Raw genomic sequence first — 72,089 nt, forward strand, 5'->3', positions numbered from 1 at the left:
TTTGTCCTTCAAAACGAACTCACGTAGGCTTGTGAATCTCTAGATAATCGTTAACTACTTCTATTTATAATTTCATTTCTAGAGAACAAAAATTCCAATAATATTTGTACTTTCATTACCTATTTGTTTGTTAATAAGTCACGTAGTGTATGTTTTGCGAAGCTTCATGAATGTCACTGTTTTTCTAATAAAGTAGAAGCAATATTAAGAAATCATCTCTAGTTCAGAAATATACAAATCAACAAATTTGTCTAGACAAATACAAAATTTGATATATTATCCATGCAAATCTTCACTTCTAGGTATTTAAACTGCGTTGACATTGAATTTTAATATACCTACTTAAAAGTACTTAAAAGTACTCGGGCAAATTACTGAGGTTGTAACCCGAGCATTTTAAATTTTTTAGAGTAGCTTTTATGGATTTTTCCAAATTTTTATTTCAACCCCTCAAATAGTTATGAGCATTTGAATATTTTAGGTACAAATTTTTCGAAAAGTAAAGACATCATAAACTTCGTTTTTCATTATATTCGTTTTGAGATGTAGTTTTATAAAAAAAATAAAAATAATACATTTTTAGTTTTTTGAATTTTTTATTTTTAAACTAAACTAGTGCTTTTTGAAATTGAAAAAGAGTGGCGTTATTTTTTGTTAAAAAATTCTCAAAAAAACTGTCCTTCGATAATAATATGCAGATTTGTGAGACAGATTCTAAAATTTTTTTCTTATTCTATTTTTTTTTACTAAAAAAAAGATTTTTTGCATTTTCATTTTTTACAGATAATAGCTCTGTTCGCGGAGCCTGTCAAATTAGTCCGGGATCAGTCACAAGCAGTCATCCAGCTACTTTCTGTGCTATTTCCAACAAGCATAGATTTAAAGAATTAGTTAAACGATTGCTTCTGACTGATCCCGTACTAATTTGACAGGCTCCGCGAACAAAGCTATTATATGCCATTAAACCAAATTTTAATTTTTACCATAGAAGTAAATCGCGATGACTAATTAGTAAAGATACCATAGGTATTTTTAAAACTAATCCTACTAATATTGTCTTTCTTTAAATATCTAAATTATTAACCAAATAAACCGTTTCTTTCTTTCTCATTATTAAAAAATTTGTTTTGCACACTGTCATAATACTTGTTATATTTTGAACCGTTTGTATTTAGTAAAATCATTTATATAGGCATAGATATAGGTTAACGGCGAAATAAAAAGAATCAATTTCTAGAACACTTGACGGATTTTATTTTCTTTATTATTCCAATAAATATTCCCGTCAGTGATCCAAGTGCCACTTCTACGGATTTGACTCCTGTGGTTGTTAATTTTCTTAACGACTACTTTATAGGTATATATACTAATTTGTAAGAAAACTGACTCATACTGACTGACTACTGACTCATGGGTGCATTGATCGTTATGATCACTCTGTGACGTTTCCCTATTTCCCAAACTAAAAAAGGTAAAATCGCAAACCGAACTGAAAACGATACTTAAAACGCTTTCCACCAGTGTTTCTCAAACTGAAAACTAAGTTGGCACAAATTTATATCACAGGGGGCTGCTTTAAAGGAGATGGGATAAAAATTAATTAAGATTAAATAAATACCTTATGAGAAAATTAACAATTCTCGTTACTTTTTGAAACAAAATCTTAATTTTCCATGAGTAAATAAAGCAAAGACAATCATAGTTTTCTATTGATAAAAAAACATTAAAACTTTTTTTTAAAATAAACATAAAAGCAAACCAAAGAGCAAGCCCAGAAAAAAAACATTATTTTGCAAATTCAATATGTTCAGATCAAGGTCATGATGCATCTGATTAAAGCGTGTTGCCCTCGTTTTAACTCATTTTTGAAAATATAGCGGTTAGAACTATTTATATCCTAGATTTTCAAGTTCATTTTTTCCGTTTTTTTTCTCAGTTTTTATAGGAACAAAAATCAAGTTTCTTTCAAAATTCTGAAATGTAAATTCAATAATTCAGTTCATTTCAACCTATCATCTCGATTTCAGAAAACTTCACTAATTATATTTCAGAAAGTACAAATATTTTTCAATGGGACAGTTATCATTATTATAAAGCTGTAATAATGAAACAATGAAATTAATGTTTTTGCTATAACTTTTAAAATCTAATTCGACACGATTTTTCCCTAAATCATAAATATATACAAGTATATGTACGTGTATATATTTATGATGATATTTATTTATAAATATGGTGTCCCGTTCATGTTTCAAAAGCTCCTCGTGGAAAAATAATGGGGGTCGTTCATGTAACGTTTTTTTTCTTAGACGCCCTGTTTCGAGATACAGAGTGTTGAAGTTGTTACTTTCCCAATGGTTTTCCTTAATTATTATCTTTAAATCGGTTAAAGACAAAAATATCAAAATTTGTACATTCTGGAATACATCCGGACAAGGCGAAGTAAACAAATTTTTCCAATTTATTGTAGACGTTATATATTTTTTTAATTGCCATTCCAACAGACTAAATTAAAAAATTATGTTTGATCTTATATTACGAATGGTATCATTATTGATACATAGGTTCTGTAAAATGCATTCAGTTTCTAAATTCACCTAAATAAATTATGTGAGGTGGTATGTTATATCAGTCATAAGGATAAAGTTTCAAACTATGTAAGAAAAGAAATAAGTATGTCTATAGTCAAGTAAAATTAGATAAGATAGGTATATTAATGTTTAGTCTGAGAGATTGGAGAGTCAGTTTCTCGTTTCCACATGAATACGAAAAAATTTGTTTTTTTGGAGAACAAACACGTTGCAATTTTTTAATATTCAATTTATCACAAATAATGAATTCACTTAAAGCGTGACATTAAGATAAAACAATCATAGCGAACGTGTTTATTTGCTTCACAGGTAATGCGAATTTCATGAATATTTATTCATCATATCTTAATGTAGTTGTTAGTATAATTACAATAGTACAATTCAACAAATTTTAGTGTAAAGTAGAAATGTGTTATAAATTACAAATTTTAGCATATCTTTATGATAGTTTCACACTTAATATGTACATTTGTTTCATACTGTTTTAATAAACACTTCTAGATATGCAAAATAAATATTGACCACACTTAATAAAAATATTTTTTCAAAGAAAATTTTATCTTTCCACCTACTGATTACAAACATTAGCATTTGCTAGTATTTGTAATTCATTAGGTGTAAAGATAAGATTTTCTTTATAAACATAATTTTATACATCTTATTGATTTATTATTTTTTGCACGCTCAGGTAATTTGATACCTTTACTGAATTTGTTGAGAATTTGTAAGTGACGTTCATTCACAAATTAGCGATCGGTATTTACTTACCAATCAGGAGGCAGTAGGAAATCTCATAAATGTAGAATTTTAAAGATCATTTTTTTTTAAATATAAAATTAAAATTACAATTTGAATCATTCTTAAAATTTATTGGAGCAATAGAATTTAAAACAACGTTTTCTTCTGATGGTACTATAATGGCTGCACATTTCGTAATAACAGTAAATAAAATTTTCTCGAGAATTTCCATGTAAAATCTTGCGCGAAAATTGATTTTTATTTTCCACAGAATCTTCAATATATCCTTCAGCTACAGAGGACGAACGCCACCCACCGTGCCTTTCAAGGCCTTCGGAAAGCGTGTCCGGTTGTCCTGTATAAGTTGAGGGATCCGACAATTTTAAGTACTGTGTAGTTTTATTGGGCCAACTTCCTATGGTATTGCTATCTACTATCTGGTTCGTGACCTTCCCATCTCGCATTGCCAAGAATAAGTGAGCTGACCTGTTTCGGTCGTAGTGCTAGTTATTTTTTATAAAATTCCAAATAAGTAACTGTTCGCTTCCTTGATTTGTTATTGTAAACGTTCGTGATATATGCGTTTTAGTATCGAGAATATTTACTATTATAAACGTGCTTTTATCTTCAATGTCATTTATTTTCGTATTATACCTATAGTTCTTCCCTACTGCGCACCCCTGCTATTCCAATATCATTCCTGCTTTCATATTTAAATATACTTTGTCAAGAAAATTATTTAAAAACTTGTACATGTGTTCTCTGGTAAAGATTCTTGATTGTTTCACTCCTATCACTCCACTATGTCCAATATTTTTCCTCTTAAGAGAAGCAATGAACGTAGCATATTTTGGAATATCAACAGCTTTATGCCAAAATATTGTGGCTTTGAGCTTATGTAGAGTATTCAGCCCATAAGTTTCCTGGACATTTCTTGAAACAAAATAGGCTAGCATTACCTTTTCTCTTATTTCTTTTTGGACTTCTCTGGAAATATGGTTGAGCATCCTACTTGCCAAGCATTTTAAAAGTCTAAAAACACAACATTCTGTTTTACCGGCTGGTGATTGATTGGTGCTATTTTTCACGAGATTCTACTCCACCAATCAGCAATCGCATCATCTCGAGCGTAGAGGTAACGATTTGTCATTGTTCATTTTAAACAAATCATTAATTTTGGTGTCTCCAAGATTTAGGCTTGTAAACATTTATGAAGGTTCCACATGTATTTTACTTTGAAGTGAACATATCGAGAAAACTCTGTATACAACATTTTAGATTCCAGTTTGTGTTTTTTTTTTTTTGATAGGTACCTACCTATATTTCTAACTGAACTTAGTAAATTGATTTTCTACTTTCATTCATAAAATTCAAACATGTTATACAGAATAAAGTGCAACAGGAATTAAAATATCTTTTTAGATCTACTTATATTTATTGATATAATATTATTATGTAGATAAAAATCGTTAATTTAAAGCTTGGCACTATATAATCAAGTTAAGTAAACATGTTGGTAATTCAGAGTAATTTATGCAGCATTTACAATGTTTTAAGCAAATCAAATATTGATCCTGAAGGAAAAATAATATTTGAGATAAACCAGAATATCCCATTGCGCGAAAATTTCTAAGAATTTGTTTGCTTGTATGTCTTTGGGAGGATTTTCCATCACAGGCAATTATGGACATAGTCTATATACAGGGTGACTCAAAAGTTGATCTGGATAATCGTCGAAATATGAAGAAATGGCTGAAACAGTTCAATTTTGCTTTTGAGGGGGATGCATATTTGTAACAATTTCTGTGGCGTTATCATATTTCTTTAGGATTTATCTCACATTATCATAAAAAACAAATACCTAATTACCGCTAAGTCTTAGACATTTTTTTATCAGTACCAGCCCTGTAATGTCGGTTGCCTGAGTTCAGCGATCACGTGGCTTGTAAACATTTATTAAGGCTCTGTATTTTTCCTGATTACCTCGTTTTTTATATTGTCAATATTTTTCCAAATTTTCCTAATTCAGAATCACATTCCAGAAATTCTTGACCTTGACAGCCTTAATATGAAAGACTTTTTTCTTGAAAATGTATTTAAAGTAATATTGCAGGATGTCAAATTTAAGTGACATCTTGTAAACATCAGTGATAGGCAAATTTTGTAACACTGTAAATACATTTCTAAACTGTCACATAAGTTTGATTCGCTCTAAAAATAATTATGGCAAGAAAAGTATTCTACATGTAGGTCAGTGACAATCACTAAAAAATAAAATACAATTTTCAGATGTATTAAGCTAATTCAAATCAAATTCAGATCAAATATATTTAACTACCGGTATTGTACACGTTTATCAAATCCTTTTGTCCCATTTTCTTAAAGTACGCGCACTATACAGGGTGTCCCGTACAAGTTTAAAAAAAATTGTGTGCAACTTCCTCCTGGGAAAATAATGGGCGTAGTTCATATAACCTTTTTTTTCTTATAGGCCCGTTTTCGAGATACAGTGTGTTTCAGTTGTTATTTGCCAAATGGTTTTCCTTATATCTTTAAATCGGCTAAAGATAAAAATGTCAAAATTTGTACACGAGTAAACATCAACTGTGCGTAAAGAATAATGTGCAAACGGTTTCTTTCTGAAAAGCATTGTCGCCAATACAGGTAATTTGAGGGATACAATCGAAAAAAAATATGTTAAAAGTCAAAATTTGTTATATTTCTAAACGGTTTTGTAAACTATAAAGCATACTATAAAAAAATATATATATACTTGTCGAAATTCGGTAGCATGTACCATTTCCGAGAAAAATGAAGTTCCATTTTTATGCTCACATAAAACGACACAAGTACGTTGAATGTATTGTACTATATTGTATGTATGTATTGTATTGAATGTACATTGAAGTTACCATTGAATGAGCTGAAGACATTTAGCTACCAATAGTCTTTGCATTTCAGAATATTATTTTAATTTCTTACGTATCACATAAAACAGTTAAATTGTAAAATATTTTATTAACTTAAAAAAAAAATTAAATTTATTGTAGTACAATAACATTTAAAAAAGTAAATCAAATTACACAAAGTATGGTAATTAATTATCTATCAATAACTAATTTTAGATTTTGTAAACTACTACACTACCACTACTAAAATAAATAATGGTTGAATGGACTGAATTGTTGGTAGACATGAATGCTTAAAAAACTGATAAGCACAGAAAAATATTAGAAAACAGACAGAACAAAATAGCTGCACAATTGAATAAAATAGCAAAACTTGAAATAGTACAGTGAAACCTTAAATTTTCCCCCATTTGTTTCTATGCAACTTCATTTTTCTCGAAAATTTCGACAAATATATCTTTTCTTTGGAGTACGCTTTAGAGTTTACAAAACGGTTTAGAAATTTTGACTTTTAATATATATTTTTTTTCGATTGTATCCTTCCAATTACCTGTATGGGCGACACTGCTTTTCAGAAAGAAACCGTTTGCACATTATTTAACACACAGTTGATGTTTACTCGTGTACAAATTTTGACATTTTTATCCACTGTATCTTCAAAAACAAGGCGTCGAAGAAAAAAACGTCACATGAACTACCCCCATTATTTTCCCATCAGAACTTGCAGGCAACATTGAACATGAACGGGACACCCTGTATATACAAATTTTCAATTTTTGAGAAATATCTATTGAAACAGTCTTAGCTTAAGTAGTCCCCATTGTCAGTTTTCTTTAACATCTTTCATATTGTACCGTGCTGCTTTTGTGCGTTTAAACAATCTAATGATATAAAAAATATCCCCTTGTTTCGTTGAAAATGATGTAGGTAAGTAGCAAATACACAGTTAATCAATGCAAAATATATCAACCGTCATTCAGTGAGAAACTGTGGGTGGACTGATTTCAATATCAATACTAGAACATGAACCACAAATACCATCTACTTGTATGTCTCGGTCCCAATATGATTATTATTAGATTTACTGGACTTCAGTCCTGATTTGATTACAATGACTGCTATATGGGTGAGAAAGAAAATAGCTTAAATTCGTATAAACAGATATACAGGGTGTCTCACGGTGAAGGCCCATTAGAACATTAAAATACATTTATTACATTATCTTCATTTGAAGTTACTGGTTCTGGTAAAATTCTTTCTGCACAAATTCGACCATACTCTAGTTGATTTGCTAAAATTCTTCTTAACTTTTTTCTGCTCATTGGTGGCAAATTTGGATATGTCTCATTAAAAACTGTACATGTTCAGCTTATAATCCCATTGCAGCGTCCGTGAATGAATAATAAATTTAAAATATCAGCATTTGAATATGTATTGTTTTCCATTTCTTATAAACACTAAATTAAACTGTCACTGCAAGAGACTAACAACAAACTGACAGTTTAGTTGTTTGTTTTGAAGTTTTGCTAAAAATTACACAGCTATCCTCGCAAGAAATTACATGATTTTAGGTGATTGCACGAAAAATAGCAGATAACTTAAAAACTAGAAGAGATAGGTATAGGGAACCCTGATACCGTTCCAAAGAGAATAAAATTGTGTATCAGATTATAGAAAAACATACAGGGTGTTCCATTTAAAAAAATCGACTTATGAAGGTTTGCAGTTAATTAAACTCGGCATTTCTAGCACCATGTATGCAATTAAGCCACTTTGAAAGTATGGATGGGAAGCTTAGGGGTCTAGCTATCCCACCATAAATATTGTTGCTTTATCTTTATCTTTCTTACTATAAAATACACATGGTTTGAAGCTAGTCACTGTTTCTCTCCATTTTTTTTTTAATTAAATATCTCGAAAACGGTTAATTTTAGGAATAGGGAAACATCATAAAAGTCCACCTAAAATAACACGTACAATCCAAAATTGCAATAATATATATAGGGTGTTCCATTTAAAATAAGCAAGTTGATGGCGACTTCCGGTATAACCGGAAGTGGTACGTGGACGCCATTATTTGAAATGAAAAGGGAATGCCCGAAAATTCACAATTGCTCCAAATTTTATTAGTAATAGCTGTTTTACATTGACAATTTATTGATGAATAAATTGACGAAGTTCTTCATGAATTAATTCACGAATTTATTGGTAAACCGTGTGGTTTTACACTGCTACAGACTTTGTCAAGTTTTTTGACGCATGAATCAGTTCTACCAACGAATCAAAGAAGCAAATAAATTTCAAAAATGTCACCTTTTCACTCATAATTGTAGTGATACAACAGCGGTTCCGTTTTGACACATATTATATAAATATTAGTGTTTGTAAGTAACAAATCAGTCTAAAAACAATGCAAAACTAGTACGACGCCACACAATTATTTACATATTCCAATAACATAACTTCATTACTGATCTGAGGCTGGAAATCTGTTGAGTTGGTACTTCTGAACTTCACGAAGAAATTGACGAAAATTGGAACATGTTCTAATTCGTCAAGAACTTGATGAATAAATTCATGAAGTTATTTGACAACAGATTTGGTGCATTACACTTGTCCAATTTCTTGATGAAGCGACTTCATGAATTAATTGATCAATAAATTGTCAATGTAAAACAGCTACAAGTAAAATTTCACATAATTGCTGACCATTACATATTTAAAAGAAAATTGAAGGTAAGTAATATTTATATTTGTTTGTATTTGGTACATATCCATCATTTTTAAAAAAGTTTTGTTGTCTTTTAATGTATATTTCGGTTTATTCAGTTATTCTTTAAAATATATTCTTTAGAAAGGTATAGGGAAATCCAAACACCTTTTCTACTGTATAAGTAAAACCACTTATTAATAGTTTAATTACTTTTTATTTATAGTTTTATATTTATATATAAAAACGTAATGCAAAAATATTGTACCTAATAACGTTTGTCCCAATTCAATAATTATAAGGCCTTTCTTGGACTAGTAATATTGTGTATTGTAAAATATTTTTACATGGCTTAAATTCTACTGTACTAATGTACATATAACAGTATAAAAATACAAAAGTTCGAAAAAATAAAATTTCTTAGTTGACATTGAAAACTAAAATCTTTTATTTATAAATACTGTAAAGTATGTTTATTTACGTTTTACCTACATATAAATACCCTTATAACAAATACATCCATAGATATTTATAGTAGATGTGATTGTTTTTTTTTCGAATAAATGACATGAAATATATATAAAAAAAATACGGTATTATTAGGAAATTATTAAAGTAAATGAACTGTATCAAATTACATAATGTCAATTTTCTTACTTTAAAATTAATATTAAAAAGATGTATTAGTAGTGTTGAGTTTTATGAAATAAGTCTGTTTCCTGAGACTGAGATTATTATAACATTCAAATTAAAAAATGTCAAAATATTCCATACTTCTTTGTTTCTGATAATGATGAAGACAATAAGATTGTACAAATGTCACTAAATGAAATAATAAAAGATATTTGTGAAAACACAAGAATAAAACTTAAAACTACAAATTGTATCCTAAATTTAATCACTTTATCTAGTAGTTATTAGATTATAACAGAAGTTTCTGTGTCCCTTTTCCTGTGAGTTAATAGCAACGGAGTCGATAATTTCAAAATTACGTTTTTTTAATTGATATTTTGCCGAAACTTTTTCTCAAAACAATGTTTTTTTCAAACGTGGTATACTTATTATTGGTAACAAGCTACATCTGTGAATGGAAAAACATAAAAGTTATAATATATATAAAGCCACAAAAAATTTAAATGGTCAGAATATTTTTTGTGAGGTTTTTCAAAAATTTAAATTACTCATTATTAGAGATCATAAAAAATCTACGAAATCGTTTCCGAGAAAAAAATGTATTTATTGTTTTATGCTAGCTTTGAAAAGGCATTAAATTGGCCTATTTTACAATTAATCCTAACTGCAAAAATTACATAATTAAATTTATACAATAAACATAAATAATTTAGGTACCTACACCTTTAATTCTACTTTTTGTAAAATAATTGTTTCAAAATAATGTATAAAATTTTCTTTTCTGGAAAATATCATTTGTGTAAAATATCTATTTAATCAAATTTAAAAAGTGAAAATATCAAAAGACAGGCTGTTTGATTTTTGTTACTTAATAAAATTGATTTTTTCTCGGTTTTTACTTAATTAACCAGTTGTGTGGGAAATCCACAATTTTGTTTAGCATTTAGATATATTTATATATGTTAATTAATATTGTTTATGTTTTATGTATATAACTTTGAATACAAATTTTGCTATATCAATATTGCAGTCTTTTACATTTAAACGAAAACCTTGGAAATTAACAGTGTCATGATCAGGCATTTTATTGTGGATTCTTCGGGGCATTCATTCTTTTAAATCATTGTACAATTAATTCTAAAACAAAGAGAAATATGTTCTAAAACTTAAATTACTGTTCCCTTGAATTTACAGTTTTAAACTACATTTTTGGCAGGCTTATCTTAATCAATATTATGTTATAAATGGATAGTAAAGTAGGTAGGTAACGGTATGACAACAGTATGCGAATACGCAAAAAGAAAAATTAATAAAGTAAATGATTGTTTACACCCCGCGAAAGTCCGTTTTTAGGGGGGATTCTAATGATTCTTAAATTAATTTCCGATGATATAATGGTTCTTTTGAAGAACTTCTGGAACCTTGTACTCAATAACCATACGCTGCCGTCATTCAGCCACCTCAGTTCTGCGGGAAATTGAAGTTTCTCTGAGTCATAGGCAAGCAGTCTGAAATAAATATGTCAAAAGGTCAGTGAAAAATTATTCTTGAGGAGAGAATTATGAAAAATTTAAATTCTATAATAGAAATTAAAAAGAAAGGTGCCTTCTTTCTTACCTTTGTTGGCCTGTCACTGGGTTCCAAGTGGCTACTGCCGTTTCAGTTAACGGGCTGAAGTAAAGAGTATCGTCGGTGAGACTTATAGTTAGTCCCAGGCCTTGTGACGATTTTTTTCCAACAAGTGATACTGGCATTTGTTCGAATTCGACTGGTGGACCTTTGGTTAACGCTGATGTGGGGATGCTAAATAGTCTGAAAGATAATTTGTTTATTAATAATATGATCAATGTTTTAGGACTGATTCCTCAGAATAAGCAAAAAGAGGAATCATATTTTCTAATCAAAACTTTTCCTTATAGTCCAGTTGGTAGAGGATCGGCCTGTGTCAAACCGTGATAACCCGGAAATAACTACACAGGCCTACTTTAAATGATGAGTACAATATCAGGCTAATTTGCTGACAAAGTATTTCATCAGGAAAAAAGTTATTAACAATTTAATCGTGAAAAAAATTTTTTTTAGTAGTTTTCTTTAAATAACTCGGGATGACGAAAAAATGCTTAGGACATGATTTTGTTCGTAATAAAAATAGCTACAAAATGGCGGTGGTCCGATTACGAAATTTGCAATAACAAAGCCGTGAGATTGAAAAAACGGTTTAAAACGCCATTTTTTTTAAGTTGCTGTAAAAATGTCAATTATAAACAAAAAGTGATAAAACTTTCGAAAACTATAGTTCAATATATATACAATAATGACGCTAAAGCCGAAAATCAGGAGAGCAAAACTTTTTGTTCTATAAGGTGTTATACATTCATCGGCATCTGAAACTCGAAACTTTGCCAAATTTGTTCGAAGCTTTGCTGACACTTGAAATTTGGTACACACATAGTGTAAATATGCAGAAACCAAAAGCAATTTGCAAAATTCAAGTATCTTCATTTTTGCAGTTTTGGTAAGGTTTTATACGTCACCCTAGTTTTATACGTCACCGTTTTTTTAATTTTTGGACGTATATTTATGTATATTTATAAAATATTCCATTACGGTAGATTAGCCAGCATAATTACCTACAATTTAAAAAAATATATATTTTCATCGTTTAGATCCTAAGCTACTTAACATTTTGCGCCTGTTAGCCGTAGTCGTACATTATTCAACATATTAACATAAAACAAAATCGTACGTGTGGGGTAAACCTTTAACTTTAAGTAAACAATTGTTTAAATTTACTGTTGCATATTTCTAATAGTATACAAGCGCCGAAGAGCGGAGCTCGCGCTCGAAAATGGAAAGTTAAAGGTTTACCCCACACGTACGATTTTGTTTTATGTTGATATGTTGAATAATGTACGACTACGGTTAACAGGCGCAAAATGGTAAGTCGCTTAGGATCTAAACGATGAAAATTATTTTTTTTTAATTGTAGGTAATTGTGCTGGTTAATTTACCGTGATGAAATGTTTTATAAATATGCATATATATTTTTCCAAAAATTAAAAAAACGGTGACGTATAAAACCTTACCAAAGCTGCAAAAATGAAGATAATTGAATTTTGCAAATTGCTTTTGTTTCTGCATATTTATACTATCTGTATACCAAAACTTAGAACAAATTTGGCAAAGTTTCGAGTTTCAGATGCCTATGGATGTATAAAACCTTATAGAACAAAAAGTTTTGCTCTCCGGATTTTCGGCTTTAGCGTCATTATTGTATATAGGTATATTGAACTATAGTTTTCGAAAGTTTTATCACTTTTTGTTTATAATTGACATTTTTACAGCAACTTTAAAAAATTGACGTTTTATACCGTTTTTTCAGTCACGGCTTTGTTATTACAAAATTCTTATTCGGACCACCGCCATTTTGTAGCTATTTTTATTACGAACAAAATCATGTCCTAAGCATTTTTTCGTACAAAGTCATCCCGCTGGGTTATTTAAAGAAAACTACTAAATAAAATTTTTTTCACGATTAAATTGTTAATAACTTTTTTCCTGATAAAATACTTTGTCAGGAAATTAGCCTGTTATTGTACTCATCATTTAAAGTATTCCTGTGTAGTTATTTCCGAGTTATCAAGAAAATGTCACCAACAGTAACTTTTCGGCCTCTGCCGACCGGACTATTAGGGCTTCACAATACTTTAAAAATTGAAAATTGAACCCAGCTTTTGATCTCAAGAATCATTGCTGATGTAACATCAAATTTTATAATTGGTAAGAGCTAGGTTTATGCTAAATTTGGACAAATATTAACCAGTAACATTGGAATTAGGAGTAATNGCCGATGGATGTATAAAACCTTATAGAACAAAAAGTTTTGCTCTCCGGATTTTCGGCTTTAGCGTCATTATTGTATATAGGTATATTGAACTATAGTTTTCGAAAGTTTTATCACTTTTTGTTTATAATTGACATTTTTACAGTAACTTTAAAAAATTGACGTTTTATACCGTTTTTTCAGTCACGGCTTTGTTATTACAAAATTCTTATTCGGACCACCGCCATTTTGTAGCTATTTTTATTACGAACAAAATCATGTCCTAAGCATTTTTTCGTACAAAGTCATCCCGCTGGGTTATTTAAAGAAAACTACTAAATAAAATTTTTTTCACGATTAAATTGTTAATAACTTTTTTCCTGATAAAATACTTTGTCAGCAAATTAGCCTGTTATTGTACTCATCATTTAAAGTATTCCTGTGTAGTTATTTCCGAGTTATCAAGAAAATGTCACCAACAGTAACTTTTCGGCCTCTGCCGACCGGACTATTAGGGCTTCACAATACTTTAAAAATTGAAAATTGAACCCAGCTTTTGATCTCAAGAACCATTGCTGATGTAACATCAAATTTTATAATTGGTAAGAGCTAGGTTTATGCTAAATTTGGACAAATATTAACCAGTAGCATTGGAATTAGGAGTAATCTGAAAGATTCCAACATGATTTGATATGACAAATCTTCTTTTAGAATTCGATAGGCCATTATAAATATTATTAAATTAAATTTAAAGAGATTTAAATTACGTAGAGCCACAATAACAAATAGGACTGGATCATGAACCTACCTGTGTATCACGTAGTATTTTGACCTATTGAAACGTGATCAAACGTGTTTTGACTCTAAAATAAAGAAACTCCTTTAGAAAGCGGTTTCCGAGTGTTTTTATAACCGACTTGAGTAGTCAGTGGTTGGAAAAACATTGGAATTCATAATCTCATTGCACCATAGTCCCCCAACCTTAGGTATATCTCCACAATCCTGTGATATGTTAATTGAACGATTTTGATCACAAAAACTGTGACTGTATAAAAGGTCTTTGATTGTACAGTCAAGGATGTACTATTATGTTTTTTCAGTGTAGGTAAATACAAATAGAAAACATTCCGGGTGACTTTTGTAACAGAAATCTGTATTTCGCGGACCATGGACCATACTGGAGCTTGCATGCCATGCGTTAAGATATTACGGAGTTAGAACAAGACTACAGAATCAATTCCTTAGAGTTTTGTGGTTATACACCTTTGCGCACTCAGGGTTATCGGATTACGTGGTTATTGGGTTATTTCCTTATAGAAGCTTGCTAACTCACAGTTATATACTTTAGAGCTTTGGGGTTATACATCATTATGGGGTTATTGGGTTAGGAAATCTCATGTGGTTTCGAACGCCTGAAGATCCATGTTCCCACCTAGCTTCACGGTTTTATATTCTTATATATCCCGGGTTATGGAGTTGCGGGATTATGTGATTACGGGATTAGGTAGCTACAGTGTTATGGCGTTATAGTATAATGCAATCATGAATTCGAATATTTTCCCAATCACTGACCCGTCTTGATATTAGGATCAAAACACGAACTGACCATACTTTGTTTCTTTTTTGTGGCCTTGTGTTATTGATTGTTAATCTTTTATAATAATTGTTAAGAAAATAAAGCAGACTAATTGGCTTTTATCTATTGTCTGCTGCTGACGAGCTGTTAATGTTGCAATGGTTTGTGGCACAGACGACTTCATTGGATATGGTCTATCCAAATCTGTAAAGGGAGGTTTTATGCAATAACTTGTAGTTTTTTTCAATGACATCGATCTGATTAAAAATTATTATCCATATCTATTATTTGAAGATCATGATGTCCTTGGGAATCGTTTTATAAAAATACGTTATTCCGATCTTTTGTTTGTTTGTTTTGAGTACAGTTTTGAGTACTGGAAGTTTGTCACGACGCAGCTGTTACACTTCGTATAGTAGACGTACAGCAATTTTTGGCTTATTATGAACGAAGAAAGGATTAAGATCGTATAAATATGCTTTTTACAACTATATTGTATCCAAATCTGAAAGGAAGGTTTTAACCCCTTCTATTTTTTTTCTCAATGGAATAACTGCTTAAGAACTGTATTTTATATCTAATCTTTGGGGATCATGAAGTTCTTGGGAGTCGTTTTATAAAAATACATTATTGCTACCTTTTGTTTGTTCGTTTTGAGTAGAGGAATGAGCTTTGGAAGTTTGTCACAATGCAACTGTTACACTTCGTATAGTAGATGTAGAGCAATTTTTGGTTCAATGTGAAAGCAAAAAGAATTAAGACCATATAAATATGACTTTTTACGACTTAATTTATTGTAATTTTTTTTATTTTATACCGCAGGTGGTAGAAGAAGGAAGGTGCGTTTCTTAAATAAGATCCGCGCCAAGTGTGTCAATAAACAAAGATCGCCAGTACGTGATATTTCAGTATAACTTGATAACTAGATCGGTAATAGATACATTTCGGTTTTTGTGTATTAGTATTTTACACTTATTGACTCCATATTACTATACATTAGAAGCATATTCCTCCCTCACGTGAATTATAACAACAATGGAGGGCGAAAAATTATGGAAAAAATTGAGATTATAGCATGAACATCTGTTAATATATGAGTTTTCAAAATTTTCAAATTATACGTTATTGTATCTAAAAATGTACAGATGTTGCAAGATACATATATACTTATATACAACTTCGTCATTTATAAAAATATTTGAGTTGAGATGCAAGTGAATAATTATATCCATCCATTTTAGATCTTGCAAAAATTTTCACTATAAGACTAGGAGTTATCTTGAATAAAAAACTATGTTTTCACTGTATTGATTCTTTTTGAAATTGTTAGGAAAAAAATTTCAATCACTTGATTGAAATTTTCATTTAGCAAGATAATAATACTTATTCATGATCTCCTATAGATATATATAAAAATTATATAAAAATGTTTAGTTCAATTGTTAATAATAACGAAAATATTACGTTTCAATATATTTTTTCAGTGACTGAATTAGAAAAAAACTACTGAAGAAAAATCTACTCTTTACGATGCATTAAAATTTGAAATTTTGAGTTTCAGATTTAGAGAAATGTATTCCCGAATTGGGAACATTTTTTATATTATCATTTAATACCGCTTAAACAAGTGTTGATATGAGTTTTTTTCCAAGCATTCAAGGTGAGGTCCGTACACACCCTGTTTTGCAGTTACGTAGGCGTGTTTCTTCGTAGGTGTACCTATTTTCAGTGCAATTTCTTATTAAAATAAATTTATGGAGGTAAAAAATAAATGAAAGGTATTTAATTCCCAGTCCAACAGTAACTTATTATTAACTGGTTATTAATCAAAAAAAATATTATTTGGAAAAAATGAAGAAAACTCTACAGGTTCAGGTGTAACATATAATCATTATTTTACCATTTTTCTTTTCAATTTAAAGCAATCTTACTAAAAAAAACGCGCCTTATAGTAGTTTACGGAATTACCGGGTCGTTACTGAATGAAACAACATCTTTCAGGTATCAGCCATGGTCTGTTAACTTTTCTAGCCGTTCAGCCGACCACGGAAAATGAATTCGGAAAAAATAAATTCAAAACACGGTAACATATCAACGTCTGAAAACTTGCTTAATATCCGTTTGATTCAATAAATTCTCGTTAACGAAGAAAGTTGATGTTTCAACCAAAAAGTAAATATAGACCAACGGATGTACTGTAAGTCTCGATCTGGTCAACCACAAGCCGCAAGAAGTAAAAACAAAACTGTGGAGTTTTCAAAAGAAATCCCCACATCCTTATGGCGGTTAGGAAGAAGTCGTGAGTAGTTACGTAGACGAAACAATTATAAATAATTAGTGTTAACAATATTTTGCAATTGTTTCGTAGTAACTATAAAACAGAGGTTGGAAATACATTTTCCGATAATTTTATATTATTTATAGAATTAATCTACTCTCACCATTTAGCTAATTAAGTTCTCTTAAAGTATTGTTAACTTTTAACTGAAAACGTACGTCAGCAAATGAAAAAGAAATAGAAATTTTGCAGTTGCTTGTGTCGGCATTTATTAATATTTCAGCAGACATTGTTTCACTGCTTATGTAATTTTAGTTAGCCTTGTTATGTTTTATTAATTGTTTCTATATAAATACTTTCAAAATTATTTATTGTGGTACATTATTTGCTTTGTCAAATTATTTCTTAATTTTGAGTTTAATTAATGATTTCATACCGAAAAAAGTACATAAATAAAAAAATGTTAGGGGAAAATGTAAAAGAAACCATTATTATAAGGTGTTCAAATAAGTTTCTCATATCGTTAAGATATGGTCTAATAGGCATGATCAACTACAAAAACGCACTTTTTCAAATGTATTTAATTAGGATGGATCAAATTGTATTCATTGTAATTCTGAACATGGTTTATCTTGTTTTGTTTACACAGTTTTTAATGTAACGTGTCAAATAAGGAAAGGAGAGGAGGAGTAACATTATTTGAAAAAAATGCCTATATTTGGTTTGATTCATAATAAATTGCAAACTTGATACCATTACAAAGAGAATACCTATGTTAATTCATCAAATTTTTATTATATTAGGTAATCATTTTGGTTTGTATTGTAAAAGATGGCGATTTTTTAAAAATGAATAAACTTTCCACATTTTCTTGAAAATAATAATTGAAATGATAAATGATATTTTTGGTTGATAAAGGAAAAAGTTAACAAACGAATGAAAGTATCAGTTGAAAACCGCATGAAGATATATCCTTGATTTGCAGGTATGAACCGTTTTCGAAGTAGTTTTAAGCTTTTGCGTCGTTGTCTTTCGCTTTCGTTGAAATTATCCAGATTTTTCTAGTAGTTCTCTGCAGAGTCTTGATCAAATACTGATTTTTCTATATTGTTATAGCTCACATTTTGCTCCTGTTTGCTTAAAGTATATTTTGCCACACATAGGATGCTGTACCTTGAGAAAAACTACTCTCATTTCCTTTGAAGTACCATAGACAGTATTGCAATTTTTGAAAAGGCGGCCTGTCTTGTCAGTGCATTCGTATATACATACAATGTGGATATGTTTGTTGTCAGATATTAATTCTTTCCTTTCTTTCTTATTTCTTGCCCTTAGAATATCAATTTTCTCTCATAACTGATCATCAGTTAATCCTTTATCCAAATATTCTGGTACACAGATGGCGAGTGCTCGTTGCAATAATATATTGACGATACTTTGTTTCTAAATTGGGTGGTGATGAGACTCACCGTTCAGATTCCGATCCGTATGTGATGACGACCCAGAAAAGGAAAGGTACCATTTTCTCCCAAATCCCAGAAGTGTTTTTACATTGTTATATCCGTGGAGCCTCAAAGTATTGTATATTTAAGTAGTACCAGAATTCTAGTGAGAGAGGTAAGGTTTTGATTTATAGAGAAGAGGCAGAAATATAGAAAAATTTCAACGTGGTGAGGGTTTATGAACGACTCATTATATAAATCAAGGGATGGCATATCACAGTCAGTGACTTTAAACCATGATCCAGTAAGTATATGCAGCATACCTATACAAATCAGTCAGAGGACTTATCAACAGTTTTAGAGCTTCTTTTGAAAAAGAGAGCAAACATCTCTTAAGAAATTTACGACAATTGTTCAATTATTGACAATTATCAAGACAGTATAATATTTAAATCAAGCTCATTTCATTTGTTCAGAATTGTTTGACTCAAATTGTTTAAAGTATATTAGATTTTATTATGCAATCAATTGGTTTCTCACCTGTCAGTTGCTAAAGGTTGGAAATAAAGTGTCGATAGTGTGGGAGAGTGTGCTAAGCCTACTACGCCGTCCATCAGTGTAAATGACTCGCCATCGACATTGTAGTCCGAGAAGTCTGGATCAGGGAAGAAAGCTGGATGCATTATTCTCCAAGCTTGGTCCTTTAAACCGTCATATACCACTAGACCTAAATCAAAATTATAAAGCTATTGAAAAATATAAATAAAGTATATCTATGTATATCACACTTATTCATTGAACATATAAGAGGTATTATTCAATAAGATAACTTTTCAAAACATGGAAAATTTGACATTTAGACAGAAGTGATATGTCGATCTTTATTTGTTCTCAAGTTACAGGCTTATGTGCAAATCTCAAACGCTATTAGAGCTGAATTATTCAAGTGTAGTCAACAAATTGAACAACTATCAGGAGGAAACAAGCATCATCTATCAGCATAACGAGTAAGCTTGCATTCAGAATGAAGGAAAGTATTTGGAAGATATTATTAATGAAGATACATTTTTATTTGCATCATGAATTTAAATCTTTTGGTTTACATTTCATTTCATGGACTTGTAACTTAGGAACAACAAATAAAAATAGTTTTAGGTGTTTCAGTCTTCAGAATTATTACGCTATTAAAATTTAAAGATGCGTAGCACCTTGTTTTTATCTCTTTACTGTAGTATAAATTGACGTTTGTAATAGTATGTAATTATTAAAGACTTTACTAACCTAGAGAGATGTAATAATAACATAACTTTGAACAAGGAAAAGATGAGTACTACACTACACTTCTAATAATAGTGTAGTAAAATATCGTGTTGATGTATCAATGTCAACTAATGAATGAGATAATTTTAATTATATGAATTCTCCTATGTGTTTACATACATGTAATAAATACTTTGCATGGTGATGAGGTTATACAATCACTTCATCGAGTCCCACAAAACTGAATACTTTTTAAACTGTATCTAATTTTGTTTCTGCAACAACTGTTTATAGAATCTTCTTTTATAATTTTGAAAATTAGAAATTGGTATTAAAACTAATAAATAATAACAAATATTACTTAAAATATACAGTTCTCTTAACGATTTTCTTTGAATTGACATCATGTAGCAGGAATTCTTAAATAATTACTAAATTGTCATACATTTCTAAAGCAACTTATAACCTAATTAAATATTTTTTTTTACCTGGCGACGCTGTGTCTGACATGTATACAAATGCCGAATCGCATCTTCCTTGGACATCTTCATCTATTATCAAATTGGTTAGAAGTGAAGATGGCCTAAGCACCTCTCTTGGGAAAATCACAGTGCGTACTATCTGGTCCGTTCTTAGATCAAACACCATCAGTTTGGGGTTACACACTCTTGTAAAGTCGTCTAGGGATGTCATAACCCCTGAATCCAAAACCTTAAAAATAACAATAATTGCAAATAAATTGTTGAAGCGAAATTTGTTTATAATATCTAGTAAATCTAAAATGAATTTCATATCCTTCAAATAAAGAAAAATGTTCGTATAATAATAGTATACGAGACCTGTTCAGAAAATAACCGAACTTTTTTTATTAGGCGCTAATAGAGATATTTAGTCATATGCTGTTGGCAGCATTGCGTTACGCATAACTTCCTCTGTAATCATATGTTCTTGGATTGTTGATATCTCATTTAACTTTCGTGATATTGTTGTTTGAGTGCATCGTATTTAAGTACGATTTTTAAAATATGCAATTTTCTGGAACATAGGTGCAACGTAAAATTTTGCGTGAAACGATGCTCTGGGTCGTACGCAACGTTAGGAGTGTAAAAATTGTTGTCAGTCAATTGAAGATGATCCTCGACCAGCTCATTCAGAAAGTCAAAGATCTGGTGCGTGTAATCGACGATTGACTGCCAGAGAAATTGCAGAAGCGGTTAGAATCTCAATTGGGTAATGCCATGAAATTTTGACTGAAAAATTGAACATGCAAGCAAAACTTGTTCCTCATTTGGTGACCGAACAACAGAAAGAAAATCGTGTGAACGTTTGTCGGCAACTCCTTGAACAGTCCAGTGACGATGAAACGTTCATTCAGAGGATCATAACGGGAGGCTAAAGCTGGGTTTACGGCTACGACATTGAGACAAAAGTTCAGTCATCACAATGGATTAGCAAAGGATCTCCACACCCCAAGAAAACACGTCAGTCTCGATCCAATGTCAAAGTGATGATCACTGTTTTTTTCGACTTGGAATTGTGCGTTTTGATTATGTGCCTCAAGTGAACCGTGCGTTCTATTAAGGCGTTTTACAATAGTTACGTGAAAAAATCCGCAAAAAAAGAGACCAGAATTGTGGCGAGACAACTCATGGTTCTTGCACCATGACAATCGCCCGCACATTCAGCAGTTTTGTACCAAAAATAAGATTACTGTCCTTCCTCAACCTCCTTACTCGCCAGATCTGGCTCCTTGCGATTTTTTCTTATTTCCGAAATTAAAATCAGTGCTGAAAGGACGTCGATTTCAAACTATTGATGACATCAAAGCAAATTCGTTAGAGGCTTCAAAGGCTATTTCAAATTAAACTATCCCAAACTGTTCCAAATTATGTAAATATGGGAGGGGAGTACTTTGAAGACGACAAGGACAAATAATGTATAAAATTAACAATAAAGTTTAAAAAACTAAAGTTCGGTTATTTTCTGAAGACCCCGTATAATAGAATTACAAAAATTGATAAAGTTATGTTGGTGTTAAAACAGTAGAAAGAACAAATTGAGGATAACATTAAGTTAAAGGGGGCAGAGAAAAAAATGTAAATTTTCTATGCCGATATAAGTATAAACACATATGCCTAAATTAGTAGTTTTGGTAGGTACCTATTGACTTATATTTCCGCCAAAGGCGTATGTACAAATGTTTCGAGAATTTTTACTATTAATTAGACAATTCATTAGTTCAAGTTTCTTTCGTTCTTTCTTTGCACGGGTGTCCCGGTACTTGATACAAAAAAGTAGAATACAAATAGACGAGGTCTAAATAATATCAGTTCTTCATATAAATTTTTTTCATACGGACCTTCGCTAACAAGTTACGGGCCCTTAAAGGTGAAAATTAAAAAGATATTTTTATTTACAGTCTCTAAACTATTAACTTCAGTTTAAAGCGAATTTGGTGATCAATAACACATGCGTACAGCTTGTTTTTGATGTTGTAAGTCTAGTCTTCATTATACCCAGAACGCCAGGGACAGGCTATGTTAAATGGTTAACAACCCAGAATTTTTGCATAGATGAGGATCGAAATCTGCCTGCATCAAAATAAATTCCCTGAAGAATTTGCCAACGATAAGATTCTCTGGTTGAACTCGCTAAAATTAACAGTTTAGGGAATATTTGTGATTTTATGTCACAATACACATAGAGCGGCGCCTCCACCATTTTTTTTTAAATTATTAATTGCACATAATTACTGTGCTAGAACCGTACATATTTTTAAAATAAGAGCCTAGTAAATCTTACTGTCTGCTAATGTAATGTTCACTAATAAAATTTGACAAATACACTTTACACCTAACAAAATATAGAAAAAAAATAAGGAATAAGTTAAAATAAGTATTCAACTCCAAATGTTTTAAAATAGCAATTAAGAAACACATTGATACCCTTAAAACATAGTAGTGTTTATTTATTCTGTGTATATATATTTATGTATTTTTTTTTTGTAAAACGGCGGTTAGAATGAGTAGCTCTGCTAGATCTCGCCGCCATTTATATGATTATGTTCAATAATTTGTTTTTCATATGAAAATAAAGGCATATTATTATTATTATTATTATTATTATTATATGCCACGCATTATTCTTCAGCTTAATAGATCTAATTAAATCACCATCAAACCATGGCGGATAGCATTTATTAGAAAATATCTTACGTGGAACATGTTTAATGAAAATTGAATTTAATATTTCATAAAACTTAAAAACAAGTTGATTGACACACGTAAAACTTTTTAAAGGAGACCAGTCAACCAATGACAGTTCCTGATATAAAGCGGGAAAATTAGCCTTTTTAAAATTAAAATTAAAATCCACCTCAGAGGGTCCCCGACTTNATTATTATTGTTATTATTATTATTACTATTATTATGTCGATGTACATTCAGACGTTTATCAAAAACGTATAGACCTATTAAATTATTACCCACTATTAATGTATGGGCAGGAATAGGGGGTAATAATTTAATAGCTCCATATGTTTTTGACGAATGTCTGAATGAACATCGATATTTGGAGGTTTTGTAAAATAATTTGCAGCCACTATTAGACGATGTTCCATTAGACACCCAAAGAAACGTTTGGTTCATGCACGAAGGGTCTCCTCCCCATTTCAATCTTGATGTACGAAATTATTTATCCATTATGTTTAATAATAAATGGATCGGGAGAGGAGACCCAATTTCATGGCCGCCTAGTTCTCCAGACTTTAACCCGATAGACTTCTTCATGTGGGGATATCTTAAAAGTTTAATGTACTCAACACCAGTACAGACAATGGATGAATTGCTACAAAGAATTAATTTCCATTGTGATAATATTAGACATACCCCAGAAATTCTATTTCGAGTACAAACAGATAACATTCTTAGACTTAGGAAGTGTGTGGAGGAGGAAGGTGTCCATATTGAAAATGTATTTTGATAGTTTTCTATCTTTTAAATTATTTTTTAACTTACTTTAACTTATTAACTTATTCTAGTTTTTTTTTATAGTTTGTGTTATGTGTAAACTGTGTTTATCAAATTACATTAGCAGACAGTAAGATTTTCTAGGCCCTTTTTTTTTGAAAATATGTACGGTTCTATCATAGTAATTATGTCCAATTAAAAATTAAAAACAAAAAACGGCGGAGGCGCCTCTTGATGACCACCGTGACAAAATCACAAATATTTCCTAAACTGTCAATTTTACCGATATTGACCAAGAGGGTATTATCGTTGGCAAATTTTCCAGGGAACTTATTTTTGATGCAGGCAGATTCCGATCGTCATTTATGCAAAAATTCTGGGTTGTTAACCATTGGGCATAGTCCGTCCCTGGCGTTCTGGGCATAATGAAGTTTCACTTATAACATCAAAAACAAACTGTACGCATGTGTTATCAATCACTAAATTTGCATTATGCTGAAGTTAATAGTTTAGATTATGTAAATAAAAACAACTTTTTAATTTTCACCTTTGAGGTCCCGTAACTTGTTAAGGAAGGCCCGAATGAAAAGTATTTGAAGAATTTATATTATTTTGACCTCATTTATCTGTACTAGACTTTTTTGTATCAAGTACCGGGACACCCTGTATATATATTTTTTATTTTAACATCTCTTTAAGTTTTCTCTTAAGCAGCAGGTTCTATGAAAATGAAGAAAAGCTTTTTTGTTTCAATAAATTTTGTAGCAGATAATTTTTTTAATTATTCAGAAACGTGTTTTATGATACTCCTATAATAAATAAAGAAATACTAATACATGCGACTATCAAAACGAAATATGTAAATTGAAATTAAATACTTCAGGAAATCCAAAACGTAATATATTCTAATAAAATATAATTAGATACAATAAAAAAATCTTCTATTGTAGTCTACAAGCTGTTGTACGTAAATAAAACGTAGTTATTAAAAAAAATAAGCAATTTGTTAATTTGCAAAATCACGTCTACCTCATTTGTTAAAAATAGACGTGAATTAAACATTTGATAAACAGAAAAATTATTGTAAATGTAAAATGAAAACCTGAATATTTCTTCTTCTAATCTATAAAACAAGTTTTTTATTAATCCAATAAATCACGATCAGCTATTGTAGCACGTAACAATTAACAAAGTGTTTTCAAACTATGATGGGAATTCTATTACCCATTTAGTATGGTAATTATTTTAGAGTACCTATGTAATTAGTTTTATGTAAAATAAACCAAATGCCAGATATATAATTATTAAACTATTCCCAATATGTATATTATTATCATTAAACGTTGGAAAATTGTAGTTATTTCTATATTTATTATGGGGTAATTTACGTTTTTTATATTAATTATAAGCAACTAAAAGCTTATTTCATTATGAATTTATAAGATATGAATTATTTTTTGTCGATAAATTTGTTTTGAATGTGTCGGTTGTATTGATTTATTAAATGTTAATGTGAATGTAAATCATTTTACAAGAAAAAAAAAAATAAAAAAATATAATATTTTCCTTTGTAGTCTTTTTGTAACTCGTTTTCTTAATGGGAAACATTCGACATTTTTAGATTTTTAAATAGTTTCTTAGTAACAAAAATTTTTAAATCAAGTCTTTTTTTGCAAAATCTGTTCTTGAAATATTCAACAGCATACAATATAAAAAAATTTATATAAAGATACCACTTAAATTATAGTCCATATACAGGGTGTCATGAAATTCATGCAACAAAATTTGGTCACAGATTCTTAAGACAAATTTAGGGGACCTGTATTTTTTATTTTTGCCAGGTGGCCTCCTCTTTCGGAGTTACAGCCCCCTGAAGTCCGCCCCTAAGAATAATCTTTTTTTATATCTCAGAACCCTGTTGTACCTACGAGAATCACTAAATTTAGTACATAGGGGTTTTATGACATATGGAATTTGAGGGTGCTACGATTTTTGGCGGGGAACCCCTTTAAGACAATTTTTCGTGGGTCCCCTTGTCTTTGGAGACAAAAAAATTTGGTCGCATATTTAAATTTCTTAAAAATGAGCAGTCCATTAGAAAGCCATTAAATTTAGAAACTTTTTGTTTCTTTATAATTTTTTCGTAAAACGCAATATTTTCCAGAAAAATGTCAAAATGTGATCGAATGCATATCCTGATTTGCCATTTCTCTCAAAAACATTGCGTTTTACGAAACAAATATAAAGAGATACAAAAGTTTCTAAATTTAATGGCTTTCTAACTAACTAATAATTAAAAAAAAAATCTAATTCGCGACCAAATTTTTCTGGTTCCAAAGACAAGGGGGCCCACGAAAAAGTGTCTTTAGGGGGTTTCCCGTCAAAAAGCCTAGCACTGTGAGATTCCACATGTCATAAAACCCCTGTGTACAAAATTTAGTCATTCTCGTAGTTTTGAGATATAAAAAACTTCTTAGGGGCAGATTTCAGGGGGCTGTAACTCCGAAAGAGGGGTCCAGTTGGTAAAAAGGAAAAATACGGGTTCCCCAAATTTGTCTTAAAAATCTATGACCAAATTTTGTTGCATGAATTTCGAAACTCCCTGTATTAATGTAATAATAAATGTTTGTTTCCAGTAAAAAAAATAATGCTTGGAAACTAATTACGAAAATGCTTTGTATTATTTCTAGTTATTTTAAAAATTTTATTTAATTTAAAATAAATAAAATAAACTATTACGTAGGTATATTGTTTTCTAATAAGAGTCGTAGTAGCGCTAACACTAAATTGAACGACGGGTTTTTATAAATAGGAATTACATAAAAACATGTATCTATGTTTTTAAGTAATATTATTTTATGTTCAAAATGTATGTATTTATTAATTGATAAATCAATAGCTGTCATCATGACCATTTTGTACTATTTTTGCAAAACTCTCTTAAAAACCGGGTTAGCAGAACCTACATATTGAACCTTAGAGTCCTCAAATTGATGGAGTACCGTAAGTGATTGTTGCACCAGTTTAGAACCAAGATGGTGGTCGGTGGAAGAAATTTGTTGTGAAGGTATTATTGATAGTTTTCTTCACATATGAAAAACGCAAATTATAACAACTATTTCTAAAGTCAGTTAGAAACAGTAAAGAATATCGAAACCGGTTGCCTATTTTATATTAAACAATAACAGACCGCGACGGAATATCCCGTGAAGCGAGATCTAGGAGCACTTAGGCCCCGGAAAATGGGATTTTTAGGTGCGAGGGGCTTCTCGGCACAAAAAGTATTAAATATGTTTCAAATAGGTTACAGTTTATGAAAATTTTGAACGGTAGGTCGCATGAAAGATTAGAAAATAATAAAATAATATACGCGTCTCACGGTGGCTGGAAGCAGTTGTTCCAGTTAATAAACCTCAAATGCCTGGGGTAGATGTTCAACCGCTTTTCAGAAAGTCCACCAATCTCCATGTGTTTGGCGGGACGCTATCGTATTTTCCGCCAGAAGGATTCACCAAAAACGTCCGACGCTGTGGAACACCTTCCCCTTGGCCTCTCTGGATTTTTTCCGAAAGTCGAGACATTTATTTTCCAAAGTATCGGGCAAATTGGCCTTATGTTCGGAAAATTTCGGAAAATGTGATTTTCCGATTTTCGGTCAATGTTGGTCTCGGATGCGGGTTTGGATATCGAACACGGGAATCGAGTCGCTGGAGCGGTGGGACCCTCGCAAGATGGATTTTTGTTGCCAAAGACGGAAATAGTGGTTGAAATAGTGGTTGGTTGATGGATGGTTGAACATTTTCCGTCTTTGTGGGAAGTCTTACGGATAGCTTTTGCCTGATTAGATATTCTCCAAATTAACTGGGTGTATGCACGGCATGGGGTAGAACCGTGGTTTGATGGTTCGAGCGAGATCGTGAGAACTTATTAGGAGGAATTTCGGAAAACGTGAAATCCTTCATTTCCAACTCGGCTCGTATTTGGACTATGGTGACCACGGTAATGTGATGTACTGTGGTTGGAGGGTTCGGCCCAGATCGGATGGGTGGAACGGCTGAAAACGCGGAAAACGTAAAATCCACGTTTCCCCACATAACAGCGTAATAGGCCATACGAATCTGTTCGAATTTAGATGGAGCAATGTCAGCAAGGTGTAGTATGCTGCATTTTATTTTGAAGCAAATCGCTCGAAACTGGAAACGCCGATAACGTCCTTGGATGGAAAGTGTGGTAAAACTTCTGACGGATATTTCCGAAAATCATCCTGGAGCGCGCCGGGGTTCGTCGTCGGATAGCGATCGTCGCTGCTGCGGACACAGAGAGCGTTGGTGGCATACCCGAGCGAGATCGGCCGCGGTGTTGGAGAAATTGGAAACATCGTCGAAAGTTGGGCTTCCACGGAGCCATCCTCGGAGCGATTGGCCTCATTCTACGGACCGACACCCGCGCTGTGATGCGGAGTCGGTATTTGAGGCTTCCAACGACATCGGGTCCGGTGTCGGAAACTGTACCGTGGTGGAGTGGCGGGTAGTCCGGAACTAAGACGGTGTCCAGATCCTCGACCGTGGTGATTTTTTTTTATTGTCCTCGAAAGTGAGGCGAAATTGCCTCCTTTCGGAAAATGTTTTGGCAGGCACGTCGGGGAGTACATGACGTCGGATTCGTCCTCGACGTGGTCTGGCATGATTGCGGAACATCCTAGGACGTTGCTGGTTACATTTTAGGGGTTTGTTGAATCCTGGAATTCGGTCGTAGGTTGTAATACGAGAAAATAAACTATTGATATGTATTTCTAAAGATCAAAGGTAACCTCTGCATAAATATGACCCCACATTCAAAGTTACACCTTGAATGTACGTTCTTTCGTCGTTAAAAATAAAAGATTACCGATGCAAGTTATTTGTTACTTTGTTGTCTTCTAATAAATACACTGACTAAGGTTTTATCTATATTTTGATCAACGCTATCTTAATTAGTGAGTTATATTGGAATAAAATCATCAGTAAATTATGGTCGATCATGTTTCAGTATTTGTCTAATATTTAGTTCAGTTGACTTGAAACAGATCTCGTACCGATAAAAATTAGTTTATGATTAAACGGTTAAGCTATTTTTACTAATCATTACTTATTACGGTTAGCTTGATATACATGACTTGTGGTTCTGAATTAGCGGGCATAATAATTTAGTATTGCTGCAAAATACACTTATACCTCTAATAGTAGTAATAAAAATTAGACTTATGCGAGAGTGAAATTTTCTTAAGATAAACTTATTTCCTAAGATTATACAATGCTTAAAATACATACAACCTAGTTTTTAGTAATGTTGACTTGGTTTCTAAGAATGAATATGTGGAACAAATATTACCTGACAATTTAAGTAGAGGAAATGATTCAGTTGAAAGAACCCATTATAAGCATGTATGTAATATTAATGATTCTCAATAAAAAAATATTTATTTATCATTTTATCGATATAATTAATACTAAATTATTTAATGAAATAATTATTTATGTTTTCTTACAGGTCGTCTAAGAAAAATCAACAAAAAGTTCGAGGAATAATTTTGTTTCATGGAATAATGGTATAAATCTGAATTTAATTAAATAAATAAGTTATGCAAGTTAATATTAACTTGCATAACTTATTTATTTTTTAATATATTTTTGCTAGCACCAAAGTTAAAAATTATAAAAGCTTACAATGCTAGTGATTACAAAATTAACCAAATTATTTACGAATATATTTACCTACGCAGGACGTTAAAAAAATAATACAAAACCTACCATTGTTGCGTTGAAGTTAAAGCAGATTATATTGAAAATTGTTTAAATAAATGAGGAAACTGCCGTAGTCCTTCGTTTGGTATGTTTTTTACCATATCCCACTTCTTGAAATTTTAAACTTGATGCTTATTATTACAGGATACTAGTTGCACCTTACTAGTTTAAAACAATTTACACTAAAAAAATTCACTCTTTCACTCAATTTTACTCAATAATGTATCAATTTCTGTCTACACCCGATTAAGTGAAACTATTGCGTCAGAAATGAGAGAGTTTTACTCAAATCCGAGTTACTGCTAACTATCAACTGAGCTACTTTTGACTCTACTCTGATTATATAAAACCAATCTAGAGTTAACTTTTTCTCTAATATGATTTAAATTTAACTATTATTGAGTAATTTTTTACTCAGACTTGGTTTTTAATTAACTAAATATTGAGGGCAAAAATAAATCACTCAAATGATTAATTAGGATATATAATGTTGAAATTAATTCATTTCGCGGGGACCTCCTCCTGTCCTGGCTGAGACCAGATAGCTGAGATTGAGATGATAATTTCACCCAATGAATTCACTTCGAACCTTTATTGCTTTCACTCACACCGATTTTTTTACAGTATAAGGCTTTTGTGTACCTATTAGGTTTGGCGATATCTTTAGGTTAGTTGTTTATTTGATTTGCTGCTAGGCACTACTTCAATGACACACTTGCGGTGAGGTATGCTTTACCTGTCTACCGTGTATTTTCTTAACGTCCCATGGAGACACTTTGACTGGGTTTTTGGCCAATATTAAGTTTATTGGGTTTTGTTTATTATAATGATGGTTTTGCTATTGGTATGTGATCGGCCTAATTAATTGGAGTAGTGTAAGTTGTTTTTTGCTAAGATGCTTGAATCTTGTAGGGGTGGTAGAATCTCGGTGACTATTTTAAATGGTGAAGTTAGTAGAAGAGAGGTTTGTATTGGTGGGGCTGCACTAGAAGTCATGCTAAATCTACCACCGCTTCATATAGTGGTGGAAAGAGAAACGCGGTTAACAGCATACTGACTCAGGAATAATAACGACTGGAGAGGTAGTCCCTATCCCAGGATTATGGACACATTTATGTCGGAACCAACTCTGGAGATGGTATCCGACAAGATGGTCCATGGTTCCACTTCCACAAACCATTTGAGACTCTAATAGGGGATCAAACACGGGGTTTAAACACACCAAGGTGTTCAAAACTTTTGTGGGAATGTTTACAAATGCTGACTGAATTGGCTACAGTTAGACCGTGTTGAGTACTAGGACATAAAGGAGGCATTGATGGAAACGAGAAAGCAGATGAACTTCCGGGCACATCTCCATTGTGGTCAGGGAGTCTCTGGACAAATGGGCCGAGTTAGAACGCTTCAAGGCCAGGGCAAAGCTATGCGAAGGATCTTATGAAATGTCCTTTAAAGGAAAGAACAAATGAGTTGCTGAGCTTGATTAAAATTCGGCTCAGGAAAGTGACGGGAGTTCTAATGGGACACTGTCAATTTAGGAAAAATTTATACAAGCTAAAGCTTGTAGACAGTCAGGTCTGCCGCAATGTCACTTGGCGGATGGAACTTATCTGCATATCCTGGGCCGAGTGCCCAAGATTTGCACGTAGTAGAATGATGTTCCTGGGAAAACCCTATCTTGAGCCCAAGGAGCTGAGAGAGTGTCGGTAAGGAAGCTTTTGAACTTTGTAAAACGGGCAATACTCCTCGCAGAGTAGGACTGAGTAGTGAGACGTACAATAGGGCTGATAAGGCCACGGTACTATGGGACTTGATTAGGACTAACCACTAGTAGAAGAAGAAGAAAAAGGTGGGGCCGTTAACATTGGTCGAGTACTGGTTAGCCGCCCAGTGACACTACCGTGCAGTCTGGCTTCGGCTGTCTGTTACTGAGATGCTGATTTACCGTATTAGGGGCAACAGCACCCTCATTACTTTTTATTTCAGAGTAAACCTCGCTTTAGAACTGGTAGCGGTTATACAACTGCTAGGATGGCAATCTACATCCTTGAATAAGTTTTTCCTTCCTTCTAAATTTCTTTAAGGTTTTTTCCTTTTATTGTTTTGTTTCTCTTCGCGGAAAACTTCCCCCTCACTCGAGGAAAAAATCATTCACGCTTACGTTGATTGGCATGAGTTTCTGGCAAGCATCCCTCATGAAGCTTTCTTTGCTCCTTAGATTTGCACAAGGGGATGTCTGGTGTGGTTTCGGCGAGGGGTGACAACTCTCTCGAGGCGAATACATTTTTTTATTGCGTACGTCGTTTACTGTTTTCTTAGTATTATTCGTTTCGTCGTAGTTAACGAAAATTTCCTACGGAAATATCTTTGTTGTGTGTATTTATATTTACATTTATTTTTTTCTTTCTTCTAAAATCCTGTAATTAGGATTTGTTCCTGTTGGATAGTTTAGTTTAAATAAATAAATAGTTTAGTTTAAAAATAATAATAACACTATACTATCACTTTATGTGTTCTTCGCACATTGTCAATTTGGAATAATAATGAAAAAAATATTTCATTTTTAGCAAAACTGGTAATACTTGAAACAATATTAAAGACAATTTCTCATCTCAGTCAGTCACATAACATTACATGACTACCGAAAAAAGAGAAAGCTATAATTTTAATGGTGACCTACCCACAACCTGTTACAGGAATCAGCCCTGATTCTATAAACGGAAATAAGCCCGGTGCAGTTGACGTCCCCTCGAACGGCTCCGTGCATGGACCAATCCGGGAAGGCTTGAAGGACGGGGCTGGATCCCGGGGGTGTATTTCTGGGGATGGTCGACAGGGTGGCCGGAACTCCGACACGCAATCTCGGTGTTGCGAGGAAGATGCGATTGCTCGTCACTTCGAAACCCGTAAAGACGGTGTTTTCTAACCTGAAATGAAATTATTATTAATGTACTCGCTTGGTTATCAAAATATGGAGAATATTCTAAGGAGATAGAACGATTGAGCCAAACAAGCGGCTCGATTTTAGTCTATAAAGTGTCAAAGCATTTTTTAATTTTAATATTTTTAAAACTAGTACATCAAACTAGTTGAAAATTGCAGCAATGGCATTCATTTTTGGTCCTTAACACCTTACTATCCGTTTACAAATCACAAATTCACAAATCAAAAATTCAGACTAAAAAAGTATTTAAAATTAATGGATTTCAAAAGTCAGTTGAAAGTCATATAATCCACTTATTAGATAGAAATAGAAATTCTTGATGTCTGTTGTTTATATCGTACACTTCCATTTAATTTTTTCTATGATATTGTTATTTCTAATGATAAAAAAGACAATACAATACACTTATGTTATGTTCTAATAACAATGTCTTCTTATTAGTAGATCGTCCAAATTGCATATTCTTCAATTCCCTTCTATTCAAATATGAAGTTAATATTCAGGGTATTTATTAAAAAAAACTTTGTTTAGTTTGTCATGCTTTTTAGAAACGCCGTAGGTATGTTTAATTATTAAGTATTTTTATAGTGTTACAGTTACCGGATACCAACAGTTTTATAAAACAGTTATGGAATATTTGTTGTCACTTTGTTTATAAACGGCCAAATGCGGCCCCGGCAAAAAGAATACGGAAGTTAATATGTATTTTTTAATGGTTTTATGGACATTTCCTTAATAATATAGAGTAAAATGTAAATGTCTTAAAAATTCCATATTATAAAAATGCTTTTTTTTAACAGAAAACGATAATAATGCATCAGAAACATGAATTCAAGGGGACAGTATTTTTTAAATATGTTTTCCACAAAGACAAATAATTTCAAACTGAATATTCTAAAGTTTATCAAATAATAGGAATGTTATGTCATCCTATCTGCGTATTTTCAAAGACGCCGCAGTAAAACGAATAAACAGGTACAAGAAACGATCAAACCATCAAGGTTTTAGGTACTGAAATCTATGAAAATACTAACTTTTTTATATATAACTCCACAAGCAAATATTCTTATAACATATACTTGCTTATACTCCGCGGTAGAAGTTATAGAGAGTGACTCAGACATTATATAAAAACACTATTACCATATTGCGTATAAAATATAAAATGATTTTTATACGGTTCAATATTATTTATTTTTGTGCCGCTCGCTACGCACATCGATAGAATCTATAATCGTCTATAGACTGAGTTACACTGAACGTCGATCTATATTCTATCTCTGTCTTTTGCACGTGTTAGTGAATAGGGAAATGACTTTTTAGTGGGTGTAAACGGACTGGATTTATCCGTCCTGAGAATCGTCATATCATAAGCGTAGACGAGGGGTCTAATTCCATGCCTATAATAAATTTATAAATTAAAAAAAAACACAATTGGGACGTTTTAAAATGCTGTAATAATTAAAATGGATCAAAGTGCCGGTTATAGCAAACCGTAAAAAAATATTAGATGTTATGTTTTATTATCTTTTTTCAATATTTTCTATATTTTGTTGCCTTTTACGCAGACACACCAATGGATTTTCGTTCCCGGCACGCTTCATCCCCCTTACTAGTCCAAAAGCTAGCGATTAGTCACTCTCTATAATTTCTACCGCGAAGTATAGTTCTACATATAAAATTGTTTACTTTTATCTATAAGTACCTACGCGAAAATAATTCATAAAATGTAGGATTAGGATAACAGCAAACGCATGTTTTACAAACGCTTTTTTTAAGTTATTACTTTATTTGAGTAAATTTAAACAGTAACAATGAATAAACAGAACATCAAGAATTTTATTTTTGTGCTTACTTTTGTTCTACACGTTTTACATTTCAAGATTTCAGTACCTAAAAACACAGAAATTTGACTATTTCTCGGCCAGAGATATGGTCACCAACTGAATCTTATGTGTAAAAAATTTTATATGAACTAGTTTCATAAACCAAATTTAATTCATTTTTATTATTTCAAACATGAATGTGAATCACACATCGTACATTTTGTAGTTATTTTATTTTGTAAATTATTAACAAAGTAAACATTTTTTTAAATTTTATTATTATTTGCTGTCATTTCATAGGTAAATATCACCTTGTTATTAGCAAAAAAGGATAACAGTTAATGCATAGCTATGATAGCGATGAATTAGTTGTTTTCAAGAAATATTCCCCATGTTTAGATATGAAAGAGGTTATTTTTATTAGAACTGTATATTCTATATCTCTTAAACATATGGAAGATATGTATTTTATAGTATTGTAGCTATATTTTAAAAATAAAAGATAGCTAAAGTTGTTAAAATTCACAAAAATTATAGTTCGTAATGTAATTTTTAATAAAAAAAAAGAATGATGATGTTTTGCATTACAGTATAGGCGGTCCTAAAATCGAAAGATTACAGAGAACCTACTGGTTTACTAGTAATAGAATATTTGTAGTTATGCATATTTAAGTCAAAGTAAATAACTTGAAAGATCATTAATAATCACATAAATTAATTACACTAACATTAATAAATATTAATAAGCAAATAAAAGAAATATATGGGAACAAAGATATTCCACTGTATAGGCTATAGATGGAAACAATATTCAGCCTGTCATAGTTTACTTAATTATTTCGAAATCAAATCAAATAAAAGTGCAAAATGAAATATGAACTTTCTGGAATTGACCGATGATTCGTAAATATTAAAATGTAAGTTAATTTTCTAAAAATTCATATCTAAAAACAACTAAGTCTCTAAAAATAAATATTAACCAATGGGAAAAGAATAAGCACCAATACTGCACACGAAAGATAGTTGCCATAAATAAACTTTTTATCAGTCATTTTTCTCAGTAAATTGTTGCATTATTTCAATTTTGTTACAGTTATCAGTCACGCAAAGGAGCAGAGTATTTGAGTTGCCTATAATCTAATTAATTTACATTAATTTTTTTACAACTTAGATCTCTCTCTCTCTCTCTCTATTTGAAGATATTTCTACTGAGAAATAAACCTTTAAAATATAAATTCCCAGAAGTGCAATCGAAAGGCTGTATCTCATAGTTATTTTAAATAAAGGCAAGTTCAAGTTGGTAAAGGTGATTTAGCAAAAAAAGTTTAATTAGACTTGAATTCTCCAAAATACTCAGCTGCTAGGAAAACAATGTGCACTTTCTTAAAATCACTACTAACCAAAAAAAAATGTGATCGAACCAAAGTGCATATAAAATATTATATGTTCGGTTTTCCCAGACATTAACTCCATCACCTAGTAAATTTCGTATGGTATCTAAAAAATAAAGGAGTTATTTACAAAAATTCTCGCTAACTTTTTTTATACGCCGCTGCGCCACTTGATTTGTTTATTGGTTGAAAGTGTTGCGAAAACTTTAGTCACTGCTTTTCGTAACTCTTAAACAATATATCAACTCTTCTACTCACTGTAGGTATATTAGTTCACATTCTTTTAACCTGTCTTCTGAGAATTCACATACTGGACTTGATCTATGTCAGAACTATTTCTTATTGTTTGTTACTCTATCTTTTGCTTACCTTATATCTTCGTAACTATATTCAAATGGTAGATCAAAATTTAATAGTGTCCATTGATTTAGCACTTCAAGTTGCGAGCTATATCCTCCAATAATGCAACAGAGTAACACCAGAGGTCCTACAACGTTCATTGTTTGATCTAACCTACAAAATAAATTCAGATTAGGAACTGAGTATAAAATGGGTATTTATGCGAAAATAGGCTTTCTCAATATAAAGGTTTCGTTGCTTTAGCTAAACTGAATATGCCAAAGGAGAAATAATTAAATTAACGAAAATAAGTAGTATTTTACCCATTGGCCATTTACCTGAAGAATTCATAACTAATTTTCAGTTAGTAATAGAGGCTAAATACTTTTTCGAATGCACAGTAAAAGGTACACTTCCAATAGAATTAATTGTTTCTATTATTTAACTGATGGGCCAAAGAAATATAAAATTATAAAAATCGCATGTTTTCTGGCCTTCTAAGCTTAACAAATATTTATTAAATATGCTATTAGTTTATTTTGTAATTAACGCCTCATATTGAGATAGAAGAAATAGGAAATAACGACCGGCATTGCGAATATCTAAAGTGCCCTAGGGCAAATTAAAAATACATAATCATGGCAACAAGTCAATACAAAAATATAAATTGCAAGTACATTTATTGTCAACGTCAAATACATGTAGTAGTATACACTACTACAATACTACTATATTTAATACACTTTTGAAATTAAATGATACAATAATTAGTAGGACAATAAACGTTCATCACGGGCATTATAGGATAACAATGGTCAAGTACACTGTCGATGTCGGCGCATTATTATCCATATAACACCCTAGAGTCCCTAGGTACCTTAATTACTATATAACTAGTACAAAAGGGAAATGTGTTTGGACTAGGGAAGTCTCAGTTTGGTAACACGTAAAGTACCAAAAAAACTTTTATGTACGAGTTGATACAATGCTATTCCTACAATCGTTTTTTAATATTTATCATTGTACGAAAATGAGAATAACTCATTTTCTCTAGCTGTCAACGTGGATGTCCGTTGCTCCACATACTCAATATATTAATTGAAGTTATTTATTTGTTACATAGTTGTACTTTTTCTTTGTTTATTTGGCCACCTGTGAAAAGTATTTGAGTATTTTGCCACGTGTCAAAAAATAAAAATTAATTAAATAGACTCTTGTTCTCAAAGGATACCTATGTCAAAGCTTATTTTTATTATTTTGATAATAGTTTTGCCTGACAAAAAGTCTTACACTGAAAATGCAAAATACCTTATTTTATATACCTATGCGAGTGTTTTTTTTGTGAGATTTTTGATTAAACAAAATTGTTTTCACTAAAAATAACCTTTCACAGATTCTTTTGGCGCAAGAGTTATTTCGCTAATTTTCATTTTTTACGGGTGTTAAAATACCCAAATAAATAAAGAAGAAATATATAAACAACTGCATACATTTCATTTAAGCCCTGAAATTTATGTATCAAAAAGAGAACGCACTTGGTGTAGAAATGAGATGGCAATGCAAGCAACAGGTACCATAGTACAGGAATCCGTTCCTCACTCCACTTTTTTACCACTGCGCATCCTACACCCAGGGTTCAAATAAATTTGATTTAAATGTAACAATATAAAAGTAACTAAAATCTGGATAAAATATACAGAATATTTCCTCATTTGTATCTTCTGAGAACGTTGGTCGTTTTTCTCTAAGATCTATATCAGTAGTTTAGCAAGAAATCCAAAAAAAAAATTGGCGTAAAGATATTCATAGGACAAAATACATAATATTTGCTTTTAATTCCCATCGATCGAAACTAATTTTTTATAACCTGATGGAGCTGAAATTTCCAAAAACGAAAAGTTAAAAACGACGTATTGGAATATAATTAATGTATAAATGCATAATTTTGACTTCTGTACTTACGTGGAGCTCCAATTTCAATATATTTTCTGTAATTTCTCTGTTCCTTTTGTTACTATTATAGCTATGCAACCAGCAATACGAATATGTATTATATGGTAACCGACGGTTTCAAATCCCGAAAAAACTTTGCAAGTGCGATGGTGGTGTAATGGTCAGCATAGTTGCCTTCCAAGCAGTTGATCCGGGTTCGATTCCCGGCCATCGCATATGTTTTTTTTTAATTTTAAAAAGCAATAATATTTATTTACATGCCTTATGATCATATTTAATTCAATAAAATAAGGTACATTTTCTCTGTGGACCATATATGCTGAAAACTATTAATATATCAAATGTTGAAACAACTATTTTAAGAGATTTGTTCATATTATTTTAACACTAAATATATTATTAACATATACAGGGTGTCCTGACACTTGATACAAAAAAGTCGAGTACAGATAGATGAGGTCAAAATAATATTAGTTCTTCATATAATTTTTTTTCATACGGGCCTGCGTTAACAATTTACGGGCCCTCGAAGGAGAAAATTAAAAAATTATTAGTCTCTAAACTATTAACTTAAGCATGATGCAAATTTGGTGATCCATAACACATGCGTACAGCTTGATTTTGATGTTGTAAGTGAAACTTCATTATGTCCAGAACGCCAGGGACGGACTATACCCAACGGTTAACGACTCAAAATTTTTGCATAGATGACGATCGATGTCCGCCTGCATCAAAAATAAGTTCCCTGAACAATTTGACAACGATAATACCCTCTTGGTTCAACTCGGTAAATTTAACAGTTTATTAAATATTTGTGACTTTATGTCACGATGGACATCGAGCTTCCACCATTTTTTGTTTTTAATCTTTAATTGGACATAATTACGATGTTAGAAGCGTACATATTTTTAAAATAAGTGCCTGTCTGTTAATGTAATTTTCACTAATAAAATTTGACAAACACAATTTACACATAACACAACATAGAAAAACAAAACAAGAATAAGTTAAAGTTAAAAACATAATTTAATAAAAAGAATCAAAATATATTTTCAATAAGGGCACTTACTACCTCTAAACACTTCCTAAGTCTACGAATTTGCTTGTACACGAAAAACATTTCTGGGGTATGTCTAATGTTATCACAATGAAAATTAAATCTTTGTAGAAATTCATCCTTTGTCTGTACTGGGGTTGCGTACACTAAACTTTTGAGGTATCCCGACAGGAAGAAGTCTATCGGGTTAAAGTCTGGAGAACGTGGTGGCCATGAAATTAGGCCTCCTCTCCCAATCCATTAAACACAATGTATAAATAATTTCGTATATCAATATTTAAATGGGGAGCAACCCCATCGTGTATGAACCAAACGTTTCTTCGGCTGTCTAATGGAACATCGTCTAATAATGGCTGCAAATTATTTTGCAAAAACTCCAAATATCGATGTCCATTCAAACGTTCCTCAAAAACGTAAGGACCTATTAAATTCACTATTCCTGCCCATACATTAATAGTGGGTAATAATTTAATAGGTACTTACTTTAAGTTATTCTTGTCTTTTTTTCTATTTTGTGTTATGTGTAAAGTGCATTTGTCAAATTATGTTAGTGAAAATTACATTAGCAGACCATAAGATTTTCTAGGCTCTTATTTTTAAAATATGTACGGTTCCAACATAGTTATTATGTCCAATTAAAAATTAAAAACAAAAAATGGCGGAGGCGCCGCTCGATGTGCACTGTGACAAAATCAGAAATATTTCCTAAACTGTTAATTTTACCGAGTTGCACCTAGAGGGTATTTTCGTTGGCAAATTTTTCAAGGAATTTATTTTTTATGCAGGCATGTAGCGATCGTCATCTATGCAAAAATTCTGGGTTGTTTACAGTTGGGCATAGTTTATCTCTACAACATTAAAAACAAGGTGTACGCTATCGATCACCAAATTTTCATCATATTGAAATTAATAGTTTAGAGACTGTAAATAAAAATAACTTTTTAATTTTCACCTTCGAGGGCCCGTAATTTGTTAACGTAGGACCGTATGAAAAAAATTATATGAAGAACTGATATTATTTTGACCTCATCTATTTATAGTCGACTTTTTTGTATCAAGTACCAGGATATCCTGTATATAAATAATGCGAACAAATAAACAAAATTATCAAGGTATTCTTATGTCAAAGTATTGTTTTCCCGATTGCCAATTTAATAGTTCTAAGCGAAAAAAATGGAAGAGTTTACGGGACAAGAGTTAGTTGATATGATATTTATTTATGGCTTTTGCGATGGTAATGCTGCAGCGGCAGAACGCGAGTACGGGAGAAGGTTTCCAAACCTAAGGCTGCCATCAAGGAGGACATTCCCTACGGTATTCCGCAACTTAGCTGCAACCGCCACTTTTCGAAAGGCACCGGGTCAAGGACGTCCCAGGATTAATAGGGAAGCGGAGGTCCTTGACGCTATTGAACAAGATCCTACGACTAGCATACGGAACATTTCAAGGCAAATAAATGTTCCTCGGCCAACGGTACTACATATCTTAAAGATTTCCTTAACAGAATTGATTAGATGTGCTACTAACATTTCAGGTTGGAAGAATATTAAAGCGACAAGGTCTACATGCCTATCACTATCGACGTGTACATGGCTTGATACCAGAAGATTTTGCGCCACGTATGCAATTTTGTCGCTGGATTTTGTCGCTGGACAACGAGCAAGCTTCCAAAATTTTGTGGTGTGACGAAGCTACTTTTACCCGAAATGGAAAATTAAATTTTCATAATTCTCATTATTGGGAAGAAGAGAACCCACATGTTGTTCGGAGAACAAACTTCCAGCAACGGTTTTCCATAAATTTATGGGCGGGAATAATTCACGACACTCTGATTGGACCTATTGAAATTCCACAACGTCTCAATTCAAATCTTTATTTAAACTTACTTCAAGAAAATCTTCCCCAAATTCTCGATGATCTGCCTCTAAATTTACGACGTAACATGTTTTTTCAACACGATGGAGCCCCGGCACATAGTGGTCGCAATGTTCTAAATTTCCTAAACGAAAATTTCGCTGGACGGTGGATAGGGAGGCACGGACCGGTAGCTTGGCCGCCGCGTTCTCCCGACCTAACCCCGCTGGACTTCTTTTTCTGGGGATATCTAAATCAAAAAGTTTACGCCACCGAAGTCGATACCCGTGAGGAATTGCTGCAGCGTATCAATGATGCAGCCAATGAAATTCGTCAAAACCGTTTTAGCATCTTAATAGCTTCGAGAAGTGTTACACGTAGGGCAAGACTTTGTATCAGAGAAGGTGGAGGGTTTTTTGAACAGTTTTTAAAATAGCTTGTTGTCTGTTATCAAAATTAAGTTTCCATCTTATGATCCCTTCGAAAAGTGACGGTTGCAGCTAAATTGCGGAATACAGTGAGGAATGTCCTCCTTGATGTCAGCCTTCTGTTTGGAAACCTTCTGCCGTACTCGCGTTCTGCCGCGCAGCATTACCATCGCAAAAGCCATAAACAAATCATCATATCATAATTGTTCTACATCAATAATGTGTATTACTGATTACGTATTAAATTATTATTATTATTTTTTGTTTAAATTACTATGAAATTGACCAAAGTGGGATTAATTCAAGAGCGATTTTCTCAGAAACCGTTAAAGATAACGATTTGAAACAAGAGTACCTTTTTAACGTAAAACAGTTCGGGAAAACGGAATTTGCTGTCCAATTTGTTAAAAAGTCAAAGATGAAAAAGTTACACACGCAAAGTACCAAGGGCCCCCCCGTACCCACCCCAATGGACCTTGTGGAAATAAATGGATTAGTCCATCAAATTGCTCATCAAAATTTAGCTGTGTATACCAAATTTCATTCATTTATCACAACGCGATTGAGAGATATTGCAAAAAAATGATTTCCATTCCTCCCTCTTCAATGGCTTCCTGTGCCCTTAGGAAGCATTTCCGGACCCATGTTCATATGAACTTTTTTTACTTAGTTTTGATCCGTGTAGAGGTAACGGTATGTCATTGTTCATTGTAAACGAATCATTGGTATTGGTTACGCCAAGATTTAGACTTTTCATAAGTAATTTTTAATCACTTTCTAGATTTTTATCAATTGAAACCACGACAAAGAATACTTATACAATAAACATTTTCGTAAGCTCAAATAAAATTGTTAAACATCACAAAAACTCAACCAATATCAATTATACTGCAACGATATTTTTCGTTCATTTTGATCTAACTTTTCTTTCATTCATTTCAGAACAATTTGTGATAAAGCCAGTTTAAGACTTCTTTTATTTCTGAACACCGTGTACATAAATGCGCCATGGCAATCTTAATTTAAAAGAACAAGAAAAGTTCAACTAATAAAAAAAAGTTGAATTTTACATAGTACGGTGTGCGTAAATTAATATTTTACACACGGTAGCAGAAAAAATAAATAAAATCTAGGTTACATGTAATCCGTTTTGTTATAATTATATAGTAAAGTTCATTGCCAAATTCAGAAAGTGCTGCGGGACCATGACTAAGATATTATGAAATTCTCATTCAAAGCATTGTTTCCATAGCGTGTAAGATTCATTGTAGTTCATTGTAGTAACATTATTGTAAACACCATAGAAGTTTTTTCAAAGCAAGGTCAAGAGGGCAATTGCTGCACTCCGGTCAAAAATATGCCATGTTGGCACACAACAACCTGACAATATACATTTATTTGTAAAGGTAATCCTATTTAATTATTCCGTGAAGTAGTAATTAGTGATACTTAATTGTCATGGGAAATGAAATTATTGACAATGAACTACATTTGGATCGTGATGATTGATGGACATAATTTGTGACCCTATTTAATATAGTATTACAAATATAATAAATTAAAACATTAAATAATGTACGTATTATATAAGTTGTTTTCTGGTATGCCTAAATATTTGATATCTATACTTAGATAAAAGTTTAGGAAAAGTTTTAGAATTATTTACTTGGATGGGTTTCCCAGTGAATAAAAGAAAATCAGGTTTGAACAAAGCACATATATTTTTTTAAATAAATTAATATTCTCCAATTATGCTATAAAAAAAGCCGGTATACATAAAATAAATATTTGCCGCTATAGTCTGTTTGGAAATGAAAGAGAGTAATAAAACCCCGAGATAAGAACCGACCATAGGCGTGCTAATATTTCGTTTCAGGTAATTATTGGGTAACACTAATGCTAACAGGTAATGGGTGTACATTAGTATATTTTACTGGATACATCATAGGGCAGGAGCCAGTGTATTGTGACAGATCAATCCAGTCTTAGAGCTGAATATACGAAGACGTGCTAGTGCAGTAGAGTAAAATTCGACTTGTGTTTAGTGACTAAAGTACACTCATTTTATTTTAAAAAAGAAATACCAACGCTAAACAAAATTTTAAGTGAACTTTCAGAGGACAACGATTTGCCAAAAATATCGATAAAGATGAAATTATTTGTTGGCGAAGATCCTACTTAAGATCAATTAGAAAATTCCGTGACGAAGGGAGGAATATTTATTATCTAGACGAAACTTGGGTCAACGAGGGATATACTGTAACAAAAGTATGGCAAGATAAAAATGTAAAAAGTTTTCGACAAGCATTTTTGGATGGACTTTCAACAGGGTTCAAGGCACCTTCAGGTAAAGGGCGAAGATTAATAGTGACACATATAGGTAGTGCCAGTGGTTTTGTAGATGGCGGTTTACTTTTATTTGAATCTAAAAATACAGGTGACTATCACGAAGACATGAACGCAGATGTTTTCGAAGAGTATTTTACACAGATGTTGGATCTTATTCCTCCGGGGTCTGTAATTGTCATGGATAATGCCAGTTACCATTCACGGCAGACCGAGCGGACGCCTACGACTGCTTGGAGGAAAGCCGATATAATTCAATGGTTATCCGGAAAAAACATTTCTTTTGAAACAAATATGGTGAAAAAGGAACTTTTGACACTTGTCAATCTTAATAAAGATCAGAAAAAATATGTTATCGATGAAATGGCAACAAATCGCCAAATAACGGTACTACGGTTACCACCTTATCACTGTGAACTTAACCCAATCGAATTAGTCTGGGCGCAGGTAAAAGGAGATGTAGCGCGAAATAATACGACGTTTAAATTAAGTGACGTGAAAATTTTGTTAAAAAATTCCTTGGAACGAGTAACTGCAGATAACTGGCAAAGATGTATACATCATGTACAAAAAGAAGAGGAGAAAATGTGGGAACTCGATAATTTAATTGACGTTACTGTGGAACCTATCGTTATCAATCTAGGAGACGAAGATAATTCATCAGAATATTCAGAGGATGAATTTTAATATACCTACTTTTTTATTTTCTTTATTGTACATTTATACAACACTACATTTACTCACCATAATTTGAATTTTCAAAATACATATATTTTTGTGTGGAATAAAAGTCTATTCATTAAATTTAAATAAATATTTTGATAATAATATTGAATAATTTTATTTGAATTACTAAAAACCCTCTTAACCCGGTTATGATGCTTAAAGTAGCCTCATGTTTTGAAATGCTGTTTTTATATTGTTTACTTATAAGAGAAATGGACCGAGAAATTGAAGCGGCATAGACAAAGACGGATTGTCGGGGATTAAATTTTAGCTACCTGCTACAATTTAGTACAGTCCGATCGCACAAAGTTTTTTTAAAAGTACACCTCATCCATACGGAAAATACATAATATAAAAATATTGAATATAAGCACCAGTACTACATTTATTTAAGATTTGCATACATAATGAGCTTTTATTACTCTTTCATTTCTAAACATACTATAGACGTGTGAAACTGCACCTGCGGTAAAACATAAAAGTCTCTCTCATTTACATGAATATTTGAACATATCATAGGGTACTCTTTCAGTATTATATTTATTTATAAAATGTGCATTTAAAAACTTAAGCACTTTTCCGTTTGATTCTAAAAAGCGACTTACCGATATGAGAAAGATTATATTATTGGATCTTTCTTTTTCTGTGGTAGGCACAGGGCTTTCTGGGGTGGGTCGTGCACATCCCTACCCCCTTACGCACGTTAGAAACAATCCTTTTAACATATTCAAATAATGTTAAATTCAGAATGAATAGGAGTTGATCCATTTAATTTGTAATTAATTCAAGGCCGTAATTTCTTCAGTAGCAGGGAACATTATGGCAATTTTCTGAGATACCATTCATGGAGTTTATTAAAGATTTTCGGAAACTATCATTTTTAGGTCCTACCCTCCAATAAAATTTCTTATCATCTAATAATAACAAACAATGTACGACCTAGTCAACTATAATATCAGCAGTAAAAAGTATGGAGTCTTGAGGAACTCCAGAAGTTGCTGAGACTTTAAAGGATTTCAATCTACAATATATTCTACATACTGCTTTCTTCTATACAGATGCGAATTAAAGAATTTATTATGGTTGACGTATACCAAATTTACTTGACCTATTAGTGAGTAATAATAATAGAATCTTCTAATTTGAGAAGCCATAATACCGTAATTCACTTTAGCTTAGCTTCAGCTTTTTTATTATTTTATGTCGGCCTATTTCTACTACTATGGCTAATCACTTACGGTAGGACTTTGTCGTAAGGTAGCGATTTTTTACTTGCCTAACATGGTCTCACATCCTTTCCGAAGGATGATACGTTTTCCTTTACAAACTTCGCCTAAATTTGGATAGCTTCTGTGAATACACAGACATACAGGCAATTAGAAGGTGAATGAGCATCGCGAGCCTTCTCCTGATGGCCACCCATCCAAGTACTAACCACGATCAGCGTTGCTTGACTTTTTATATCAATAACATGAGTGCCAAGTAGCCAGGCCTAACTCGCCTCCCTTATTGACATAAGTACATTAAAATAAAAAAGTACAGTGAAAGAAATGGGCTTATTAAACTGTTTATCTAGAATAATGTGTATAGCGCATATTAAAACTTTTATAACCAATATACAACTTTTATTAAAAAAAGCAATCATCTTCATACTCATTATTCAATCAGATTAACTGGAAGGTGCTTAATACACCTTATGCATCTATGAAATAAAGGTTATAATGAATTACTTATACATTATTAGGTGTTATAGACTTTATATTCCAGTTGTATAGTAGGGAAGATTTGTTGTATAAAGACCAGTATCCGAATTTGTATATAACAATTGTATTAACAGAATTATTCGTTCTTATACTGAATATGTTTCCGTTTTTAACGTGTAAAACGCATCTTATAATGGTTAAGTGATCGTCACCTCTCGGTGCATAATCGGTTATGATCGTTGTTAAGTTATATTCATAGTCTTGTAATAATAATCATATGTCAGACCCGAGAGCGAAGTGCGCCGACTCAATAAGAAACCTGGCTATTCCAGCCGCTGATTTAGGGTTCGCCGCACGAGCTCATCCCTTCTAAGATTTCAGTAGCATGCTATGCATGAAGCAGAACGGTACTCAACTATCTTATACAGTCCACTTTTATTGTCCATACATGTTCAATCATTGTCAAAATAAACACACAAAACCACAACGTCTTTATTATCTTTACTCAAGAAGAGAAAATACAACAATCGTAAAATTTCCGACAGTCCGCTGTGCATCGACTTACACACGTCTAGTTTGATGAAAATGGACAGTATATGCACATGTTTTGTGGGATACATGATCATATCGCGTTGTGTGAAATGGAAAATTATTATGTAAGTATCTAACTGTTTTATGGCTTGTAATTGTTTTGTTTTTTCAAATGTAAATCTTGTCTAAATCTTAAAAATTATTATTTTGTAGGTCCTATTAGAAATCGCTGATGTTAAGTTTTACATAAGATGGAGGAACAGAAGGTTAACGGTGACAAAGAAGAGCATGGGTATAAAGTCAATCAACCAGAGGAAATAAAATTATATGGAAAGAAGCTCAACCTTTCTGGGGATGCTTCATTCTTAAGGTGGAAGAGTTATAGTGCAAATTCTCATGTAATACAAGAAAATACGGGTGCATCGTTGCTAAGAAAATAAACTGGACAGTTTTGGGAGCGATTTGTCATCATTTTTAATGCTTAAAAGTATGTTTTATGTATGTTTACATTAGAACCTTAGCTTGTAATTACAGTTATCCAATAAAATTTCTGAAAACTTAATGACATATGTTTTTAACTCATACAGAGTATACAACAGTTTAATACATTTATTATTATAAAACTTATAACCAGTACTAGATGTTCTAATAACGATATGGAACACTTTAATAACAGTTATTGCTATTATTTCGTAAAGGGTATAAAAAACGTTGTATACTAGTTATACAATAATTTAATAAAGAATAAGGTTTATAGTCACTATACAACTGTGCTAGCAATACGCGTTTTATATCCAATATTCACCTGTTTAACTGTCACATATAGTATACAATGGTCTTATAATGGTATATAGAATTCTAATAAAGAATAAAACGCGTTTCTTTCAGTGTATAATAGCAATGTACGCTAAAAAAAATTGCTGATTGTAGTTCATGAAATGTCCAAATTTGTACATACAATAAGGTCAAGCTGAAATCTCTACCAGTTCCTATACCACAAAAGTTTTGTTCAAATTTAATATTAACTATAATAAGAATGCATTGTAGTGTTTGAAGATTAACAACTAAAATAATTCATTAAAAACTGCATTCTATATACCTCATTTTGAAGAATTGTAGGGTCTTTATAGAAAACAATATTATTCTAGTTCTTTTTATTCTTTATATTGTAATAAAATAAAAGTTAATTAATAATTTTAGATACTGATACCCAATGAGCACGTTGCAAATGTGAATATTATGAGTGAAAAAACTATTTCACCACATATTATTAGTCTCAGTTGCAATGTATTAATCATTTTTCTAACACATTTGAGCCATTTACTACAGTGTCAATTTTACACTCTGTACTTGAAAAATCAACGAACTTGCTGATTTCCATTCCTTGCGGACTTGATCATTGACACTACCAGATGAATGACGCTAGTGGACCATAAAATATTAGGTATCCTTGATAAAAACTATTTGAATTAAAATAGTTCATAGAACTGAAATTTGTCACGTTCGGTAAAAAAATAGGTGGCAATTTTTTCACATACTTTCCACAGTTATTTGGATATTCTCTAATGACGCAATCAAAGAAATCCAAAAAAAAAAGTTAAGTGAATATGTAATTTTCATGGCGACTTTAGATGCTTTCAGATAATATGTTCCTGAGGCAATTGGACGTAAGACAGTGTGTACATGGTTTAATTTTTTTCCAATTCGGTGACACGAGCCTCAATGATGGACCAGAAAGAGATCGAATACCAAGAGACGTCCTCTGCAAGAAGGCAATGTGGTATGTTTGGTGGGACAGTGGCAGTGGTGAAATCATCCACTGCATGCGAAATCATCTCAAACGGCATCTGCTTCTGGTGGAGTGACAATCGTTTGCGATTTTTTTTTGTTTTTTTGATTTTTACTAAACTTTTCCCAGATCAGCGTCAATAGTGTTCGATCGCCTCCATGCTGCAATTCAAACAAAATGTCCGCGATAATACGCATCCACACGTTAAGCATCGTGTCGTCGAAACCATCGCCAATAAGGAACTGGAACTGCTTCTTCATCCGCCATGTTCACCTACATAAACGCCTACAAAGCGCAAACAAACAAAATTTATGACGATTTAGATGAATTTGTGACCGATCTCAAAGTAAATAAGAATCAGTTTTTGAAGTCGATGGTGAATATGCTCCAGAATAATGATTTAAAAATGTCCATTATTTTATTTCATGTTTTTTTGTTGAATAAGACTATTAAAAAAAAGTTTCGATACTTTTGCACCAACCCAATAGTATGGCTAAAAGATGTTTTAGATTACAATTTATTCGTGAACAAATTCACGAAGTTCTTCATGAATTAATTCACGAATTTATTTGTAAATGGTTTGGTATTATACTGCTACACACTTCGTGAATTTCTTTGATACATGAATCAACTTACCAACAAACCAAAGAAGCAAATAAATTTAAAAAATGTCACCTTTCCACTCATAATTGTAGTGGTACCGTTTTGACACATATTATATAAATACTAGTCTTTTTAAGTAACAAATTGGTAAAAACAATATAAAACTAGTACGATGCCACACAATTATTTATATATAACATAACCTCAGCATTGATCTGAGGCTGAAAATTTGTTGGGTTGATATTTCTGAACTTCACGAAGAAATTGACGAAAATTAGAACATGTTCTAATTCGTCAAGAACTTGATGAATAAATTCATGAAGTTATTTGACAGCAGATTAATTCATTAATAAATAATTGTCAATGTAAAACAGCTTTAAGAAAAATAATTGATAATATTTAAATATATACTGTAGATTATATGCGTTGTTTTATCTTTTATAGGAAGTTTTACTTGTTTTTGTAGCTGATTCATATTAGACATAATGTACCATATAACACTGTTATACTTTTTTGTTAATGATCTTACAAGAATCGGTTCCGCCTCATACCTATGTCTAAAAAGAGAGAACAGTGGTGCTTTAAAGGTCGGTGAAGGTTGTAAATTCGTTTTCTCGAAGGTTATATTTAACAAAATATTATTAAATCTCAGTGAGAAATCTAATGCACGAGTTCACTTCACGTCATTAAGTTATTTACGACTTAAAGCATGCATGCATGGGACAATCGCTGTAATTCCCCACTGAAGTTTATAAAAATGATCTTCCAGCAATTTTACAGTGTTTGAACAAAGTATGCTTTTTTATAATTTCTTTTTTTAAAGTACATAACAGATTTTGCACTACATATAAAAAGTTGGAGTACTGAATGATGGGAACTAAAGTGCAATCGAGAGGGAAAGCGAAATTGGGTAAAACCCTCCTACAGAGCCTTCATAAATGTTTACAAGCCACGTGACCACCGAGCTTAGGCAACCAACATTTCGCGGCTGGTACTGTCAACTAGAAATCCCTAAATCTTAGCGTCACTAATATTAATGACCCGTTTACAATGAACAATGACAAACCGTTACATTTACGTTCGAGATAATGCGATCGCTGATTGGGTCAATAGAATTTCGTGAAAAATTACACCAGCCACCAACCGGTGAAACAGAATATCGTGTTTTAATGTAATCTTGATCTTATTGTTTTAACAATTTTTATTTTTACGGAAATTTAATTGCCAATGTGAAGGAAATAAAACTATTCCAAACAAAATTACTGGTCACGTGCCTTGTAATCATTTATGAAAGATCTGTACCTTTAAAACCACGATTATTTATATAAGGACGTATTTATTTATTTTTTTGTTTGAGAATGTACAGCCTTTACTCCATGAGCGCCGAAATGAATTGTTACTACGCATCCGACCTTCACCGTCCAAATAAGTCCAAGTAAGAACTATGCCTGTATTCGTCGTTCATCTAATATGATGATCATCTAAAGCAGGGATGCACAGACTTATAGGGAACAGGGGCCACTCGGGAAAAATATAAGCCAAGGACGGGCCACTACAAACAATATTCATTAACACAATTTTTTTTATTTTTAAATAGTATGAAATACAATGATAAAAATAAAATAACCTTCAAAAATGTTTGTTGTAATAATTATGTAATCATTACAATGTAATATTTCATGTTTTATTATTTTGATGCATTGAACTAACAAGCTATTTTATATTTGGCTCCACATTACTTGCAGCCACACGTATAATTGCTTCCAAATTTTCATTTGCTGAAAACGTTTGTTCACAAATATACGTCGATCCAAATAAGCTTGCGCATTTCAATGCATTTATTCTCAACTCTTTATAAGCGTTTTTATCAACGCAACGGTAGAAGTTGAGTAAATTACCTTAATTAAATTTGTTTCTTAAATTATCATCATTTTGCATGTCTATTAATTCCAGCTGCATTAATTCCGGCGCATTTTCGGGTGAAATGTTGAAAGGATTGCTGAAAATGTCCAATAGCGGTTTAACTTTTTTGAAGTCTACAAAACGATTTTCAAAAGCTTGTATCAAAATATCAATTTTTTCAACATGAGCGAAATTGACGTCAGTTTTATTGAACTTCTCCATAATTTTTTTGTAGTTCGGAAAATGGCCGTAATTGGCTGAATTGATTTGTGTCCTGAAAAGACTCAATTTGCATTGAAAGGACGAAACATGAGAGTATAGCTGCGAAATCAATTGATATTTGCCTTGGAGTCGCGTATTTAAGACATTCAAGTGATTTGTGATGTCTACAAGAAACGCTAAGTCACACAGCCAATCAGGGTTCTCGAGTTCGGGGACGTCGTTTTTCTTTTCCGCCAGAAATAGTTGGATTTCTTCAATCAAGTTAAGAAATCGCTGTAGTGTCAACCCACGACTTAGCCACCTTACTTCAGTGTAAAACAGGAGATCACCATATTCGCTTTCAATATCCTCGAGAAATTGTTTGAATTGTCGGTGATTGAGACCTCGTGATTTTATAAAGTTTACGGTAGGTACTACAACTTTCATAACATTTTCAAATCCCAATAATTTTGAACAGAGGGCCTCTTGATGTATAATACAATGAAACTGCATTAATTCCTTGGTATTTATGTTTTTAGTTTGTAAATATGTTTTTAACAGAGTTACTATCCCAGATGTACTTCCAACCATTGAAGGTGCTCCGTCAGTTGTAATTCCAGATATTTTCGTTAAATCCAAATCCATTATAGAACATTTTTCTAGAAGGGCTTTGAGCATGTCACTTCCCCTGGTTTGACTTGTCAAAGAACTCATACCAATCAGTTCTTCACTAACTTCAAAATTTTGCGTTACATCTCGTAAAAATATTAATAGTTGAGCAGTTGAACTTATATCTGTAGATTCGTCGAGCACTATAGAAAAATACTCAAAACTTCGCGAATTCGTAGCTAATTGCTCTTCTATATTATCTGCTAATGCGGTAACTCTTCTTTGAACAGTCATCCGATTTAACTGAATTTTTTCAAACTTCTTTACATTTTCCGGACAAATTTTTTTTGCGGCGATATCCAAACATTGCTTAACAAACTCACCATCTTTAAAAGGCCGACAAATTTTTGCTATTATTCGAGATATTTCAAAGCTAACTTCAGTGGCTGTTTCAGCATCTTGAATTGGTTTTGTAAACATAGATTGCTGGCCTATTAGTTCCCGTTGTAAAGTGGAAATTCCTTGCGTCCGATTTTCGCCAGTTAATTTGGTAAAAGTTGGATGCTGGGTTTCATAGTGCCATTTCACATTATATTCCTTCGGAATAGAAACACTACTCTTGCATATTAAACAGACACTTTTGTTATGCGATGAAATAAAAAAGTATTTTTCGGTCCAAATATCATGAAACTGTCGATTTTCATCTTCAACCTTACGACTACGTTTCTTACTGGGGCCTGGTTTATCCATATCAAAATTAATATTATATGTTACAGTCGGTAAAAGCCAAGTTCGGACGAAATATTTACTCGTCACAGATTACAGTTCTCAAACAGTATAATGTTCGCTTATCCGTAGTCAAAACTTAACTGCCCCGGTAGTCGGCGATGCGTCGTATTTATACGAGTTACCAAACATCGAGAACCATCCACTTTGTTCGGGGATCGACGTGTTTCGCGAATCTGTAATCTAGTTGATGCGACAGATTTCTAGTCTCGTAATAATATACTTGCACCGGAGCGCGGCGAGTAGAATACTTTTAAAATTAGTTGGCGGGCCGCATAAACATCGACAGCGGACCGCATGCGGCCCGCGGGCCGCGGTATGTGCATCCTTGATCTAAAGTGTCAAATGTAGAAGCGCATTTATCTAATGTATTAGATATGTACATAAATTCCACCATATTTTCATCATTTAAAAAATTAATCGGTTCATTCATTACGCTTGAATCAACTGAGAGATGCTAAACTTTGACGACTTAATACCTTTTAATCCGATATGTGTCAAACCCAAACAATTTATTAAATATTTAATTAACTTTTATGAAACTAGTAAAATTAGTTTGGCAATCACACCATAGAAAGCAGAATGAAGGTCGTTTCTTTAGGTGTACTATTTGTGTGGCCAATGCTAACTAATTTCCCTTTAAATCAGAAATGAAATATATCAAACCGCTCAGTTTTTGTTTCAGAAAAACTTATTCCTATTTATTACTTGTGTGCTACTTATAGAAATATTTCATGCCAAACAACGTGCTTTACCCACCTTTTTACGCAATAAGCAATTATAAAAAGTTAAAACTACGGGAATAGACCAAACAAATACCTGAAATGATTATATGGGATTGGAATTGTCAACAGTAGATTAAAAAACGTGGGTGGCACAATACCAAAAAGGAAGAGGATTAAAAATATTCTATGACTATTGAAAGGACAAATAAATACCACTTTAATAGTAAAAGCAGTTTTAACTCATTATTCATCCTGAAAATATTCTTAACCATCACGATTTAATTAAATGTTAAGTATATTATAAAGCTATTCATCAAACCAAGCGCATTGTTGTAAAAACGGATCCTTACCGTAGCAATGATTACAATCAGTTCAACTGAACACGTTTCTTTATTATCTTTAATCTGAAGAATAGTTCCGTGCAACTGTAATATTTAAATCATCTACAACTACAATTCTCAAAAAGAAATTCTTAACTAACAATTATTAAATGCCTATGTACCTACGCCTTGTGTCAGTTTAAATGGGCTTGACTGGGATGTGCCTTTAAACGTTTATTATTAAATGCCAAGGAAATAAGCACCGCTGAAAGTTTATGTACTTACACTTTCAACTGATGTTCTATTTAAGGTGAGTGGAAGAACGATTCATTACGAGGATACTTAGGACTTTTCTGACGTTCAGTTTTACTTAAATGACCAATCAAAATGCTGAAAAATTGAATAAGAATGCTTGAGATACGAAATTAAATAGTGGCAATGGTATTTTTTAAAGTAATTTAAAAATGCACTAATTACATTAAAAAGTATTCTTGGTAAAAATTGAAAAATTCTGTGGATACGAGTTATTTTTGGCCTCTCGAATAAAGTTCCGATCATGTTAACTCCGGCAGACAGTTTGTCTGTCTTTGGACACTTTTACTTCGATTTTTATAATTTCAGACACGTTTGTAGATGTACCAAAAATGCAATGCGAATAGCGATGTCACCCATTTGCAAGGAAGGTAAAGACCATCTACGTACTGTCACACTGGCCAAAAACTGTCCCGATAAGGGAATAAACGCATATATCACCCATTCCACCGGATACATCTACTTCATCACCTATTGTCAAGGGAGATAAAGCCCACGAACATATTGTCACGCCATCCACACACCAATACCCCCCTCCCCTCTCCCACTGGTCAACCTCTCTTCAGGGCAGTTTTTGGCCGGGGTGTTAAGGGTGTGGGTGGCGTGACAGTATGTTTATGGGTTTTGCACTTCCCACTTCCTTGCAAGTGGGTGAGATTGCTATCATTGCGTGGTTACTCCATCTGCAAACGTGTCTGAAAGTGGACAAAAACAGACAAACAAGCCATCTGCCGGAGTTTTATGAAACTTTATTCCAGGGGCAAAAAATAAGTCGTATCCAAAGCAATTTTCAATTTTGACCGATACCACTTTTTAATGTAATTAGTGCGTGGTCCTTTTAAAACTTTAAACTTTGAGAAATCACAATTACGATAGTTGATCACAAGTTTAGCGGAAACATGTTTCTCAGGATACCTTAAATTGCTTTTATATCAAATACGTATTAGAAAATTATTCTATCTACGATCCTATCAAAAGTGATAGGTTTTTACATCCATTGTAAAAAAATTGCTTTTATAAGAGGCTGTCCAACAAAGATTTTTAGTGCACGATTACAGTAACAAGGTCTATCACTAAAAGCATCAGTATATAATTCATTATTAATTTTTAACAATATGTAGAGTAGATACAGTTCAACTTATTTCATCTGGCTGATGAAAGTCGGATGCGTAGTGGCAAACTGTAAGAGAGACCAACGGAATTTATTTTGTCTGGACACTCATAGAGTAAACGTGGTACATTTTCGAAAGAAACTTTAAATGACCAACGCAGAGAAGTAATAGATAATAAAGTAATGAATGGATACATATTTATGTAAATGAGTTTTGATGCGCAGTTATTCAGATCTTATGACCTATTGCGTATCTCGCTATAAGATGTTATTTTAAAACAGGCCCGTTCTTCATGCAAAAGCAACCTCTAGCTCAGCTGGAATCTCTCTAATGTCTAGAAACAACAGAAATTCTGCAACCAAGTATTTGAACTTAACTTATACCTCGCGCTGATACAGCCCATTTCTATTAATATGATTGTTTAAATGTTCATGATCCATTAAAAGTCTTGTGACAATCTTAATGTTGCTTCTGGTGAGCAAACTAACTCTCTGATATGCTTCAGCCAAAAAGCTCTCTATGAGTACCTTGGTCCGGTCAACCAAATCCACCTGACCATTCTTCAAATGATTTTTCCTTGATTCAGTTATCAACGAAACCTTTCACATAACAATGCGGTTACACGAATATTGGTTCAGACCCCATGAATAGATTACTTAAGTCCTGTCTAGCCAACGCGTCGACATTTTTATTTATAGTCACGTTGCTGTGACCAGGAACTCTGGTTAGGTTTCCGCCTCAACAGGAATCGGGCATTGATACACTCCAAAACCACGCGAGAGGTAATCCTGTATATCAAAAGTGCATGGAAAAATTGAGGACTGGGGAAATAGGGAATACCTTGGCCTTGAAGAACATGAGGATAAAACAAGTTCACCTCTCTCGCATTCCCCAGGTACCCGCCCCTGAGACTTGGTCAGTCTTTGGTCCGTCGGTGAACCAGACGAACCCATTCAGGACTTGAGCAATGGGGTAGGCAAGCCAAGCCGCTCTATCCGGACCTACACTGAAATCTCTATTTAACTTGAATGTAGGAGATATTTTGTCGCTAACGGCTCCCTTTATTAGTTTCTTGAGGACAAGTCATCTTTCCTAATATAAGCGTTTCCACAGCTTCCACTGTTTAAACCTATCAGGCCCCTCTTACCTCTCTCAACTACAAGATATAGTTTCAGACATGACAGAAGAGCGTCTAGGCCCTCCGTGGGAGCCATGCGTATGGCTCCAGTTGTGCTGACGCATGGTAGACGTTTACCTTGTTGCTGTTTAGTTACCCGTCGATCAGGAGACACCAAATGACAGTTGCATAAGTGAATGAGGTCCTGATTACATCTGTGTAAAGCCACAAAATAGTTTGTCTTTCAGCCATCTTCTGGATGACATCAACTATGTCCAAGAAAGCTACGACAGCGAGCTTCTTCTGGCTGATAGTTTTTTCAACTTTGTAAACTACATGATGAAGTACCATTTCTGTATGTAAAGTTACCTGGTTAGTAGGAATGTTGTGAGCTCCTTTTAGATGCCTCAGGTAGCAAGCAGCATATCAAGGGTTATGATCCTTTAAAAATTTGGACGTCCTCTTACGTTTATGTACCTTACGGGCGAGATGAACAGTATGACTACTTTACAATAATTAACACAATTGCATAAAGAGCGAAGAATTAATAAATGCAATAAAAGTTAAATGTAATAAATGCATAGTTTGTGAGATCTGAGGTCCCCTAGGTTCTGACGGTCTGTAAACATCAAAATTTGTGGGCAACCAACAGTCTTTGACTTTTCTGTAAGAGTAACTTATAAAACCAATGTCATACATATTGCATATAATGCTGTATTTTCTAAATTGAGCATCAATAAAATGTTTTTTTTTAATGTAATTTGGTGCAATTTTAACGGATTTCTATATTATACGCAAAAAAATTCTTAATATAATTTCTTGCAGAGTAAAAACAGTTGCAGTAAACTTTGCATTTTTATATTTGAGAGACATCTAAGGAGAAAAATTTTTTTGTTCTTCATAATACCAATAAAAAAGAAAGAAATTGGCATAATGCTATACATATGTATATTAGTATAAAATAATTGGGTAAGTACTAATAATCAACATTAATCTTTGTAATCGATCACTTTTATTTCCTATTCAGTTTGTAAATTTCTTACGACAATCAAGGTTAACACTACTTGATTTATTAATCTAAATCTGTTTATTGTTTGTGTGTTATATATTTTTTGAATCTATCAAATTGATATATGTTAATTTTGTTAATATTATTTTGTATGTTCTTTAATGTCACATAACTAGATATACCAAGAAACAACTCCACAGGCAATCTGACATACCTAATTATTTAAATTATTATAAAAGTTGAATGTAAAATCCACAAACATTTAATATATGTTAAATGAAGACACACACAAAAATTATAAGCCAAAGTGGCATTGGCACTATACATAGGCACTCCTTCATATTATGCATATGTTAAGCTTCTAATATTTTACATAACATTTTTATCCTTCATATAATGTAACAGACAGTCAGAGCTTTGTTGGTCATTATTGTATTACTGACAAAATATACGTTATTTGTATGAAATATGGACAAGACATCCTTCCTTTACATTGTTAGACACAAAATGACCATATAGCTCGCGCGTGTCTACTATGATTACACGCTAAAACAATATATGGCTACTGTTATAAAAAAAGTTGCTCTCTTGTTCTGGTAAAGCATCGACTTAAGGTGGTAAAATCGTATTAACAAAATAATTTTTATTAAGCTTAGCGTATAATATTGCAACATTACTAAGAAAACTTTTATTATAATACAGATAATCTTAGTAAAACTGTCTTGTTGCTTGATTTCTCTCAATGAGTTTATTGTATTTTTTCATTAACGGGACTCTTTTGTTCTTCTAATCGATCACAAAATGGTGGAGGTGGAAGTATAGCTTGCTACGTTTTTTACAAGATCCTGTACAAAAATGATATTTGACTATAGAAACTAGAATGTACTAAATAATTATATCTATATTTGCATAATAAAGCAAATAATGTGATTTGGGCAATTTAGGTGTTTTACTGGCTCCTTCCATTAACTTGTTAGCAAGTAATGGTGCTCTCCATTTCTCTGGGGTCAACAAATAAAAATATTTTACCGGACACGATCATTCAACCGTGAATAAATGAATTGTACATATTAACAGCTAATTGGTATGTTAAACTCTATTGTTAATAGAAAACAAAAGTTTTACTATTAAAACCACGACTTTACTGTGCTAAACAACCGTGAAGAAATGCTACGTTTTTATTTTATTTCTAGGTGACTTTGCATGTTTCGTGTAAAGAATGAAGACCACTTTTACTTTTTGTGTAAGCATTCTAGACAGGTATAAGTGCAACCGGGGAATAATTTTGAGTAGTCGCGTTCCTAGAATTTGTTAGGGATGTTAAGCAATGTTTGGATAACTTTGTGTTAACGTTATATCTTAAAAGAATGTATTTAAAGGGAAATTTACAATGACTCAGTATATTTTTTAAATCCGCTTTTGGAGACTGGCCTAAATATACAATACAAAAAGAACCAGTGAGTTGTTGTATTTTAATAATAAAACAGTTAGAAGGTATTTTATTTTTTATTTCGTATTGTTATGTAAACCAATTAAGGCTTTTATGTGGAACGATTTTAGTGGGCGGCAAAAAATAAAAGTAAGTTTATTTATTCTGAAAACCACATGATACAGTTTTTAATAAAATTGGATTGATAAATCTTAGATGGATAAATCATGTCTTAGACAAGGCGAAAACCTCGCATTCGTGGGAGAAATTTTCCTCGTTTTTTTTTTTTCTTCTTCTTCGTGGTGTGTTGTTCCTCATGATTCATGACGATGCTGCCGGGCGGTCTTGTGGTGCTTTTTTTTTTCAACCTTTTTTTTTTAAATTTTTTGTATTGTTTTTTTTTTTTTTTTTTTTTTTTTTTTTTTGTTATATTTTGCTTTGCTTGCGAAAATGACGTTTTTCAACGGTCGATTTCCGGGTTAAAAATTGTTATTTTTGATGTTGCCGTGTACCTAAATTAAAGTTTAAACATCCCCCTACAAGATGCTGAAGAGTTTTTGGGACTCTCATTAATATTCCCATTAATAAAGCGCTCTGAGCCGGAGTGAAAAAATTAATTTTTACAATTTGTTTAGGAACATCTCACGAATCTGAATATGCAAAAAACTCGAATCGGAAAATTTCTCCCACGAATGCGATGTTTTCGTCTTGTCTGGAGTCTCTATTGCAATCTAATACTAATGTTTTAGATTACTCCATCCTTACAAGAACAATATTAACTAACTTATTCGCAAACAGTTCACTGTTAGCAAAATTTGAATTTTACTAAAAAACTTACTAACATTTGAATTTTAACAACACTGTTTTCTAACAAAACAGACGGAGAATTTCTGAATATTATTGTAATTTTTTATAAATACTTTTCGGATCTTCCTTTAGAAAAAAAATATGTTGTATACAAGAAAATGCAATTGCAAGGTAAAATAATAGAACTAAATAAATTATTTGAAAAAATACGATTGCCCATAAAATGTTGGAATAAAATATATACTTAAATGTAATAAAGAAATAAGACACCTGATGTAACATTATGACAAAAAAAAGTAGGTATTGATTCCAAAAAATTGGAATTTCAGCATAACTTTTTATACATTTTTAGAATTAATGTAAAGCTTTTGACACATTTAAGGTGGAGTAAATTTGTATTTTCATAAAATAAATGAAAAGTCATATTCATTGTATACTTACTTCAAACTGTCAACTTTGTATACTTCACGAATAGTTTTTGAAGTATTTGTGTTGAAATTCTGCTAAATTAGATTTTAAAAATAATCTTAAAAGATAAATTTTTTTGGTTACTAAAATATACCTTCTAAAATTAGAAGCAACTTTGATTGATATTCAATGATCGATGGAGACATTCTTCTAAAATCTTTGAAACCGTTTTGAGGATCAAAGTACAGGTTTACACAATGTAATACGATGAAAATTAATTGAGAGACTTTTTGTCTAAAAATGCTTTGTTTCCTGGTGTAGAATTTATAAAAATTAATGCTAATTCAGTGAAACAATGTTCTTCGATGCCAGAAAACTAGGTATGCAAAATATATCCAACTTTAAGTCCACAGACAAGACTGATATTGCGGCAACAACTACAACAACATGTAAAAAACTGCTACTATAAAGAGATCTTTTTGTTACCTCATTTTACTTAAGATTTTTGGAATTAATAAATATTAAACAACAAAATTTGGCAGTGGCAAAAGTGTTGAGTATGACTAGATTAATCTAAAATATTTTTTTACCTAACCAATTTTTTTTTTACTAAATTTCTTTAAAAAACGTATACTTATTCTATTAGTTCTCGCATGTTTAACTCCATAGTAAAACTATTAAATTAATTCAAACAAAATCAATTTTTTCTAAATAGTCTTATCAAATAAAGTCAAACAATGTTCCCCGATTCAGAAACTAAAGTAGTTGTTTTCGCAATTTCAGTAGTTAGGACTCTTGTCTGAGGGGTTGGATATCAATTTCACATCTAGATTTCTGATATCGAAGAACACTGACCAAAGCTAATGAGAGAATATGCTTTTCAAATAATATGTTTTCACACATATCTCGGAAACTCGTTAAGCACTTTTTTCTAGTTTGACATGGAAAATACTAAATCTGGCTTAATCATCATCGGTTTTACGTAAATACAAAAAAAATTGATGCGTGAACTTCATTCTCTGGGTGGCATATTAATTGTTTTTCAGTTTAAAGGGTACAATTTTGAATGTCGTTAAAATGTCGCATCCTACAGAAAAAAATTCCAGTTACCTGTTACCATTCTGTTACCTATCAGTTAGCAATTTTGTCTATGATGTTGGTTATCCTTTGCACACCTGAATTTCCGATATCAAAAACATTGTTTGACTTTATTTGATACGATTTTTTAAAACAAAATTTTTTGGTTGAAGCTAATTGAAATACCTTTAAAATATAAATAGTAAAAAAATGCAGGGGCCATAAAATATAACTTTAAAAAAATTCAGTTATCAACTGCTCTTAACAATTATGGACCTCATAATTAAACCTCATCTTTTTTTACTATATTGATTATTTTCACGATTTATATCCATTCGCCTTCAGTTCTTTATTACTTTATTTTATTACCTCGATTTCTAACCTATTTTTACATTTTGCTATAATAATAATTAATTAATAAATGGTCTTTATTTCTCAGTAATAATGACAAGATAAAAAAACAGGTATGAAATTTTAGAAATAGTAAGCGCATTGCAAATATTAACTTTTAAATTAGTACAATTTGCTTTAAAGTAACGTAGTAGGACTAACACAAGTAATTTACATGTGTTTCGAAAATTTTAAATTTTTGTCAAACCAAATACTCATGCAGATTCTTACATTCATAGACGGCAGTAATAGACTTGTTGTCAATTTTAATAGACAAAGATGCTTTGACTATATCTCTTTTATTCTTGGGACCAAATATTATGATGTTAGATTTATTAGGATTTAGTTTTAGACTATATGTTATAGTGAATGCATTAATAAATTAACCTACATAAGAATGCATCGTTATATTACATGGTATGCTGATCACGTTGAAAACGTTAATAATGCAATGGAAATGTTCAACGTGCACGAAGTTTTGAAACCTTTCAAACAATTACATAGCAAAATAAACTAGTTTATAGTCTTGTGGAACCCAATAATATATTAAAAGCAAATGGTTAGTGTTTTTTTTTTTTTGGTTGATGCAATTCCTACTTAATTTTTTTTACTTTCAAATGGTGCAATTGCTTGTTTATTCGACTAAATAAAAAATGCATTGTTACATTATAAGGAATAGCCCATACATTTACTTAAAATAGGAAATAATAAATTTGTGATAAACATGTATACCTCAAATACTTATTCATATTTTAATTAATTTTAGATCATTATTATGACAAAAAAAATAAATTATGAGAACTACAGAATTTACCTATATTTTGGGATGACAGACAGACAATAGTAATTAGATTTGTTTAATACTGTCTGTCCGTGCCAAATTGATCGAATCAATGACAGATGGTATGTTATGTAATATAGCTTATGTAAACAACTTTTGTAAATAACGGCTTACCTAAGGCAACAACATTTTGAATTAAATCTCATTAAAGAAATTTCACCAAAGTTAATGGTTCGCAATAAATTGTATGTATAAGTAGAAGTATTTTTGTTGTAATTTACGTTAAAATATTTAAGTGGGGTATTCCTGAGTTAATTCTAAGAAAATAAGTTTATATAAACCTTTGTCCGGAAATGGTTCGTTTCTGAGATACAGGGTGTTGAAATTAAAATTAAGCAAAATCATTATTACAAAAGCTTTCCACTGTTTAAGTTTGGCATAACAAATTTTTATTTGGATACGTAGTAAACAAGTGCATAGCCTATTTTTGAACATAAAATTCTCAATAACTTCATGGGACTCATTGTCAGCAAATTGCATATTTGCAGAAATTTGCAAATTTCTCGAAAACGGTGGGTTCTAGCGTTGTTAAGGAAGTGTACCTTTCTGTGCTTAAAAAAGGTGTAGAAATATGATTTATTGATAAAAAATCGCAGAAGTCTTCTGTCAAAAAAGTTATGGCAAATTAAAATTAATAATGATAGCGTACGTAGCGCCCTCTAAGTGCTGCACAAAAATGAATACCAAACCATGATTTCTCACCTCGAACAACACCCGATTGCCAAATTTTGTGCGAAAAATGTATCTTTCGTAAAAGTTATTTAAGAAAATCGAAAATAAAATATTAATATTAACGCCCTGTATCTCAGAAACGAAGCATTTCCGGACAAATGTTTATATAAACTTTTTTCTTAAAAACTCAGGAATACCCCACTTAAATATTTTAACGTACTTAGGTTACACCCTGTATGTTCAATATTAGTTAATTCTCTTTCAAATTAGGCAAATTTTAATAAATTTAAATACGAAATTTGACTGACAAGAAGTGACTGATTCTTTTAATAAAAGTAATGGAGACATATTTTGGTAAAACAATATCTAAATGTTGTATGACCTCTCAAAGGTCGATCAAGTACTTAAAAACCATTATATAATACATACTGCAAATTTGGTACAGTGTAATTTTCCCATAGCAGCTAGCTCCATGCAAAATTTGAACAAATACTAATCAGTGGTGTCGAATTAAGAAGGCCCTGAGGGGTTTCAACTATAAAAAGTTATTTGGCCTTGCAGTGAATATTAATTAATAGTAATATTTATAGATTTAGGTCGACAATTTCGAACCAAATATCAAGTGTCTCTTATTTATTTAATATTATTATTTTTTTTTTTGTTAAGAATACATTTCTCATTAAAAGTCCATGACCAAGTTAGAACCATTGTTAACACGTAGATAAAAATTAGACCTAACAACTTAATTTTTACAAATACACATTTGGGTGCATAGTAGTTGAAGGCATAGATTCAAACTTTTGAAAACTACATTGACTTCCATGATCATCTTTGATCTGATATAGCCGTATATTTTACGAAAAAGGTTAAAAGGTACATTGAAAAAGATACAGACACTGGATCTGTGATAGAATGTCTTCTTGAACTTTTCCTTCAAATTGAGGTATAAGAGAACTGCATACCAAATTTGAAGTTTGTGTCATTAATGGTTTTTGAGAGAAACATACATATACGAATACCTACATAAAAATCCCTTAAGTATTGTTTTTTTCGGAATCACCCCTGAAAAAATATAAGAAAAGACGAATTGCTTGTTTTTTATTTTCTTTCTATGAACTCTATTACTATTTTTTTAAATTCATTGTTGAATGTTTCTTCTACCTAGTCATGAATGATCAGAATTATAAAGTGAAGACGGTTTTCCGTGTGTGTGGTAGCAAATTTTAATTGGAAAATATACACAATTTATGTATTACTTCATATTAAATTTAAAAGAAATCAAAATAATCTACTTCTAGATCTTATTTAGTCCTATACTAGTATATAAAAAATTACGTTTCACCGGTTAAGCCAAATATGTGCATCATATTGGACAAATGGAAAATTGTATTGTTTTTAATTGAATCAAAGGTCATGTTCTGCTTAATCGTGATGTTGTTGACATAATTGAGATATTTTTTTACATTCTTACATGAAATATATACGTGTTCTGTATTTATTAGGTCCGCACAAGCTGATATCACTTTACTTTCTCTTTATATATTCATGATTTCTTCAGATTTCCCCAAAAAATATATAAACAAGATCAAAACACGCCCAAATGTTCTAAAAAAAGTCACGAATGCATTCGATAACATCTAGAGATCTCCATTTTTGTACCAAAATGTTTCTAGTTATTGAAATGATATTTTTTTTATTCATATTAAATTTCAGATATAACTATATCCAGCTAAAATCTACATGGAAAACATTTATCTGTAATCTCTTTTAAATATGACTTTTAGGTACTGTCAATGATTTGAATCTCTAATTTATCATACGCGGTATTATAAATAAACCTAGCATAGTTATATTTAATTTGAAACAGAATCAATATTTTTATAGTTCCTCAACGAGTTAGTTTTGATGAATGACTAATATAGATAAATACAGCTGTGGACAAATAAACATTTCCTACTTAACAGAATTTAAAAAAATTTGATGAAGGAATATTGCAATATCGGTAATAAATTTAAACATTTTTAACTTCCAGTATATTGTGCAAAATTCAATTCTAAAACTTTTTTCCTTTTCAATATTCTTCCAAAATGCATAGGTTCCAAGATATAAGTAAAAAAACGACACGTAGGAAATAAAACTACTGTTCCAAATAAAATTACTGGTCATGTAGCTTGTATTCATTTATCAATGTTCTGTAGTACATATTTTCAATATCTGGAAGGAGAGATATTTATTTCTGGGCTGGTTGCCACTTAGGCTTTTAGTTTCATAGTTTCTTCTGATGATGAGAGAGATATGTCTCTCGAAATGTCAAGAAGCCTAAGCCTGTGACGTGGCAACTAACCCGGAAATTGTTAACGAAATACTTCTAGCTTTAAGAAACCATATTATTGCCACAATACCGTGTTTGATCATAAAAATGTCTACTGATTAATGTTCATTTTATTAAAATATACTAAAACCAAGACAAACTTGAATAATTAAAATAAATCGTAGACTCTTTATGCTAATGTAATTTATATGTTGTTATATTATTTTGTTGCATTGTATTGTACTTTTATGTATTGTCAATGTACGTGGTAATGAATTTATGCAGAAAATTTTATTTCATAGGAAAACAACATTTGTCATATCCATCTTATATGTCAACATATTTATGTTTCAACTCATATGTATATATTTAATTATCATCAATTTACCTTGTTACCGTCTAATTGCTTGTTAAGTTTTTCTAGGTTTTATATAAATTTCACTGTGTAGAAATAATTTGCCAATTTACCTAACATCTATACTTAATTAGTATACGTTGTTGTTTAAATAACTAGTGAAATTCAAAAGCAATTTTCCAGTATTAAATTATACTTCTATTATCTTAGATTTTTAGAAAAATGTTTAGACTTGATTTGAATTAGTTTAACATCTTGTATTATTTGATAAATATTATACATCACTTTACCGTATAGAATATAAATATTGCTTTTAAAAGAAAACACAATATGAAAATAATGTTTTCAACTTTATTAAATTTATTTTTACTTTAGAATAATAACAACAAATCCAATCCAATTTGACCCCATTAGAGAACATTTTCAATCGTTAATCAGATATCACACAAAAATAGCCTACTAAAGTTGTTAATGATAATACTATATTAGAAAATATATCTTTGAATTTTAATAGTTTTTTTCTTAAAACAAATCATGGTGGCACTACGATCCTTCAAATAATGTCAGTAGGTTTATGATCAATTAGTTAAGATAATGAACTTGCAGTTAATTCATGGTTGGATGACGAGTTTTTATTTTTTTTACCATAGAATACATCATTCACGAATAAAAGTCCAAAAACTATGATAATGTTAGTAGATCGTCAGCTGGTTCGCTCTAATTTCTCAACGAGTAAAGGTAGATACATAATTATGGAAAAGTTTAATCTATACTGGCTATATTTTATTCAGATGTATGTAAAATTAAATTGCTGTATATAAACCTACACATGTATGGTGCATTATATGAAAAAAAAAACATTATTATTTCAGTATTGTTTTCAATTCTTCCCCAGTTTTCCCATCGTAAAGTTTATGCACCTTTTCCATTTCTTTTCGGTACTAACTATGCTAGTCGTTTCGTCTCAGTCTCAGTCTCAGGTTTTATTTCTCTTTCTCATATTTCTTCTACTATTCACCATCAAATTTTCCCCTTTTTCTTTTTTTCTTTTAGCTGACAGTTCAGCTATTTCTTTTCCAGTTTAACTATTATTGTTGGTAACTTGTTTAGTTACTTTTCTTATCGTATCGAATTTTATTTTTCTTTCGATTTTCTCAAGTATCTCAATTCAGCTGCTCCAATTTGGATTTGATGTTTCTTCAAAAGCACTAGGTTTGGAATTATTATTGTTCTATATGCTCTTGTCTTCGTTGTCATTTCCATCTCTTTGTATAGTAGAATTGTTTTATTAAAGGCGTGATATGCATTGGTGCTAATTTATCTTCTTTTTGTCAATTTATATGTCTACAGTCATTCCTGATAGCTGTCTCCAAACAATAATACGTTGTGACCATTTCATGTTTACAAGTTACTCATTGATTCTCAGTTTCCACGTTGTTATTTTTTTGAGTTTTGTATGAAATACTATTTTTAGTTTTTCTGTTTCATTAATCCAGACGATCATTTATTGAATATTTCTTTGTGTTCTAAATCAATAAATGTCATATACACTTTTTTTCCTGTTTCTCTCACTCTTTCTATTAGCTTTCTCATTCTACATGTATTTGTTTTGTCACTCATTTTGTCACTCTTTTCTGTATTACCTATATACACTTTGAATCCTATTGATGCTAGCAGTTATCACAATCCCTTTCATATATGTGAGTACTATAAGAGAATTTTCTCAATCCTTGGAAATTTTCTCCCATAGTTGCTGATATATTTTAAGCATCCTTCTTCTCGCTTCCACTACAGCCTCCTGCTATTTCTTATTTCCATATTTCGTAATGCCTCTTATACTACTTCACTCTTCCTCTCTTTTCCTTCTTTCGTAAATTATTTTTTCTTCCCTTCTTGTTCATTTAAAATTTTCCTCACAGATTGTTCTTCATATATTTAAAACTTTACTTCTATTAATCATTATTTCCCCATTTTCATTTCTCTCTAAAAAAAACTAAAGAGACACTAAAGTAATGGCTTTAAATGATCTCTCATATAAAAGTGATTTCTTGCAATGTTAAATAAGTCTTTTTGATAGTTTTAACCCCTTGCAATACCAGTGATTAGTTTTCGTTGAAATTGTTGTGGAGAATGCATTGTTCCAAGTTTGAAATATATATCTTCAATTAAATACTCTGTTACTTTTAGTTTTTGAAAAGTCGTAGAGCTCTTAGAAATGTTTTTTGAAAAAGATTTTTGTCGAAACCTGGGTGTTATAACCTTTATTTTCTTAAAATTCATTAGTACATTCTGAAGATTATGAAATACTAAATATCTCTACACGCTAGTTGTAATAATGATTATTTAACTTAATATGAAATATTAGAAACAGTATAAGTAGGTGTATTGACTAATCGAAGTTTAATAACATCAATAATTAAAGTTACTCATTAAATGTATAAATGTTAAAATATAATCATCTATTCAGAAAGTGAATGTTGCGAGTATGATTTTATGTGAAAAAAAAATATTATTTACCGCACCTAAACGCAATGCTAGGTATAATTAAAGTATAAAAAATATCTATAAAAAGCAAAAAGAAAAACATAATTATAAGTGATCACTTGTCAGATTATTCTGAACAAGAATTGATATATCTAACTGCCTTTGTTGTTTATTCACCGATTAAAATTTGCAACTACTAAAATTTAAATGCAACTAAAGTATTATTTTTATAATAACAATATTTTTTGTGGCTATCGCTGTTTAAAATTCTATTCTATTATTCTACATATTTTACAAATATATCTTAAAAATGTTATCATATTTATGACATGTACCTAACTATTTTTACTTGTATAATGCTACAATCCGAAAAATTTTTTGTAAAAATTGCGTTAAAGATTCGCCTGTTATTCCGTAAAAAAGTTTGTTAATTATTTAGTGAATAATATCTATTTAGAGGCACAGTTCCTGTTGTCGTATATTGCACAGATATGCTTTTTAATCGATTTGCAATTTTTTTAAGGTCGTGCAACTCGTGCAAGACTTGCTACACGACCAGTTGGCATATACTCATAACTTTTTTCATGTTCCAAATAAAGTATTTCTTTTTGGTCCAAGATATTTTATTTTTAATATTTTTTTTCAGTGTAATGAAATGTGCGCCATCTTTGATTGGTCTTTCTTTAATTAAAAAAAGTTTTCAGTAAGCAAAATTAAAATTACATTAAAAAAAGCTACTTAAAAATGCCTCAGAAAATTTTATGAATATATAAAAAAACTTGCAATGTGTATTGTATATTGGTATTGCTCAAAAAATTGTTCTTTTAACCTTATCAGAAATACATGAAAATTTCTGTTTCCATACGGTATACAGGCTGTTTCAGAAAGACCTCCCGTAAATACAGGGGGTGATAGTACATCATAAACACTAAGAATTTTTTGTCTTATGAACTATACAGTGTGGATACAAATTGTGGAATATTGCGTATATTTCTTAAAATATTCGTCATATCAAAAACATGTTTTAATAAAAGTGTTATGGGAAATTATTTCCCGTTTAGTGATATCAAAAAAATCTTTCGTAGCACAACAAATGTGGTTGCCAAGGTAACCGACTTAATTTTTTAAAACGGCACCATATACTTTTTTTTATGAAAATTAATACATTGGACCTTCCTAAATACGATACAATACAATTTTAATGGGGTCACATAATAAAAAAACACAGTAAATTCTATTTTTATAATTTTATTTTATGTCCTAAAGTATGGAGTCAAAAAATCAAAAGATCAACGTTTTAAACTAATTTTAATTGGAGAAATGAAGAAATGGAACGGATGTGAACTAATTCATCAAATGTTCAAAATGACGGCCATTATTGTTCAGGCACATTCTTAGTCTCTTTAAAAACAAATCACTCGAGTTTGCCAACGTGTGGTGTCGAATTTGCCGTAGCTCGATTCTGATCCTCGCTTTAAGATCTTCCAGATCTACCTACTGGTCTTTCTTTGTAGACTATACTTTTTAAGTAACCCCACAAAAGATAATCACACGGATTGAAATCGGGTGACCTTGCTGGCCATTTAATGGCACCATTTCATTTAGATATTCTCTTATGGCCCTTCCATAACGTGGAGGGGTTCCATCTTGCTGAAACCATTTGATGAACTGGACCTAGGTCCTCCAAAGCAGGTACAATTTGTACTCTCAACAAATTAAGATATTTGTCGGCAGTTAGGTTCCCATCAATAAAAAATGGTCGTATTTATAGGTATAGGTATTTCCTAGTATACCTGTCCAGACATTATTTTTTCTGGTCGCTGGGTTCAAGTTTCTCGTATCCAGTGAGGATTTTCTTGACACCAATATCGATAATTTTGTTTATTATAAAATCCATGAAGCATAAAAGTGGCTTCATCGGTGAACACAATCTTTTTGCCAAATTCCAAATCCATGTTAAATTTATCTAACATAGTGTTACAAAATTCAACACGTTTTGCAAAATCATTTTGCACAAGTTCTTGGACGAGCTGCATTTTGTATGGATGAAACTTTTCCTTGTGGAGCTGTTTCAATACAGAACGGTGTGAAATGGCTTGCACCCTACCAACTTCCCGACTGGACAAATGTGGGTTCTCTTGTATTGACAGAAGCACATTTAAAGTAGTATCGTCATCAGTAGCTGTTTTTGGCCGGCCTGTATGTAGTTTGTCTTTAACGCTTCCCGTCTCGTTAAACTTTTTGAGCAATTTGGAAACACAAGATTGTGTTATTTTAGGTCTGTTTGGATGAAGTTCGTTAAACAACTCGCATACTTCCCGCTGTGTTCTTTTCCTGTCACCATATCCCACCATCATTAAAACCTGTATTCTTTCCGTTTCACTTAATTCAAGCGCCATTATAACTTACTACGTACTTAAGTACACAGTACGTTTACTGCAACAATGCACACAATTACAAGCAACTGACAGCTAGTGACAGTTTCGTATTGTTCTGATTTTGACATGGCTAACTTGATGTTAACAATTATTTTGATAAACAGTGTCAAAAGCATAATAGAAAACTTAAATTTTTTGTATTTTTTTCTTATGTGAGCCCATTAAAATTGTATTGTATCGTATTTAGAAAGGTCCAATCTATTTTCACCAAAAAAGTATATGGTGGCGTTTAAAAAAATTAAGTCGGTTACCTTGGCAACCACATTTTTGTGCTACGAAACATTTTTTGATATCACTAAACGGGAAATAATTTCCCATAACACTTTTATTAAAACATGTTTTTGATATGACGAATATTTTAAGAAATATAAGCAATATTCCACAATTTGTATCCACACTGTATAGGTACTCCTGTACCTAAATCAGAGTAAATGTCCTTATTACTGAGTGATCCCACCCTTTTTCATATCCAGATGCATTGTCTTTGTCTGTTACCATCGTTCCATTAGATTATCTCAGGACCGTGGGTCGATGGCAGTATGGCGTATGGTGTGCTTTAGAATTGGACAATTATCGGCTTATCTGGTTATTCTAGTGAAAATTGTATTTAAATGCAGTGATTTAATTACAATAATTAAAAACAATGTATTAATATTTGGTTAAATAAACAGATAGTTAAATTGTTATCTATAATTACGTATTTTTGTAACGTACAATATAGGTTATAGCAATCTATTCGTCCGATCAGTTCACCAATTCCTTTAATCGAGATCTAAAATATTGTGTCTAAAACAGATCTGTGTAGAAGCCACTGTGGCAGCTTAGTAGTTTATGACTTTAATACAATGGTATTTAAATTAAAATTTAATGAGAATATACACCAAGTCTGAGTAAAAAATTACTCAACAAAGTTATATTTAAATTATATTACAGAAAAAGTCAACTCTAAATTGGTTTTATATGCTCAGTTTTTGTGTATGAAAACTATTACAAATATGTAAAAAGGCTATGTGAATTTCCACAATTTTTATCAGTATATGGGTAAACTGGATACATTAGTAGAAATAGCTTTAAATAACATAGTTTTTACCGAAAAAATATTCAAAATTAGTAAGAAACAGAAAAATCGATTTTCATATCAACTTCAATATTACCAAAAAAATATATAATCTTATGTTCTTTTCTACCCAAATTCGAGAGATTGCACCATTTCCTGGACACTGTATAGCGTCAAATTAATTTCAACATCCTTTGTTTCTAAATTAATCATTTATAGGTGATTTTTTCACTCAATATTTAGTAAATTAAAAGCCAAGTCTGAATAAAAAACTGTTCAATAATAGTTAGGTACATTTAAATCATATTGATGAAATGGTCAATTCTTATTTGGTTTTACATGTTCAGAATAGAGTGAAATTTCACTCAATTTTTTTAAGTTTAACGTATATTTACAGAGTTAGAAAATATAATTACTATTAAATAAATCAATACTTTCTTTAGTAAGTCTATAATAAAAGAATAAAGATAAACATTTAAAAAATCTATATTCGTAATGAAGATATTCATTTTTTTATTTTTCAGGT

General features: G+C 31.6%; 1 protein-coding gene and 1 non-coding gene across 2 annotated transcripts; one reads left to right on the forward strand and one right to left on the reverse strand.

Annotated features, from left to right (window-relative positions):
* Positions 1-10,403: 10,403 nt before the first annotated feature.
* LOC108910574 (protein yellow-like) lies at positions 10,404-36,388 on the reverse strand. Its single transcript, XM_018715222.2, has 6 exons — positions 36,242-36,388; positions 32,392-32,638; positions 20,449-20,671; positions 19,241-19,427; positions 11,199-11,393; positions 10,404-11,089 (listed from the first exon to the last, which is right to left on the reverse strand). Exons 1-6 carry the CDS (start codon positions 36,370-36,372, stop codon positions 10,888-10,890), a joined length of 1,185 nt encoding a protein of 394 aa, XP_018570738.1. The 5' UTR covers positions 36,373-36,388; the 3' UTR covers positions 10,404-10,887.
* Positions 36,389-38,307: 1,919 nt separating this feature from the next.
* Positions 38,308-38,379, forward strand: Trnag-ucc. The gene has a single exon. It is a non-coding gene; the product is annotated as a tRNA-Gly (tRNA).
* The last annotated feature ends 33,710 nt before the right edge of the window (positions 38,380-72,089 follow it).

Source organism: Anoplophora glabripennis, unplaced genomic scaffold, assembly GCF_000390285.2.
Source record: "Anoplophora glabripennis isolate ALB-LARVAE unplaced genomic scaffold, Agla_2.0 scaffold152, whole genome shotgun sequence".
NCBI classification, from domain to species: Eukaryota; Metazoa; Arthropoda; class Insecta; order Coleoptera; family Cerambycidae; genus Anoplophora; species Anoplophora glabripennis.

What these genes read in the sequence shown, in the direction of transcription:
- LOC108910574 (XM_018715222.2), bottom strand. Translation starts at nt 36,372, where the DNA reads ATGAACGTTGTAGGACCTCTGGTGTTACTCTGTTGCATTATTGGAGGA. An exon ending in TATAGTTACGAAGATATAAG is followed by an intron (nt 32,639 to 36,241) that starts GTAAGCAAAAGA and finishes ATTTCATTTCAG; the next exon opens with GTTAGAAAACACCGTCTTTA. An exon ending in CCAGTGACAGGCCAACAAAG is followed by an intron (nt 11,090 to 11,198) that starts GTAAGAAAGAAG and finishes TATTTATTTCAG; the next exon opens with ACTGCTTGCCTATGACTCAG.